The sequence below is a fragment of the Solanum lycopersicum genome, chromosome 7 (assembly GCF_036512215.1).
Source record: "Solanum lycopersicum chromosome 7, SLM_r2.1".
In the NCBI taxonomy this organism is placed as follows: domain Eukaryota; kingdom Viridiplantae; phylum Streptophyta; class Magnoliopsida; order Solanales; family Solanaceae; genus Solanum; species Solanum lycopersicum.
In genome coordinates, this window is record NC_090806.1 from 7,585,288 (window position 1) to 7,657,376 (window position 72,089).

General features: G+C 33.8%; 2 protein-coding genes across 2 annotated transcripts; one reads left to right on the forward strand and one right to left on the reverse strand.

The window, feature by feature from the left end:
- Positions 1 to 14,398: 14,398 nt before the first annotated feature.
- Positions 14,399 to 15,099, reverse strand: LOC138337205 (uncharacterized). Its single transcript, XM_069286841.1, has 2 exons — positions 14,568 to 15,099; positions 14,399 to 14,466 (listed from the first exon to the last, which is right to left on the reverse strand). The coding sequence occupies exons 1-2, from the start codon at positions 15,097 to 15,099 to the stop codon at positions 14,399 to 14,401; spliced, it is 600 nt and encodes a 199-aa protein (XP_069142942.1).
- An 8,514-nt stretch (positions 15,100 to 23,613) lies between these two features.
- On the forward strand, positions 23,614 to 35,330 carry LOC138337206 (uncharacterized). The gene is made up of 3 exons (XM_069286845.1): positions 23,614 to 23,994; positions 24,094 to 24,144; positions 35,223 to 35,330. Exons 1-3 carry the CDS (start codon positions 23,614 to 23,616, stop codon positions 35,328 to 35,330), a joined length of 540 nt encoding a protein of 179 aa, XP_069142946.1.
- The last annotated feature ends 36,759 nt before the right edge of the window (positions 35,331 to 72,089 follow it).

Below are 72,089 nucleotides of genomic sequence, written 5' to 3' on the forward strand. Positions count from 1 at the left end.
ATTTTTGGTGTCACGATAAGATAATCTTATGAATAAAATCAAATGGTAGGTTATAGAGTGGTAACATTGCACCCTTGTCTACTTTGGTATGAAATTCTAAGGTGGGATCATTACAAAAGGCGAGATATCTCTAGGGAAGATGGTAACTCATATAATATGGGATAATCCCTCTTTAAATAGTGACACCAACCTATAGGAACCCTCAATATTTGTGCCATATATTCAAGAATGGGAATAAATGAGACACCATGAACTGTAAAAGTATTAGAGGTAGACAAGCCAGATGCATTGATTTGAAATAACCGATTTTTTTCTCTTCCCATATGTCGACACATATTTCCATGAAGGGATAAGTTAGTACAAACATGTGCCTTTAGAAGAACCAGAAGGGTACACATCTTAGGACCACCAAATCTTGTAATAACCCTACCGCGGAGAATAGTGTGTTGCATAAAGTGTATGAACCAAGAAGTCCTAAAGTCTAGGGTACCCTCAATATCATCACCTAAATCAACACCAAATTCATCCCTCTTCATTTCCGCTATGATTCATCTCCAAGAGATTTAGAAGTAGAAAAACACTCTCATGACTACTAGAGTTAGTAGACTCATTGATTAAACTAGTGAGGGTAGTACCTTTGGAAAGAGTAAGTCGAGAAGCCCATTTTACAGTACGACTAGAGGAAGAAAAACCTTTACCCTTCTTATCCCATATTAACTCATCAGTTCATCAGGTATTTCTATAGGGTCAATGTCAGGGATAAATTAGGTTCTTGAGGACCTGGATTTATTAGTTTAAACGGTGAGGATACCTTCATTAAGGTATCTTTTGACTGAGTGGTAATACAAACAATGATAACCACAAACAACGTAGTAGGAAGAGTCTCTGAGGTTCATCTGTTGGCACGAGCACAAGCTTGCTAGTAGCCTTCCGTAATCTTGACCTTAGTCGTTTAGGTACCAAATAGGCAATGGGCATGGTATCATTAGAACTTATATTGAATTCCTCAAATTATGCTAATACAAAGCAGAATTCTCCTTTACTAGATGCACCAAAGATAAACCTAGCAGGTGAACCAGGTTCAGCCGTAGGATCCTAGTGTGTTCCTCCTAAATTCCCCCAATTTCCAAAAGAACCCTAGACCCCTCTAAGATAAAGTTGTAAAGTGTGGAAAAAAATTGAGATGATATATTCTAGTGGAATTCAAACACAATTTCGAGCAGAATAGATGTGCATACCTGTTCCTCGAAAATTACAATTATTAAAACTTAGTGAGAGTAAAGTGAGTGTGAGGATATTGGAGTATTGATGGGTTTGGGGGGGGGGGGGGTGAGGAATCTGTGATTGGTGGAGTTTCAATGGTGAGAGGAGTTTGATAGTTTAGTAGAGGAGGGATTCAGATTGTTGTTAGGGATGTGTGTATTTAGTGTAGTGGAATCTAGATTGGTTGGTTATACGAGAAGTCCAATAATGTAAAGAGTTTCACTTGTAATAAAGTTGTAGTACGCTTCCATAATGATGTGATGGTTTTCAGATTTTTGAAAATGACGGTCCGATATTTGAATATGGTGGTTACAATTTTTATAGTGACACGTGGAAGGGACATGTTATTGCTTATAATTTTTGAATTTATGCATCGTGAATCAAGAAATATATACATAGTTGTATTTTAGGACCAGACGAACCCCATATTTCGATTCTATGTGTTCTTTCACATGAAATAAATTACTTTGTTATAGTTTCTCAAATTTTTTAAAATTGATGTAGGGATTATACAATTCAATCCTATCTTTTGTGCCTTATACATAGTATTATTTACTAGTCATGGAGGGTGGCTTAGGCAATTTTAATTATCCCTAGTTCAAATATGTTCCTTCCAAAGTGTTCTCTTGCTAACGCCTTGGTGAAGATATCTATGATTTGTTTTTCAGTAGTGAAATATTCATGAAGACCAACTATTTTCTACATTGTCCCTTAAAATGTGATATCAAATGTCAATGTGTTTTGTTCTTTTATGTTGAACTGGGTTTTCGCTATATTTATTGCACTAGTATTGTCACAAAAAAAATGGAGTACACCCAGTGTTCAACCCGAAGTCTTTGAGTTGTTGATCCATAGAAGTTTAGCACAACATAACGCAACAACATATTCAAATTCGACAATAGATAGAGCTAAAAACGAATTTCTTCGTTTCCCAAGAGGTATGACGTGACCTTAGTTCAAAGTATCCTACTAGTTCAAAATTGCTTCATTTTTAAAGTATAGTCCCAAGTTTATGGTTCATTTTAGGTAGCGTAGACGCTTTTAACAACTTGTTAATAAGGTTCGTTAGGATTAGCTTGAAATCAACCACATGACTCTACACAATGTGTTTCTAGATAGCTATAAGATACATAAGTGACCCAATCATCCCTTTATTGAACTTTTAATCACCGATTGAACCTATTCCTTCAAGATCTAACTTGGTAGCTGTGGCATTTAGGGTATTGATTGTTTTTGAATCCTCCATTTCGCACCTTATGAGTAGCTCTTTGACATACTTATGTTGGTGAATTAGGGTACTTGAGGATGTTTGCTTGATTTAAAGTCTTAGGAAATAGTTTAGCTCTCCTGTCATGCTCATTATACACTCACTGCTCATTAGAAATGCAAGTTCATATGTGAGTGATTTATTTTTGACTCCCAAGATGATGTCGTCCACGTATACTTGTATTATTAGCAAGTCTTTTCCTATTTTCTTGAGAAAAATCGTGTTGTCAGTTTTTCCGCTTGTGTGCCCATGACTTAAGATAAATTTTTAAAATCTGTTTACCATGCCTTAGGTGCATGGTTTGAACCATAGAGAGCTTTTTCAAGCTTATATACAAGTTTAGGATAGTCATTATTTTCAAATATAGGTGGTTATTTAACAAACACTTCCTCTTTTAGTAAACAATTTAAGAATGCACTTTACACTGGAGCAATTTTTTTTATCATAATTTATTCCCTCTTCTTGATTGTAACCTTAGACCACCAATTTTTCTTTGTTTCTTGTTATAGTGCCATATTCATCCAACTTGTTTCTGAGCAACCACTTGGTTCCAATAATATTTCTGTTTGGGGGTGTTGGCATTAGGTGCTAGACTTTACTTCTTTTAAATTGATTCAATTCCTCCTCCAATGATATAAATCATTCAACATCTTGCAAGGCCTCAGTAATTTCCTTTGGTTCCATCATAGAAATGAATTCATTGAAAGCACAATGATTTTTAATCTTGATCTGGTGGGTATGCCGGATTTGATATTAGTGAGTATGTTATCTATTAGATGTGATCCTTGGTACTGGTAGTCCTTTACAACCAACTCTTGTTGTTTTGAGTCATGATTATCAAATGACTATCTTGATTTTGCTCAGATCTTTCTTCTGAGTTTTCTTAATTTTTCCCATGATACAGAGCAATGTTTACTTCATGTGCAGGTGAAGAACCTTGTTTGTTAACTTGTTCTTGTTCATTCTGGCATACAATCTTAATGGTTCATCTTGAATAGACTTGATTTGCTATAACATTTGTTTCATCTAATACTACATGTACTCTCTCTTCTACACACATTAATAATTTATTTTGTACCTTATATCATTTTCTATATGAAGAATATCCTAGAAGAATTCCCTCATCATTTATAGCATCAAACTTTCCTAACATATTCTTTCCATTATTATGACTGAGCAATCTACACATGAAGTTTCTTAGGTGAGATATGTTAAGTTTTATGCGTTTTAGTAATTCATAGGGAGCTTTTATCTAGCATTGATCTAGACATACACCTATTTATAGTAAATCATGCAACATTCATGGGTTGCACCCAAAATTGATTAGTTATGTTGCTAGCAATCATCATAGTTCTATCCATTTCTTGAAGGGTTCTATTTTTCCTTTTTATGCTCCATTTTGTAGAGGAGTCCTACGAGCAAAGAAATTGCTGTCAACCCCACGAGATCTATAATATTGAACAAAGTTAGAATTCTCAAATTTAGTTCCATGATTAGATCTGATAGCTACCAGTTGTTTGTCAAGTTTCTTTTAAAGTTCTCTTATTAATGTACAAAAGGCTTCAAATGCATAAAAAATGTACCTTGTAAACTCATCTACAATACATACACATATTTTTCTACCTATATTTCTAACCCTTATAGGTCCACATAGATCCACGTGTACCAATTGTAAGGATATGATTGATCTTATAACCTGTATATTTTTTTAAACAATGATTTTAACTATTTCCCTTTAGTACATGCTTCACAAAACCTTTCTTTTTTAAACTTAGCTTTAGAAAGTCATATTACTAAATCTTTGAAATAAGTTTGTTCAATTAATTGTACGTGACTAGCATGACCTAGACATTGATGCCATAGTAAAGGATCTCTATCCATTACACTTAGACATACAAGATTTTCAGCCAATACCTTTGTAGTATCTACAATGTATACATGCTTATATCTTTTCCAGTTAAGAAAATTTCCTTTGTTTCGAGATTTATTACTTAAACTCCTATGGAAGAGAAAATTACCTTGTTTCCTTTATCACATAGTTTTGATATGCTGAGAAAGTTGTGATTCAAGACTCCAACGTGTTAGGCATTTTCGATTGAGTGATCACTAGTCTTACCTATTTTTCCAATGCCTTTAGGTTGACCATTTTTTCCACCTCCAAATACTACTATTCCATGTTTTGTTTCTTCAAGTGAGAGGAATTTTGATATATCTACAGTCATGAGCCTTGAGGAAGTGTTGTCTGCATACCAGTATTGCTAGCTTCCCCTCACCTCTTCCTGAAAAATTGAAGGGTTAGATGATTAACTTGGGTCCTTTATTTTGATAAAAAATGGTGAATAAGTTCCTTTTTTAACCACTTAGATAGTTTTGTTTTCAATACATCCAGTTCCTTTGATGTGTGTGAGTTTTAATATTTTTGGTATTATTGATTCTGGTTGTAGGATATGTGTTTCTAGAGTGACCCATGTTAACATAAAGTGTGTATAATGCAGGATGCCCATTCATAGATTGGTTATCAAAACCTATTCTAGCGTTTATCTTACGGGTGTTAGTTCATAGATGGGTTATAATTATGGATAATTTAGTCCATTTATTTGCTTGTTCAAGCTACTATTTGATTCTAGCTAATTCAAGATTCAATCTCCTAGAGTTTTCCTTTTATGAGAATAATTCGCCTTTAAGTCTTTTGACATCTTTTTCACGTAGGGGTTGATCTCTCTCTATATCTTTTTCCTTACCAATGACACTTAATTTTAAGATTTCTATTTTGAGGGAAAGGTTGCAAGAATCAAGTTGATAGTGTTTTCAAGAAGATCTTTGTTCTTTTCTTTAGCTCAATATTGAGTTTTACAAGATCAATGTACTCAAACATTACACTAATCATAAGCTACCAACTGATTCTTGTCATTATTCTGTTCTTGTATAATATTTATGTGAGTGACCATTAAAGAGGACAATTTCTTCTTTGGGTTATCTTTGAGATCAGAAATGTGTACCTTCTTTTCTTAGTGTCGGCATCATTTTCAGGTTGTGAATCTTCTATCGCCATAAGTGCAATGTCATCATACTCCTCAGATTTATTTGTGCCTGTTTCCCAACTAGCATATATAGCTTGATTATTTTCCCTTTTCATTATTTTTACTTTTGTTTTCCAGTTCTCTTTTCTCCTTTTCTACCCTTTATTTTCTCCACTTAACTTTTCACGTAAGACAATTCTAAAGTTGATGGTTGGTTTCACCACATTTATAACATCCTTCATTTTGGCCCTTTTCTATGCTATTATCCCTGGTAGGTGAAGGTTTCTTTCTATAGTTCATGTCGTTCTTGAAGAGTTTCTTGAAATTTCTGCTTATAAGGGCTATATCATCATCGTTTAGATCAAATTAATCATTCTCATTAGGTTCCTTGAGAGGAAGACTCTTATCTTTATTTCCTTCACTTCTTTTGGCACTTTTGACATTCATCTCATATGTTTTTATATTTAGTACAAGCTCATCAAAGATCATATTTGTTAAGTCTTTGGCCTCAGTAGCTTCGATTTCCCAGGATCTAGATATAGTTCGAAGAACCTTATATTTATGTTCCTCTATATTGTATTATTCCTAAGCAAATTAATTTGTTGACCACTCTGGTGAATCTAGTGATCACATCCTTAAGTGACTCTCCATTTTATATCTCGATGGACTCATATTCGGTGCATAATATAGCGATTTTGAACTTTGAGCTTGGGTAGTACCTTCATGTGCGTTTAGAAGTGTATCACATTTATGTTTAGCAGTGGTACATCAGAGATGTGGTTGAACTCGTATTGTTTGAGTCCACATACGATAATGCATTAAGTTTTGTCAATCTTTCCTAGAACCTTGTAGTCAGCTTCTCCATATTGAGCCTTAAGTTTAGGAATGTCCTTTCCTTCGTTGTTCTTGATTGAAGACATTAAAGGTCCACTAGTAATTCTCATCCATTGTTCACAGTCTTCAACTTGAATGACTTCATCCATTCTCGCCTTCCACTATTAGTAATATTTATTGCCCATTAATTAAGGGTGGCATGTTTATGTGTTTTCCTTGACCATGTCCAAGAGGAGGTGAAGAATTCATATTGATCTTTCCTTGACTTATTAGACTCTTGATAACGATATTTAGCTCTGAGACTAATTTTTGGAATTATGACCTCCATAATTCTTCTAGGGATTTCACATTGAAACTTTTATTAACACAATAAAACTTCAAACTACAAATAATTACAAACCAATGTAGCCTAAAGAATTATAAACTCCAATTTCTAGACTTAGAACACAATCACCTACGTTCATGTTCTCCCAAATCTTCAAGTTGCCCCCAACTCAAAGATCCTGAAACACCAAATTTCATAGCAAATAAAGTACGACTACTTTAACAAAAGACTCAAACTATACATAATAGAATTTTTTAATTATGTTCTTTGCAACACTCTAACAACACTTCAATTTGAACTCTCTCACAATAAGAATATATTTTACTCGTATCTCTCAATGTAAATGCACAACCTTCTTTGGAGAAAACCTTGCTCTATTTATAGAACAAGAGTGACTTCCTACTTCAGCTCTACTTTAAAAAACTTGTACTGATTCCTTTTCCTCGTGAGACTTGGAATACTTGAAGTGGTTCCTTTTCCTCATGGGACTTGGAGTACTTTATTATTTCCACGGTCTCAACATTATTCTTTCTGTTTATTTCCAGTTGGGATTTGGTCTTCTGCGATCATGTATGTGGAACTCGTTCCTCGCACCTGTCACTTGTCAAAACATCTCTTTGTCTAACAACGTGAATCAAGATCTTGATGTACGAATTTCGATGTTCATTTGAATATTAAGATAGTCTACGGATCTGAACACCAAATGATTAAGTTAGTTTGTCTTCAACATCTAAATGTGCATATGAAATTATACTCTATAAATAATAATTATAAAATCTCATTTTATCATCTCTTGATTCTTCATCATTGAGAAATATTTGTTGTATTAATCTTTTATCAGTGCTCTATTTACTCTATTTGCTAAAGTTAACAGGACTTCGACATTGATTCATTGGATTAATCTGCTATTTTTTCTTATTCTTATTTTTTAGATGGCTCTTGGAGGTAATAGTCGTCCACCAACTACACAAACTCCTACAAAAACTTCTCCACAGTGGAAAGATCCTCTATATGTTGGGAAGTATGATGAACTCCAGAGACTTATTATTATTCCTGATGGAATGGGGTAAGTATTCATGTAATATTTTTAATAGTTTTGTTAATAAGTGGAGCTAGCCTTGTTTAAAATAACAGGTCCACTATAAAATACTTTAGCTGCATTACTATGTTTTGATGTTTGATCATATTTATAAGTAAGATCAGTTAAAGTATTATTCTATTAGGTTATACAACCAATAATTCTATTCATTTGTTTTCATTTTGTAGTAGCTTCTGTATCATCACAATTTTAAATATAATGGCAGGTTTTATCCTTCTATTCAGCCCGTGAAGGCTATGGTTGAATCAATGTGTTCGTGTTATCGTGAGCCATGGAGGTACTGGAAAGATGTTCCATTGAACATTAGAGAGAGAATGTTTGATGGCTTCAAGGTAAAAATATATAAATTATCTACTTGAAGTGTTTAATAACTCCCTGGTCTCAAACAAGTTAATCGATTTAGATGCATGACACATAGATATTTGCAATTTATATATTGTTTAAAGAGAAAAATTCTTATATTGGACATTTATTCAATCTAAAAATTCAATTATATGCAGATGAAGTGTACATTGTCTCTCGAGCACGAACCGAAGATACGAGAAACTTTTTTTAGAAAATGTTCTCGTAGGTTGAATTTGCTTTGGTATGCCCGAAAACAAGATACCAGGCCATCGTGGATTCATGAAGATATATGGAAAACATTGAATGAGTATTGGGCCTCTTCAAAGTTAAAAAAAAACACAGTGAAAAAGGAACCCCAAACATCAGTTCTACCTCGTTCTCCTCATCCTTCTTATAAGGAGGAGTAAGGTAAATTTAAATTAGCTTAAATTGAGTTTTAAAATTAGAATCTTTCATCATTCTATGATTTATCGTTTAATGGGCCAAATGTTTAAGGGTTTCTGGAATTTTGAATATTCCTTATTTTCCTTAAAACTAATTACTTACTATAAATAAAATAGAACATGTAAAAAGTGGAGCAGATACATATGATTCATATACTTTACCCCTTGTTAAGGTATATTCGGCTAAATATTAACATGATAATAAATATTTACAATAATATATATATATATATATATATATATATATATATATATATATATATATATATATATATATATATATATATATAATTTCATTCTTTGTATTGTAATGTTAGTGATTTTATTATAAATGCATATGACCTAGTGTTTTGGGTTATCCCACTAAAATATTGTCTGATCTCCTTAGTTGTTTTCTACTAAATGACTCTAATGACTTTTTTCTTATCACAAAAACTACCCTAAAATTAAAATCTCTGTAATTATGTAATCTTCAAAATCATAAATTTTTCAACACATTTTCAGCTCTAGAGTCCAAGTTAAGTATTGGGTTGTTTAGCTAAAATGTTTAATATGAGATTCTTTCTATCATTAAGCTGCATTTCATCACATCTTCAAGCTCTGTGTTGATTCCATTGCTCAACGTTCATGCACTATCTCATTCTACTGTTTGTCTTTCATGTCAAACTACATTTGTCCCTTTTGAGGGGATTATACATCAAACTCCATGTAGTACCTCACATGGTTATATGTCGACTTTAATATCTCCTACAACTAGTCTCTTAGTTATTGCATGATCGTGTATTTAAGTATTTCAATTCAATACATCTAAGTTATCTGTTATTTTACATGGTTATTGCATCAACATGTCTTATAGATTCATCATGCTCAGTTATTACACTTATCATGTGTTATCTTGCATACTTAGTATATTCAAAGTACTAATATATAATTTCTGCCAATATTGTTTAATAATATAGGTTCCAACACTCGGTATCCAGCTTGCAGTTAATTATTAGTACTATCTCGATTGAGCAACATCTGAGTTGGTGAGTCCTCATCTTTTTAAGGTCAACAGTTATATCTCCTTTCAGTCATTTACTTTTAATTTCAAATAGTTGGAGTTAGCTAGGGGTTTGTCCTAGTAACTCATCTTAGTAGAGGTTTTAGGACAAGTTAGTTCAAATTCAACTATTTGTACTTAGATATTCGTCTATTGATATTTCTAGACTCCTTTAGTTTCGCATTCAATTTTATCTATCTGTATTTCTTTCTTATATTAGTTTCATGCAAGTCCATGAGCTTTCCTTGGGGTCATATGTGTCTCCAAGCACCGTGTTACGACTAGGGTCAATCTCGAGCCGTGACATGATTCTAAAAAATTAGTTGTTGTCCTTAGTACATCCAAAAATACTAATGACATCAGTCGCTTGATTCGACATCGAAAACTTTTGGCAGATTTATTAAAATTATATAATATGATATTTAACATTTTTTTAAAAAAAATTGATATTTAATGTCTTTGATTCATCATTCTCATCTTCCAATCTAAAGGGGATAAGGATTACCATTATACACAATTTATTTCTATATTCCGTCTGTAGTCACTTAAAAGCTTACTAAATATAAGCTTATAAAGTTGTTCGGATTATATTAAATTAATGAATATATTAGTCCAAATAAATATTATGGACTAATATAATTGATTTAATTATTTAAATTCAATAAATATGAATTTAATTAAAGTTTGCTCCATAAAGCCCATATGACATGTCCCTTAAATCTAATTGGGTGAAGGGAGTATTGTTCCAATCGCAGCTCCTCTATTCTAAAACTATAAATAGGGGTCTCATAATTGCGAAAAGAGGACCAAGAATTTAAACAAGAATCTAGAAAAAGCTCGTGGATCAAAAGTCATAAATTTCTCTATAAATTTAAGAATTCAAAAACTCAAGGATTCAAGAATTCAAGTGTTCAAGTTCAAGATTTGAAGAAGTAAAGATCAAATTCAAGAACGATTGAGATCAAGACCACCAGATTAAAGATCAAGCTCCAAGCCGTTGAATTCAACTAGAAGGTCAAGATCAAGATAAAATTCAAGTCAAGATCAAGATCAAGTTTAAGTACAAGAACGATCAAGATCAAGACCACCGGATTCAAAATCAGGCTCCAAGCCTTTGAATTCAACTAGAAAGTCAAGATCAAGATAAAGCTCAAGTCAATATCAAGTTCAAGTCCAAGTTCAAGTTCAAGAACGCTCAGGATAAAGACCACCGGATTCAAGATCAAGCTCCAAGTCCTTCAATTAAACTCAGAAGTCAAGATCAAGATAAAGTTCAAGTAAAGATCAAGATGAATTCCAAGTCTAAGTTCAAGTCCAAGATCAAGATCAAGATAGAGATCAAGATCAAGTCCAAGTCCAAGTCCAAGTTCAAGTCCAAGATAAAGATCAAAATAATCCCAAGTTCAAGATCAAGATTTACATCCCTTGAATTTATATTTGAAAAGGCGAATTCAGAGGAATCATGAAGATTGTAACACTCACACTTGAAATAATAAATGGATTGTTGCTATAATTTTCCGTTCTTGATTATTTTCTCGAAGCGAATTTCATTGTCTACACCATCATAAGAGAATTATTGACCAATTTTATTACCCATATACTCCTCCAACAATAAATGGTCATTCTGAGCACAAACATCACCACCTCGATAATTTCATTTGATGCTTACTTTCCAAGAACTAGTCCTTGCATCATTTTGGCCTAAATCTCTAGTTTATGCTACTTATTATTAAAAGATACCATGTCAAAAATTGAAATTCTCCTTACCATTTAATTGTTTATTCCAAAAAAAAGTCTGATTTATGCCTTACTTATTTTGCTCTAATAGTTTCCATGCACTATATTATATTTCGCGTATTTTTCTCCAACTATATGAATGTAGTAAGCAAAGTTTTAAAAATATCTCATCCTAGCAGAAAGTTGCACAAATTCAGTATTTGATTGTAACTATATATGATGACCGAGGCTACCGCTTCACGTAACATGGGACTTAGGATCATGAGTTACCCCATGCTAATCCCATGTCTAGCATATATCAATCATACAGAGAATAATTGAATAGGATATGTACTCTGTGGAAGCTAAAACAATTAATAACTGAAAGTGGGGATACCCAACCGGTATGAAGGTATAAAACATATGAAGAGTTTATTAACAACTGAAAGATTTAACTTCACAACAATTCAAGTTGATTTCCCTACTATGTCTGAAAAGCTTATAACAGAGATGAGTTGTTGGGACATGTACCCCATCTAACTCTAACAAAACTGAAAAATAAACAAAAAGACTAAACTTAAAAGTATGTCTTGTCCTCGAAGTATGATGACTCACCATTTAAGTTGCTGAAATGTAGACCGAGAATCCATCTAAGCGCAATCTACATCTTGAGTACTTGAACTATCACGTCCTGAGCTTACACGCTAGACGTGGTCGGCATCCAATGACCATTGTTGCCCTTGAGAGAATCCTTGGCCCAGCTTATATAACTTATCGTAAGACTTAAACATAAGATATAACTCAAGAAATAACTTTAAAAATAATAATTAGCCAAAGTGGAAAACCACATCTTAGTCGATTACAATTGAAAGGAAAAGACTAAAAAAACTCATACAATCTGTCTATAAAGCCTCTAAAATAACGAGGAATGTTGGGACAAGACCCCCAATCATCTTTACAACTGAAACTAAAATAATTAAATGATTCTAAAGATGTCCTTCGAAATGAAGGGAGGCTCACCAACTGATTCTGAGGTGCTCACTGGATCAATGATACACCGAGTGTTGATCCTAGTAACTTGCATATGCATCATGCTACAGTATAGGCCAATTGGAATCATTACATTGAATATATGAGTATGCGAGTTGGAATGCTAAACAACAACTTAAGCTTGAAATGGAGAAAGAAGGAACACTTACCCCGGCTCTGCTAACCTCATGAATAATTAACTCATTTTAATATAACGCAATTTAAAAGCATGTGCAATTTAAAGAAAGCTATTTGAAATATGTTGTAAACTCTGAAGGTACAAAGATACAATTAACTCTGGTATGTATGTAAAATACAAGTAAATGATGTATATAAGAATCCAATAATTTTTGTGGGAGTTTCTCTAACTGACAACCATCACTTAAGAGCTACAATGATGATACAACGATCTACCTCACGCTCTCTAACTGACAACCATCACTTAAGAGCTACAATGATGATACAACGATCTACCTCACGCTGCCAGCGCATCATATACCCGGAAAAACGTATAAGACTTAAACTGCCTAATGGATCTACTATTCTACTGCAAAAAAGGTTCATCTAAAAAGGTATGACCCCTTTTATACCCATGGTGGCTACATGGTTTATGAGGGTTGTGAGTTGTCTGAACTCTCCCCAAAAATATACTGGCTCTTATGTTTTTAATAAAACATACTCATTTTGTGGTTTGATATTAGTTCTTAAAAAATACTTTGTTCAATGACTATCTTGAAAATCTTAGTTTCCCTAAATGCTTTTTTTTAGAAAGATATAGTTCTTTTCTGAAAACTCTCCCTAAGGCTCCTTTGAAATCAAAGTTTCCTTACTTGTTTAAATGTGGAAAACATTTAAAGTATCTTTCTTGGAATACTTGGTCCCATATATCCTTAAAATAAAGAACTTCAACTTAACTCTTTACTTAGCTTGAAACCTTTAAGAACTTTACTTACTTCCTTGACTTTTTTATCTTAACTTTCCTTGAATTGAATTATGGATTCAAGGTTATGGTTTGAGTTCTTTAATGATTTATAGGTATTTAGAAATCATTAGAAGTAATTAGAATCATTGGAAGCTGTTAGTGTACCTTGTAAGGACTTAAAAGGACTAAACTACAAAAATTGGAAGAAAAACATCGGGTTGAGAGTGTTTGCGGTACGCCGCGCCAGACCTGTTGGTCAGAGGCCCTATCCTGGCGCACTGTAGGCGCGCGGCCCCAAGCCCCCGGTGCAGATGGGGCGTAATACGCCTGGTGCTGCCTAGGTATGGCTGACAAACTTCTCTATTCGTCTTTTGATCCTAATTTACCTAAACCTCCATAGTTATATTCTAAACCCTTAGGATCATCAATACTATCAACAACCAACAGATCTAACTAAAAAACATTTGAAAACTACTAATCATCATCAATGGTTAATCAATCAACTCAACCATAAGGGTTTCAACAAGATCTATCAAGAGATCATTTCTAATCAAGTAAACAACTCCAAAACTAAAGAACTGAAGAAATATTGGTGTGCAGATGAATTAGTTCAACACGAAAGATCTCACATACCTTAATAGGGATTACACCAGACGAATTCCACTAGAATCCCTTGGCGTTCTTGACTTATTCTTGATCTTTCTCCCTTCTTCTTCTCTTCTATTTTCTCCCAAGCCCTAAGCGTGAAATAACTTTTCTAATCTGAACTAAAACTTATTTTTACCCAATTAAACCCTTAAAATGAATTAGGAAATAAATGATTTCAAAGACTAGTTTGTCCTTCCTTAAATCCGTATTGGACTTACCTTAATGCAACATCTTAAATTCCGAAAGGCGTACTCCCTCATACAATATCAAAATTTCACAAACTTGGCGCTGTTGGAAATATCTTAAAGAATTTCCAACCATAACAAGAACTACCTCTAACTCATCCTTAGCTAGAAGTTATGGACATTTAAAAATGACCAAAAATCACTTTTTAAACTTAGGAAATTTTCCAGATTCCTAAGTGAAATTTTTTAGTTTTTTAGCGTTACAAGTTACCAGATGTTACAGTATCTCCCCGTTGCGAACATTCATCCTTGAATAAGATTTCTTTCACTAATATAAAAATGGTAACCTTAAGTTTAACACTCAACAATCAAAACAAGTACAACAGACTTACTCATAGTTTATAAAGTAATAAGAAGAGAATTTAGTACCTAGATCTGTATACTCTCCGGATTCAAAGAGATGTGGATATATCTTCTTCCTATCCTCTTCATATTCCCAAGTTGCTTCCTCAACAAATTGGTTCCTCCAAAAGACTATGACTAACATAACTTCCTTTGTTCTCAACTTGCGAACTTCACGCTCTAAAATCTTAACCAGAATCTCTTCATAGTATAAGCTATCCTTAATCGCAATACTTTCAATTAGTACAATCAATGAAGGATCACCTATGCCCTTTTTCAACATAGAAATGTGAAACATTGGATGAACTACTAACTCTTGGGGTAGCTCTAACTTATAAGATACACTGCGAATTCTCTTGGAGATTCTGTAAGGACCAATATACCGGGGACTAAGTTTCCCCTTCTTACCAAACCTCATAACACCCTTCAGGGGTGAAATTTTTAAATATACCCAATTATCCACCTCAAACTCCAACTGTCTACTCCTAAAATTTGTGTAGGATTTTTGACAAATATCTGTCATTTTCAATCTCTCTTGGATCATCTTCACCTTCTCCATGGCTTGGTGAACTAGATTTATACTTATTAAACTCTCTTCACCAACTTCGAACCACCCAATGGGAGATCTTCATCTTCTCCCATAAAGAGTTTCATATGGAGCCATTTGGATACTCGAATGATAACTATTGTTGTAAGCGAACTCAATGAGAGATAGGTGATCATCTCAATTACCACCGAAATCGATCAAGCACTGCTTAAACACATCTTCTAAAGTCTGGATCGTACGCTTTGCTTGCCCATCCGTCTGAAAATGAAAAGCAGGGCTTAAGTTCACCTTTGAACCCAAACCTTTCTGGAAAGACTTCCAAGAATGTGTAGTGAATTGTGTACCTTTATCTAAAATGATTGAAACTGGGACTCCATGAAGTATCATCACCTCTTAAATGTATAAATTTGCATAATTCTTTGCCGAGTGAGTGGTCTTTACCGGAAAAAAGTGAGCTTATTTTCTCATTCTATCGACAATCACCCAAATCGAATCATGATGTTTGTGAGACCTTGGCAGCCCTATGATGAAGTCCATGTTAATCATCTCCACTTCCGTTCCGGAAGTTCTATATTTTGATCCAAACCTTCAGGCTTTTGGTGATCTACTTTAACTTGTTAACAATTCGGGCACTTGGCGACAAATCCGGCAATGACCTTCTTCATACCTTCCCACCAATATACTTCTCTCAAATCAAGATACATATTTGTGGAACCCGGATGATTGGAATATCTTGATCTATGAGCTTGCTCCACAATCCTCTCTTGGATTCCATTTACCATAGGTACACATAACCTACTTTGATATCTCAATACACTATCTCCCCCTTGTTCAAAAGCTAATACTCTTTGCTTATGAACATTTGCTTTTAATTTAAGAAAAATGGGATCTTGGTCTTGCTTCTCTTTTAATTTTTACACTAATGATGATTCATCCCCATTGGTCACTACTCCTCCTCCTTACGTGGAATCCATAATTCGGACCCCTAAACGTGCAAGTCTATGCATATCTTTTGCTAGTTCTTTCTTCTCTTCTTCTAGATGGGAGGTACTACCATAGACAACCTGCTCAAGGCATCAACAACCACATTAGACTTACCTGGGTAGTAATGAATACTTATGTCATAATCCTTGAGCAATTCTAACCATTTGCTTTGTCTGAGATTTATCTCTTTCTAGGTGAACACATATTGTAAGCTCTTGTGATCAATGAATATATCAACATGAACATCATACAATTAGTGACACCATATCTTCAAGGTGAAAACTACAACAACTAACTCAAAGTCATGAGTTGGATAATTCTTCTCATGAACCTTCAACTGTCTGGAGGCATAAGCTAGAACTTCGCCATTCTTTATTACAACAAAACCCAAAGCTAATATTGATGCATCATAATACACCACAAAACCTTGAGTACTTTCCTGTAAGGTCAACACTAGGGCAGTAGTCAACCTCTTTTTCAATTCCTGAAAACTTTTCTCACAAGATTCAGACCATTGAGATTTAAGTGTCTTCTGAGTCAACTTTGTCAAAAAAGATAAAATAGATGAAAACCCCTAAACAAACCTTCGATAGTAGATATCCAAACCCAAGAAACTTCGTATATAAGTTGAAGACATGGCTCTAGGCCAAATCTGAACTGCTTTCATCTTTTGTGTTTCAACTCTAATCCCATCACCAAAAAAAATGTAGCCCAAGAATGCCACAGACTTAAGCCAAAACTCACACTTGGAGAATATGACATATAACTCCTTATCTTTCAAATCTGAAGAACTATCCTGAGGTGACTAGCATGATCTTCTTCATTCTTTGAATAAATTAGTATGTCATCAATGAAGACGATAACAAACAAATCTAAATAAGGTTTGAATACATTGTTCATAAGATCTATGAATGATACAGGCGCATTGGTCAAGCCAAATGACATGACCAAAAATTCATAATGCCCATATCTGGTTCTAAAAGCTATTTTTTGGAATTTCACATTCCCTAACTTTTAACTGATGGTAGCCTGATCTGACATCAATTTTCAAGAAGCAAGAAGAACCCTGAAGCTGGTCGAAAAGATCATCTATCCTTGGAAGAGGATACTTATTCTTGATGGTAACCTTAATCAATTGACTGCAGTTTATAAACATCCTAAGGGAACCGTACTTCTTCCATACAAACAAGACCAGAGCGCCCCAAGGTGACACACTTGGTTGAATAAAACCTTTATGTAACAGATCTTTCAGTTGTTCTTTCAACTCCTTTAACTCTGATGGTGCTATTTTGTATAGCGGAAGAGAGATAGGATGAGTATCTGGAAGAAGATCTATACTGAAATCTATCTCTCTCTTAGGAGGGACTCTAGGAAGATCATCTGGAAATACTTCTGGAAACTCTTTCACTACTGGACTGCCTGAATAGGAGGTATATCAACAATACAGTCATTAACTCGAACTACGTGTGTAACACCCCGTATAAAAAAATAGACCAGACTTCAATTTTTCAGAAATTAGAGGTGCAATCTACGGTCACCATCGACGGACCATAATCTGATTTATAGCCCGCACTGTGGGTCCGTGGTTCACCATTGTAGCCCCTCCCAAACATAGCAGAAATTAGTCGGCTAAGTCTTCACCCACGGACATACCTATGGTCCATGGATCAAGACCCCATTACCCAACCTCTAACAGGAACCACGACTGACCAGTACAATCTGCAGATGGACGTACAGACCGTAGGTGAAGGTTAATTGTTAGTTAAGGGGGAATTTCTGATTGGGTCAACTTAAAAATGGTCATAAATGTTAGCAAAAAATGAATTAGGTGTGTTATTAACTATGATATGATAGATAATTGAATCTCTTTCCAACGCCGCGAAGTTTGCTAAAATCCAACCTCAAAGTAAAAAGTTATAACCATTTTAGTGAAGGAATGTCAAGCAGACTCAAATGACGGACCCAAACGATAGACCGTCGGTTGAACGACGATCTGTCAGTCCAATTTGTCCATTGAACAATAGAGTCTCAGTCCAATCCATCGATTGGTCCGATAACAACTATTTTAAGGGTCTTTTTGTCTTTTACTAGTTTATTTAACCCCTAAGATGCATCATTTAGACCCTAAATCATGAGATTTTAGATAGTTAAGCCTAGAAACATAACTAAAACTTACCTAAGTCAAATCATTAATCAAAGCTTAGAAAATTAGAAGCAAGAGGGGAGGAAAAAAAATCAAGAACCCAGTTCAAGAATGCACCAAGGTTCCATTAGTTCTAGCCCCGTAATATAAAGATTCTTCGTGGAATTCAACACCTGTCCTGTGGTATTTAACTAGTGAGTTCCTTTCACCCATTAGGTTCCTACTTTTCAGTCAATTTCTTGATTCCCATATCATGACTAGGCTTAGGGTTTCTTAAATAATAGAATTATTGGGTTCTTAGCTATTTGAATGATATGAATCAGACTATAACGCTAATATTATCACATAAATTTTAGGACCCTAGAAATGTATTTATTTAGTTTTTGAATTAACATGGTAGATCAGATATTTTAGTTATTCAGTTATACATGCCTCAGTTATTAATGCATTATTATCAAATTGATTGTTGCATTCTAAGTTTTCATGTTAAGTTTGAGCTATCCAGTATTTACAGAAACTCATCCTGATCAGTTAAACACTTAATTCATTTGGAGTAGCATAATACTTACTTAGACTAGGGTTCAGCGTATCCAAATAGTCCAAGAACTACTAGCCAAGCAGGTTGTAAGTCCCATTTGTGGGCATCCGTATAGTGATCACGCAAGCATGACTTTAAAACTCTGGCAAAGTATATTGTGTCCTCTCGATGTGGCGTATATATCGTACTCCATATTTACCTCATGTGGTTTTATTATTGGTTATTATAAGCTCCTACAGTTCAAATATATTACATTGCTTTGACTATTTAGCAGTATATCTAGTATTCAGTTTGAGCGTGTTATAAATTGGTCATTACATTTAATTATCTCAACATTCAGTATATCATGTTCAAATTATATCATTGTTTTATTGCTTGCTCAAATATGTATTATTTCAGCGTTACTCTATCCTACATTCTCAGTACCTTTCAAGTATTGACGCATACGTGCGCTATTTCTTCTTGTGAAAGAGGTACATGTTCTCAACATCCAGATCACGCTAAGATCGATTTTAGTGGTGAGTCCTCATTCTTCGAGGACAACAATCATGAGTTTCTTTCCGGTATTTTTAGTAAATGGGAATTCCCTATCTTTTCATTTTAGTTATGATTTAGCTTCCGCACCAGTTTATTTTCCCTAGTATGCTCATGATCATGCTAACATGGTTAGCTTGGAATCACTTATGGTCCTAAGTCCTTTCGCGTCTCGGGGGTTGCTCGTGGAATGACAAACTTTGTATTAGAGTACTAGGTTTAAGCATCCTAGGATATCTGAAAAGCCGCACTAAGTAGATTTATTTATATGGGTGTGAAGTGCACCACATTTAATGAGAGAGAGGCTAAGAAGTATTCTAGAAAAACATCATTTTATTATTACTCTAATTGTGTGTAAGGTATGATCTAATTCCATTCTAACTCGACGTTCTATGTTTCAGCTCATGCCTCCTCGTAGAGCTAACTCTAGGAATGTCAATGCCAGAAATGAAAACTCACCTCCTCCACTCCCAGATCAGGAAGTCTTCAATGTTGAATTGAGTAATTCCATTCAAATGTTAGCTCGACGTATCACCAACAAGAACAATTAGCGAGTTTAAGCTCATGTGAATGCAAATGGTTGATCAACAACAGCTAGGGTCTATAACTTTATTAAGATGATTTCGTCTGAGTTCTTAGGATCGCAGACTATTAAGGATCCCAAGAATTTCTTGGATCAGATCAAGAAGATCATTGATGTGATGCAGGTCACTAAGAATGATCGAGTTGAGTTGACATCATACCAGCCAAAATATGTTGCACATATCTGGTACACTTAGTGGAAGGAACATAGGGGTACAAATGCAACTCCTATTACTTGGGATTGCTTTAGACCTTTTTGGACAGATTTTTCCCAACAGATTTGAGAAAAAAATGCCCAGGAATTCATGAACTTAAGGAAGGGTAACATCATAGTCCAAGAGTATGAGCTCAAGTTCAACAAACTCTCTAGGTATGCGCCTCACATGGTTGCTGACTCTAGGGCTCAGATGAATAATTTCTTGTATAAAATGTCAGATTTGGTGAAAACAGGGTGCAAAAATATTATGTTACTGGGAAACATGAATATCTCTAGGCTTATGACTCATGATCAATAGGTTAAGGGTGATAAACTTAGGGAACAAGCTAAGGAGAATAACAAGGCTAGGACTGGGAACTATGAATACCCTCAGTAGAAGTCGAGTGGTGGAAATTGATCACAATTTTAGCATAATTCTTCAACCCAAACCCTGTGTCAGCTAGTGATCTATCCTCCAAGATCAAGTATGATCAGAAGGTTAAGGCACCAGGATCTAAGTCTCAATGAAGTGTTTTAGGCACCAAGATGTATCCCAATTTCTCTAAGTATGGTAAGAAACATCCAGGCGAGTGCCTCACAGGAAAGGAAGGACGTTTGGGATGCGGTTAGTCTGGTCAGAGGTTGAGGATTGTCCTTCTAGATAGGGTTAAAGAGATAGTAATGGTAGAGCTCACTCTACAACTTTAGCAGCAATAGAAAGTTGCCCGGCTCAACAGGGTATCTCATCTGGTACAGGTGGCGTTCAATGCAAGAACAAGTTGTATGCTTTTCAAGCTCGCTAGGCTCAGGTTGATGTTTATGCATTGTTAGATCTACGGGCTTCTCTCTCCTTTATAACTCTGTACATATCAGTCCAATACAATGTTAGTCCTGAAACTCTCTCAAAACCTTTCTCAATCTCTACTCCATTTGATGACCCAATTATAGCTAAACGGGATACAGAAATTGCCCTGTCACAGTCTCTTAAAAAGTCACCTCAACAGATCTTGTAGAGTTAGAAATGGTATACTTTGATGTCATTTTAGGCATGGATCGGTTACATTCCTGTTATGCCTTAGACAATTGTAGAAGTAGGATTGTTTGTTTTCAGTTTCCAAATTAACCAATCTTAGAGTGGAAGGGTAGTAGCTTAGCGCCTATAGGTCTATTCATTTATTACCTTAAGGACAAAAAGATAATCTCTAAGGTAATCTATATTATCTAGTTCGGGTCAAGGATTCTAACTCTAAAGCCCCAACTCTTGATTCAGTTCCAGTAGTAAGTGAGTTTCCAAAAATATTTCTAGAAGATCTTTCCGAATTCCCTCTTAAAAGGGAAATCAATTTTTGAATTGATATTCTTCTAGATACTCAACATATTTCTATTCCTCCTAATAGAATCGCTCCACCTGAGCTTAAGGAATTGAAATATCAGTTGAAAGACCTTTTATATAAGGGTTCATCACACCTAGTATTTCACCATGGGATGCACCAATGTTGTTTATAAATCAGAATGATGGTTCTCTCAGAATGTGCATTGACTATAGACAATTGAATAAGGTCATTAGCAAGAATAAGTATTCCATCCCCACGATTGATGACTTGTTTGGCCAACTTCAGGGTGCTAGTCTTTTTTCAAATATATACCTCAGATCGGGTTATCATCAGATCAGAGTCAGAGATAGTAACATTCCAAAAACTGCCTTCAAAACTCGGTATGGTCATTATGAATTTGTAGTTATGTCATTTGGACTAACAAATGCTCCTGCAGCTTTCATGGATTTGATGAATAGAGTGTCAAATAGTACTTGTACTTGTTCGTTATTGTCTTTATTGATGATATCCTCATCTACTCTATAATGAGGAAGAGCATGTGAGTCATTTGAGGGTTGTTCTGTAGACTCTCAAATATCGCCAATCATTCTCTAAGTTTAGCAAATTTGATTTCTGGTTGTAATCCAATTCTTTCCTTGGTCACATTGTATCTAGCGAGGGGATATGAGTGGATTCGCAGAAGATAGAAGCAGTAAAACAATGACCCAGACCTATCTCTGCTATAGATATCAGAAGTTTCTTAGTTCTAGCGGGTTATTATAGAAGGTTCGTGAAAGGATTTTCATCCATCACCTCACCGTTGACTAGGTTAACTAAAAATATGGTCAAGTTTCAATAGTCAGATGATTGAGAGAAAAACTTTGCAAATTAAAAATTAGATTGACTACAACTCGTGTCTTGAATCTACCAAAGGGTTTAGATGGTTATGTGATCCATTGTGATAGATCTAGAGTTGGCCTAGTTTATGTGTTGATACAACAAGGTAAAGTTATAGCTTATGCTTCTTGACAACTTAAGGTACATGAAAAGAACCATCCCACTCATGACCTCGAGTTTGCAGCAGTGGTGTTTGCATTCAAGGTCTGGAGACACTACTTGTATGGTGTTCATGTAGATGTTCTCTTTGACCATAAGAGCCTTTAATATGTGTTCACCCAGAAAGAGTTAAATCTTCTCCAAAGGATATGACTTGAGCTCCTTAAGGATTATGATATGAATGTGCATTACCATCTTGGTAAGGAAAATGTAGTGGCATATTCTCTTAGCAGATTATCTATGGGTAGTGTAGCCCATGTTGAGGAACAAAGGAAGGAACTAGTGAAGGATGTTCACAGACTTGCTCACTTAGGAGTTTGCCTTATGAGCATATCAGAGAGTGGTGTAACAGTTCAGAATGGGGAAGAATCTTCTTTAGTAGTGGAGGTTAAGGAAAAGCAAAAGAGTGATCCAATCTTGCTTGAACTTAAGGGTACAATCCACAATCAGAGAGTCAAGGTTTTCTCCCAAAGGATAGATGGTGTACTTCGCTACCAAGGTAGATTGCGTGTTCCTAATGTTGCTGAGTTGAGACAGCATATTCTTGCAGAAGCTCATAATTCTAGATATTTTATACATCCAGGTGCCAATAAGATGTACCGTGCTCTTCGAGAAATCTGTTGGTGGAATGACGTGAAGAAGGATATAGAAGATTTTATGAGTAAGTGCCCCAATTTCCAGCAAGTCAAGGTAGAACATCAGAAACCAGGGGGTATGATTCAAGAGATCGATATTATTACTTAGAAGTGAGAAGTGATCAATATGTATTTCATCGTAGGGTTACGTCGTACTCACAAACAACATGACTGCATACGGGTGATAGTTGATAGGATGACTAAGTCTTCTTGCTTTTGTTGGTCAAGACTACAAATTCGGCAGAGGACTATGCCAAGCTTTACATTATTCAAATTATAAGGTTTTATGGGTTCCTTTGTCTATCATATCTGATATAGGTCCTTAGTTTACCTCTTATTTTTGGAAGTCATTGAAGAACGGTCTTGGTACTCAAGCTAACCTTAGCACAACATTTCATCTGCAGACGGATGGACAGGCAGAGCATACCATTCAGACCTTAGAGGATATGTTGAGAGCTTGTGTGATAAATTTCAAGGATATTTGGGATGATCACCTTCTTCTTATTTAGCTCACCTACAAAAATAGCTATCATTCCAACATTCAGATGGCCCCTTATGAGTCACTATATGGGCGTAGATATAGATCTATTGTCGGTTGGTTTGAAGTAGGTGAAGAAGCTTTGATAGGACCAGATTCAGTCCTTTATGCTATGGAAAAAGTGCAACTCATTAGACATAGACTTAAGGCAGCCCAGAGTTGTCAGAAATCTTATGTAGATGTAAGGAAAAGGGAACTAGAGTTCCAAGTTGATGATTGTTTTTTCGTGAATGTGTCACTTATGAAGGGGGTGATGAGATTTATCAAGAAAGGGAAGTTCATTCCTAGATATGTAGGCCCTTACAAGATCTTGAAAAGGGTTGGCAAAGTGGCATTTAAGTTAGAGTTGCCAGCAGAATTAGCATCAATGCATCCAGCTTTCACACAAGTGTATGGGTGATCCAGCATTCATAGTGCCATTATAGAGTGTGGTTGTGAAAGTAACCTTTCTTATAAGGATGTACCAGTTAAGATTCTTGATTGTCAGGTTAGAAATTTGAGAAACAAAGATGTCGCTTCAGTCAAGGTTTATGGAGGAGTCAGTCCGTAGAGGAAGCTACTTGGGAAGCAGAAGCAGCCATGACACCCAAGTATCCTCACCTCTTTCTTTCCGATTCAACTCCAACTTGAGGTAATAATTCCTCTTCAGTTTTTCAGTCATTCCTACGTGAATTCATCCTTAGAATCATATTCCCTCGATTTGTACTTGCATTTTCAGCATAATTGCATGTTCTTGGAACTGCATTCAGTCAGAAATTCAGTTCTTAGTATTTAGTTTTAGGGATTGCAATCCTCTTCCTCCATTTCATCAAGTCTAGTCTTCATTCAAGGATGAATGTTACCAAGGAGAAGATAATGTAACACCCCATATCCAAAAATAAACCAGACTTCAGTTTTCAGAAATTGTAGGTGTAATCTACGGTCACAATCTACGGACCGTAGTCTGATCTATGACCCATAATGTGGGTCCGTGGTTCACCACTGTATCCCCTCCCAAAGGCAAATCAGAAAAAGAATTGGCTAAGTCTCGATCCAAGGATAGACCTATGGTCCGTAAGTCAGAACACGGTTAGTTATCTGTGTCCGTGGATCAAGACCCCATTACCCAGCCTCTGACAGGAACCATGATTGACCAGTATGATCGTAGATGGACCTATGGACCGTACGTGAAGTTAAGTTGTTAGTAAGGGAGAAATCGCTAATTGGGTCAACTTTACATGTTCATAACTCTTAGAACAAAATTAATTAGGTGCATATGACCTATGATATGATAGATAATTGAATCCTCTTCCAACGCCGCTGAGTTTGCTAAAATCTAACTTCAGAATGAAAAGTGATGCCCATTTTAGTGAAGGCCTTTCAATAAGTCTCAAATGATGGACCATCGATTGAACGATGGACCGTCAGTCCAATCCTTTGATTACTCTAACAACAATTATTTTATGGGTATTTTGGTCTTTTACTATTTCATTTAACCCCTAAGATGCATTATTTAAACCCTACATCATGGGATTTTACTCAATTTAAGCCTAGAAACATAAGTAAAACCTACCAAAGTCAAATGATTAACTAAAACTTAAAATTAGAAGTAGGAGAGGAGAAAAAAAAAGGTTAATAACCCTAGTTCAAGAACCCATCAAGGTTCCATCAGTTCCAGCCCCGTAATCTAAATATTTCTCCATGGAATTCATCACTAGGTACGTGGAATTTCACTAGTGGGTTCTTTTCACCCATTAGGTACCTAAGTTTTTCAGTCAGTTTCTTGATTCCCATATCATGACTAGACTTAGGGTTTCTTAAATGTTAGAATTATTGGGTTCTTAGCTAGTGGAATGATTTGAATCAGATTATAACATTAATATTCAGTTAATCGCATAAATTTCAGAACCCTAACAATTTATTTCTTTAGTTCTTAAATTACACATGTTAGGTAAGATATTTCAGTTATTCAGTTATACATGCCTCAGTTATTAATGCATTATTATCATATTAATTTGTTGCATTCTAAGTCTGCATTTTTAGTTTGAGGTGTCTAGTATTTACAGAAACTTAGTTATGATCAGTTAACGACTTAATTCATTTGGAGTAGCATAATACTGCGTTGTATTAGGGTTCAACGTACCCACATAGTCCCAGAACTACTATCCAAGTAGGTTGTAAGTCCCCTTTATGGGCATCAGCTTAGTGATCACGCTAGTATGCATTTATATTTCTGACAAAGTATATTGGGTCCTCTCGATGGGGCGTGTACATCAGACTCCACATTTAGCTCATGTGGTTTTATTATCGATTATTAGTAGCTCCCGCACTTCAAACAGATTCCATTGCATTGACCATTTATCAGTATATCCAGTATTCAACTTCAGCGTGCTATAAATTAGTCATTGTATTCAGTTATCTCAGTATTCAGTATATCATGTTCAAATTATAACATTGCTTTATTTTTTGTTTAGTTATGTATTAATTTGGTGTTACTCTATCCAACATGCTTAGGAACTTTCAAGTACTGACGCATATGTGCGCTACATCTTCTCGTGATGTAGGTTCAAGTTCTCAGCATCCAGATCACGCTTAGATCAACTCCGATCTCCAGTTCAGAAAAATTAGTGGTGAGTCCTCCTGCTCCGAGGAAAATAGTCATGAGTTCAGTGTTTTTAGCCCTTTAGTTTTAGTGTTGCTAGACTGAGCTGGGGCCTGTCTTAGCATTTCCAGCTAGTTAGAGGCTATTTTCAGACATAGTTAGTTTCATCTTAGTGTTGAGTTAATATCTTCTCTATATTAAACTCATCAATTTTCATATATCTCAGTTATAGTATATGGGTGTTCCCCATTTTTCATTTAAATTATAGTTTAGCTTCCGCACTAAATTATTTTCTCTAGTATGCTCATGATCATGCCAGCAGGGTTATCTTAGGATAACTTGTGATCATAGGTCCTGTGTTCATGTCTCGGGAATAGCTCGGGGCATGGAAACTTGGTATCAAAGCACTAGGTTTAAGCATACTACGATGTCTAAAAGCCGCACTAAGTAGATACATTTTCATGGGTCTAAAGCATGTTCTTCATAGAACTTCAACAAAACTTAAATTTGAACTCTCTCATAGTAAAACTATGTTTTACCTGTATATCTCAATGTAAGTGCACAAACTTTTTTGGAGAAAACCTTGCTTTGTTTATAGAACAAAGAGTTCATTCCTACTTCAACTCTACTTCAGCAAAGTTATACTGATTCCTTTACCTCGTGGGACTTTGAATACTTCCAGCGGTTCCTTTTTCTCATAGGACTTGACTGGAGTAATGTATCATTACCACCGCCTCATCATTATTATTTCTGTCTATGCCCAGTTCAGATTTGGTCTTTCTATGGTCATATTTGTGGACCTTTTTTGCACGGGTCACTTTTGAAAACCTTTATCTGTCTAAAGAATCCCCTCTAATGACAATGACAAACCAATGAATCTGTGTGTGCATTTTAACCTACTGTAAGGTGTTACGCAAACATAGAACTCGAAATCACATGTTATAAGACTAGGAAATAATCATACCTAATGCCATCCCCCTTCTACTATCATAAGAATATATCAATAAAGCATAGAAGTAATTAATACTCAGGGTTGAAAAGAAATAACCAACACTATCAAGGGTAAAACAATTGGAACTAAAATCCAAGTACATTAACTAGAAACCTCATAAATAAAAAAAAACATAGGGCCAATGCAACAAAAAGAAAATAATATAAGCAAAATAAGACACACTAAGAGCACATGGTATAGAAAATCTAGGGAGGAGTGGATGCGGAAGAAAAGGTAAGGTACGATTATTTTTCAGAATGTCCTAGTGGCCTCTAAGATTAATAGAGTTTGTAGATTTTTCAACTAATAAAACTTCCTGATCTAAAGCAAGGTCAACCTTACAAACACACATTCCCTTCCTCCAAAATCAGAATGTTCAAGACCATAAGAGATATGCAACTAACTTATTGCTGTCAAATGAGAGGCCCTTAGTGCAAAAAGCTTTGCTTTCTTAGCATCCAACGATGCCCAAAGCCTTTAATGTGGTGCATTAATCTCCCCTGGGAGGATCAGGCACTGCAACCTAGTTCACCTTACCCAAAACATCCTTAGTAGTCTAATACTTCCATGCCTTAACTAAAGCGCCAAAGTGATAAAAAATCATTCCCAACAAGAACTCGTACCCCAAAACTAAGGGTGTACAAAATCGAATCAAACCACAAACTAAGTCAAAATAAAAAAAACCCTACGAGTTTTGTCCTAAACACAAATGTCATACATACGGCACAAGATAAGACCAGGAAAATTGATGGAACCTTAGAAAAAAGCATCTCCATAAGTGTTAGCTCTATGAAATTGGCTTCAGTCTGTTTTTGGTGTTACAATAAGATAATCTTATGAACAATATCAACAGTAGGTTATTGTAGTATTGATGGGTTTTGGGGGGGTGAGCAATCAGTGGTTGTTGGAGTTTCCATGGTAATAGGAGTGTGTTATTTAGTTAGTAGATGAGGGATTGAGATCATAGTTAGAGGCTTTGTGTATTTAGTGGTAGTGGAGCCAGATTTGGTTGGTTATACTAGAAGTCCAAGAATGCAATGACTATCACTTGGAATAAAGTTGTAGTAGGCTTCCATAATGATGTGATAGTTTTTAGTTTTTTGAAAATTATGGTGCAGTATTTGAGTATGATGGTTATAGTTTTTAGTTTTTTGAAAATTATGGGATCAACATTTTTCTACATCGCCCATTAAAAAGTGATGTCTAATGTCAATGTATTTTCTCCTTTTATGTTGAATTGGTTTTGGCTATGTTTATTGAACTAGTATTGTTAGAAAAAATTGGAGCACATCCAGTTTTCAACCCAAAGTCTCTGAGTTGTTGATCCATAGAAGTTGAGGACAACATAATGCAACAACATATTATGTTTCGAAATTATATAGAACTAAGAAGTTTTGTTTCTTTGTTGCCCAAGAGATAATACATGACCTTAAGAAGTTATCCATACATGAAGTACTCTCAATGTCCAGTAAGTTTCCTTCATGGTTTGCATAAACATATTCTACTAGTCTAAAATTGCTTCCTTTTGGGTACTAGAGTCTCAAGTTTGTGGTTCCCTTTAGGTAGCGTAGAATCATTTTAACAACTTGTAAATGAGGTTCCGTAGGATAAGCTTGAAATAGAGCACATGGACCCACACTAAACACAATGTCTGGACTTCTATCTATAAGATACATAAGTGACAGAATCATTCCTCTATAGAGATTTCAATCTACGATTGAACCTATTCCCTCAAGATCTAATTTGGTAGCTGTGACAATTGGGGTATTGATTGTTTTTGCATTTTCCATTTTGACATACTTATGTTGGTGAATTAGGGTTCCTGAGGATAGTTGTTTCATTTAAAGTCGTAGGAAATAGTTTAACTCTCCTATAATGCTCTTTTCAAACTCATTCTCGATAGAAACGCAAATTAATATGTGAGTGTTTTATTTTTTTCTCCCTAGATGATGTCGTCCACGTACACATTTATGATAAGCAATTCCTTTCCTTTACTCTTGAGAAAAATTGTGTTGCCTCTTGTGTGCTCATGACTTAAGATAAACTTTTATAATCTGTCTTACCATGCCTTAGGTGATGGTATTAACCCATAAAGAGCTTTGTCAAGCTTAGACATGTTCAGGATGCTCATTATTTAAAAATATATGTGGTTATTTAACAAACACTTCCTTTTTTAGAAATCCATTTAAGAATGCACTTTTCACATCCATTTGATAGAATGTGAATTCCACGTGGACAAAAAATACTATAAGTAGTCTTATTGCCTCTTATCTTGCAACTAGAGCAAAACTTTTATGGTTCCCTCTTCTTGATTGTAACCTTGGACCACCAATTTTTCTTTGTTTCTTGTTATGGTACCGTGTTCTACCAACTTCTTTGTGAACAACCACTTAGTTCCAATAATGGTTCTTTTTAGGGGGGTCTTGGCACTAGGTGCTAGACTTCATTTTTTTCAAATTGATTAAATTCCTCCTCCAAAGATATAAACCAGCCAGCATCATGAAAGTCCTCACTAATTTTCTTTGGTTCCATCACAGAAAGGAATGCATTGAAGGCACATTGATTTTTAGTCTGATTTGGTGGTTATTTCGGATATGACATTAGTGGGTACATTATCTTTTAGATGTGACCCTTGGTACTTGTAGTCTTTGATTTTTCTTAGATTTTTCTTTTAAGTTTTCTTCATTTTCTCCATAAGACACAATAGTTTTTACATCATGTGCAGGTGAAGAACCCGGTTCGTTTACTTTTCTTGTTCATTTTCGGCATATAATATTAATGGCTCATATTGAAGACTTTCGTTTGCTATAACATTTGCTTGAACAAATACTGCATGTACTCTCTCTTTTACACACATTAATATTTTATTTCGTACCTTATAACTTTTTCGATATGAAGAATATCCTAGAAGAATTCCATCATCATCTCTAGCATCAAACGTTCCTAATATATTCTTTCCACTATTATGAATGAACAATTTACACCTGAAATTTCTTAGGTGAGATATGTTAGGTTTTATGCATTTTAGTAATTCATAGGGAGTTTTAATTAGCATGGATCTAGACATACACCTATTTATAATATATCATGCAGTACTCATGGCTTGAGCCCAAAATTAATTAGTTATGTTGCTAGCAATCATCGTAGTTCTATCCATTTCTTGAAGGGTTCTATTTTTCCTTTTTACTACTCCATTTTTTTGAGAAGTCCTAGTAGAAGAGAAATTGAAACCAAACCCATGAAATTCATAATATTGAACAAACTTAAAATTCTCAAATTTAGTTCCATGATCATTTCTGATAACCATCAGTTATTTGTCAAGTTTCTTTTGAAGTTTTCTTATTAATGTACAAAATGCTTCAAATGCATAAGAAACTGTACCTTCTAAACTTCTCTACTAGTACAAACACATTCTTCTAACCCTCATAGGTATACATAGATCCATGTGTACTAATTCTAAGGATCTGGTTGATCTTAAAACCTGTTTGTATTTAAAGAATGATTTTAGCTATTTTCTTCGAGTACATGTTTCACAAAATCATTCTTCTTTAAACTAGGTTTAGGAAGTCCTATTACTAAATCTTCAGAAATAAGTTTTTTAAGTTAATTGTATGTGAATAGCATGACCTAGACATTTATGCCATAGTGAAGGATCTCTATCTACTGTCTTAGACATATAAGACTTGCAGCCCCTGCCTTTGTAATATGTACAATCTATACATGATATCTTTATCCAGTTAAGAAAATTTCCTTTGGTTCGAGATTTATTACTTGAACTCCTATGGAAGAGACAATTACCTTGTTTTCTTTATCACAAAGTTGTGATATGCTGAGCAAGTTGTGATTCAAGACTCCAACATGATACAAATTTTCGATTGTGTGTTCACTAGTCCACTGCCAACTAAGATTTCAATTTTGAGGGAAAGGTTACAAGAATCAAGTTGATGAGTTTTTTCAAGAACATATTTCTTTTAGCTCACTATTGAGTTTTACAAGATCAATGTTCTCATAATTCAAACTAGTCATAGAAGCTACCAAATGATTCTTGTCACGGTTCAGTTCTTGTATGGTATTTATGAAAATGAGCGTTAAAGATGATAATTTCTTCTCAGGTGTTATCTTTGAGATAAGAAATGTTTACCTCATCTTCTTCAGTGTTGGAATCAGATTCAGGTTTTGAATCTTCTATTCCCATAAGTTCAATGTCATCATACTTATCATAGTTATCTGTACTTGTTTCCTAACTATCTTATATAGCTTGATTATTTTCTTTTTCATTATTTTTCCTTTTGTTTCCCAGTTCTCTTTTCTAACTTTTCTACCCTTTATTTTGTCTTCTCAACTTTCCACATAGGACAATTCTTGACTTGATGGCCAGTTTCACCACATTTATAACATGCTTTATTTCGGGCCTTTTTGTTCTATTCTCCTTGGTAGGAAAGAAAACAAATGCACTTAATGGGTTTTGTATTAATCTCCATTTTGTCACACCTCTTCCTTTTTTATTTTTTTTACAATTGTTGAGGATATGACAGTTTATTTTTAATTAAAAAAATTATATCTTTTTAGAGTCACCACTTGGAATTGAGTTTTTCAGGTGTTGCAAGTCACCTGATAATTCCTAAATTAAAACAAAAAAAATTATTTATTTTTGGTCTACGAAAACAGATTAGGTAAGGAATTCTATTTGTTGGATATAACAGGATTTCAACATCGATTCATTGGAATATTCTGCTATTTTTTGTTACTCTTTTTTTTTAGATGGCTTTTGGAGGTAACTAACGTCCACCAGATACACAACCTTGTACAAAACTTTCTGCACAGAGGCAAAATCCTCCAAATGTTGGAAAGTATGATGAACTCCAGAGATTGATTATTATTCCCAACGGATTGGGGTAAGTATTCAAGTAATCTTTTTAATAGTTTTGTTAATAAGTGGAGCCTTGTGTAAAATGAGAAGTGCACTATAAACTACTTTAGTTGCATTATTATGTTTTGATGTTTTATCCTTATATTCATTTGTTTTGATTTTGCAATAGCTTCTGTATCATCACAATTTTAAATATAATGCAGGTTTTATCCTTCTATTTAGTTTGTGAAGGCTATGTTTCAATCAATGCGTTCATTTTTATCACGAGCAATGGAGGTACTGGAAAAGATGTTCCATTGTACATTAAAGAGAGAGAATGTTTGATGACTTCAAGGTAAAAATAAATCAATTATCTACTTGGATTATTTAATAACTCCTTGGTCTCAAACAAGTTAATCAATCTAGATGCATGACATATATATTAGTGATGTATATGTTGTTTAAATATAAACACTTATTATATGGACATTTACTCAATCTAAAAATTCAGTTATATGAAGATGAAGCTTACATGGTCTGTCAAGCACGAGAGTAAGATACAAGAAATTTTTTTAGAAAATGTTCTCGTAGGTTGAGTGATTTGTTTTGGTAATGACCGAAAACATTATATGAGACCATCATGGATTCGTGAAGATATATGAAAAACATTGAATGAGTATTGGACCTCTCCTAAGTTCAAAAAGAACACAGTGAAAAAGGAAGCCCAAACATCTGTTTTACCCCGTTCTCCTCAGCCTTCTGATAAGGAGGAGTAAGATAAATTGAAGTTATACATCAAACTCGATGTAGTACCTCACATGTGAAAAAGTGTTAATTTTTTTTAAATATATTGATAAAAATTCAGAAATATCTATTTTAGCAAAATATCTATTTTATACAAAATGATCAAATTACTCTCTTTGAAAGTGCAGAGATAACCAATTTTATCTAATAGTTAGATTAATAAGCCAAATTAACCGACTTTATATTTTATTTTAATATTCATTTCATATATTTACTTCTAAAAAAATGAAAAGACTATATTTACATTTTATTTATTAATTAATTTATTTTTAATTACATTTTTTTTGCAAAAAATGAACAAATTTACATTTTTTACAAAAATGACCAGATTTTCATATTTTGCAAAAAAGACCAAAATTTTTCTAATTTTTTTTTTATTTTTTGCAAAAACGACCAGATTTATATTTTTTTGCAAAATGACCAGATCTACATTTGTTTGCAAAAATGACTAGATTTATCCTTATTAAAATGACCAGAAACTGATAAAAACTTTGTGATTATTATTATTACTATTTTAGCAAAACATGAGTCTATTTACTAATTATGAGGTAAAATATAAACTAAACACCAATTAGTAATATATAAGTATATAATAATAAACACAATCATATGACAATCAATACAGACTAAACTAAATAAAAAAATACAAAGTAAATAACATAACGATAAAAATAATCACACAAGAATCATAATAAACTTAACTAAATAAAAAAGAATTTAATACGAACAAATTTATCAAAAAATAAAAGAACATAAATATTAATTCAAGATTACATGTGAAATGTAAAAGAAATACCTAAAGTCATGACAAAAAAAAAATGAAGACGCAAACTTATTTGAATTCCAAACACCACCAAATATGAAATATCTTTTTTTTAAGAAGAAAAATTGTTCTTATGTTTTTCTCTCTTTCAATTTTGTTCTCTGTTTTTTCTCGATATATTTTTTGTCCTTTGAAATGAAAGAAGAAGGGGGTTTAAATTGGTGTTGAGTATTAAACCCCCAATTCTTCTTGAAAACTTAAGAGTCAATGCATGTATTGGACTCTTTGTTTTCTCAATGTGCCAACCAAGGTGACCAAAGAAATATTTTTTTTTATTTCAAATTAATTAAATGACTCTTTTGCCTTTTTAGATGACCCATTTATTTTATTTATTAATTGAATTATAGTCATATGGGTCATTAGAAAGTTTTAAAAAAGGCCCAAATGTCATTAGATGAACCATTTCTTTTATTCATTGATTAAATAATAACTAATGCGTCATCTGAAAAATTTAACAGGCCCAAAATGTTAACCCATTTCATCAAGACCCAAAAATCAAAAGAAAATCAACCCACTAAAACAAAATATAAACATCTAAACTATTCTAAAGATCAAACACAACAAATAAGATGGAAAAATAAAAACAAAACTAAAACAATAATAATAGTAATAATGATGATGATGATGATGATGATAATAATAATAATAATAATAATAATAATAATAATAATAATTGAAACAACAACACCGACATGAAACTTAAAGAACATTAACAAAATAATACAAAATTCAACATCAAAACAAAATGACTTACATGATCAAATGAAAATGATAAGGACTGATTGGGATAGAGGTTGATAGTGGGGAAAGAATGACATAAATTTTTTGGTAAATGAAGGTCGCCGAAAAGTTTTGACTGATTTTGGACCTAAAATTTATATAAAATGACAACCCTTGAGGAACTCTACAATTTTATGTATATGGTTTGGGATGGAGATAATCGAAACTTCATAAATCCAAGGGAAAAAAATGAAGATTCATATTTTGTTTTTCTTAGATTTACGGAGTTCAACTATAGATATGGCTGAAAGGTTTATGGATTTGTGTAGAGGAGGGTAAAATGAAGAGAAGATAATTTTTTTAGGATTTTTCCGGCCAAAAAGGTGGTGGCTTCCAGCAGCAGTAGCGGTGACCAGCCGACGGCATGGAAGCAAAGGGAAAAAGGAAAAATAAAAATCTAAATAAAAAAGATGTTAATTTTTTTGGATTTTTAGATTGTTGTTAGGGTCCTATAATAGACCTTGGATAAAAATATCATGAATGATTGAGATTCAATCTTGAAAATATCTATTGGTCCAGCTCAAAATCAATTTGGCCATCAGAAATTGATCTAAATCAGCTCAATTCAAACCAAATTGGGTCATCTGGGCCAATAAAAATAATAATACATACAAAGACAAAAAACCAAAAATATAAATTTTTATCTATATAAATATATATATTATAGGAGTAAAATAAACACGTCAAAGGTGTTCACACATTTCAGTGCTCTATTTGCTGGAGTTAACAAGACTTCGACATCGATTCATTGAATCAATCTGCTATTTTTTGTTACTCTTATTTTTTAGATGGCTCTTGGAGGTAATAGTCGTCCACCAACTACACAACCTCATACAAAGGCTTCCATACAGAAGCAAAAGCCTCCAAATGTTGAAAAGTATGATGAACTCCACTGATTGATTATTATTCCCGATGGATTGAGGTAAGTATGCATGTAATCTTTTTAATAGTTTTTTTAATAAGTGGAGCCTTGTGTAAAATGAGAAGTTCACTATAATCTACTTCAGCTGCATTATTATATTTTGATGTTTTATCCTTGTATTCATTTGTTTTGAATTTGCAGTAGCTTATGTATCATCACAATTATAAATATAACGCAGGTTTTATCCTCCTATTTAGCTTGTGAAGGATATGGTTCAATTAATGTGTTCCTTTTATCATGATCCATGGAGGTTTTGGAAAGATGTTCCATTGAACATTAGAGAGAGAATGTTTGATGACTTCAAAGTAAAAACAAATCAATTATCTACTTCAACTATTTAATAATTCCTTGGTCCCAAACAAGTTAATCAATCTAGATTCATGACATATATATTTGTGATGTATATATTGTTTAAATAGAAACACTTATTATATTGGACATTTATTCAATCTAAAAATTCAATTATATGCAGATGAAGTGTACATGTTCTCTCGAACAAGAGAATAAGATACGATATATTTTTCCAGAAAATATTCTCGTAGGTTGAGTGATTTGGTTTGGTATTCCCAAGAAAATGATAAAAGGCCATCATGGATTCGTGAATATATATGGAAAACATTGAATGAGTATTCGACCTCTCCAAAGTTCAAAAAGAACACAGTGAAAAAGGAAGCCCAAACATCTGCTCCACCCCGTTCTCCTCAGCCTTCTGAGAAGGAGGAATATAATAAATTTAAATTATACGTTATACTCCATGTAGTACCTCACATGGTTATATGTCAATTTTAGTATCTCCTACAACTAGTCTTTTAGTTATTTCATGATCGTGTATTTCAGTATTTCCATTCAGTTATTTTACTTGGTTATTGCGTTAGCAAGTATTATAGATTCATCATGCTCCGTTATTACACTTATCATGTGTTATCTCACCTACTCATTGTATTCATAACACGTATATATATACTTTCAGTCCTATACTTTCACTTTCAAACAGTTGGAGTTAGCTAGGGGTTTGTCCTAGCAACTCCAACTCATGTTAGTAGAGGTTTTAAGACAAGTTCAGTTCCAATTCAACTTTGTGCACTTAGATATTCATCTAATGATATTTCTAGACTCCTATAGTTTGACATTCAATTATCTTCTATTTATATTTCTTTCTTATCTTTGTTTCATGATAGTGGACGAGGTTTCCTTGGGATCATATGTGGCTCCAAGCACCATGTCACGACTAAGGGAAATCTTGAGTCGTGACATGATTCTCAAAAACTAGTTGTTGTCATTAGTACATACAAATATACAAAATGACTTTCGTCTCTTGTTTTGACATAGAAAACTTTGGGCAGGTTTGTTAAATTATATAATATGATATTTAATGTCTTCGATTCATCATTCTCATATTTACAATCTAAGGGAGGGGGGGGGGTAAAGATTAAGATAAAACACAATTTATGTCCATATTCTATTATAAGAGAATTATTCACCAATTATATTACACATATACTCCCCCAACAATAAATGGTCATGCTGAGTACAAACATCACCACCTCAACAATCTTATTTGATGCTTACTTTCGAAGAACTAGTCCTTGCATCATTTTGGCCTAAAGCTCTAGTTTATGCTACTTATACTATTAAAGGATACCATGTCAGAATTTAAAGTTCTCCTCACCATTTAAATGTTTATTCCAAAAAAGAGCTTGATTTATGCCTTATCTATTTTGCTCTATTCGTTTCTATGCATTATTATAATTCACCTATTTTTTCTTAGCTATACGATTTTTTAGTAAGAAAAGTTTTAACAATATCTCATCCTATCTGAAAGTTGTGCAGATACATGATTTAATTGTAACTATATCTCACGACCAAGGCTACCCCTTGACGTAAGATGGGACTTAGGATCACGAGTACCCCAAGCTAACCCTATGTCTAGTATATATAAAGCATACTGAGAATAATTTACTAAAACATACGAAGACTTCAATAACAACTGAAAGATTTAACTTCACAATTCAAGTTAATTCTACTAAATTCAAGTTAATTCTACTACTATGTCTGAAAAACATCTAACTGAGTTGAGTTGTTGGGATACTGAGTACTAGAACCTACATCATGAAAGGATGTAGCGCAGAGTTTGTGATAATACTTGGAATGTACTGAGCATGCAGGATATATATATTAAGCTGTACAAATATGTATAAGTTGAACAAAGCATAAATGAGCAATGATATAAACTAAGTAAGAATGTAAATTCTGAAATATAAGTGAAAAGCTTAACTAAATGTAATGACCAAGTACTAATCATTAAAATAAATGCGGAACTGAATATTGAAGTATATACTGAAAATCTGATCAAATGCACTAAGAGTCTGACTAGGGGAGCTACTATTAGACGACTAAACCATGTATACAACGTATTCTCTCTTTGGTTTTAGATAATTGCTCAAACTATCATCTTAAAAGAGGTATCTGCTCTGAAATATCTCTGAACTCATTGTTCATTTAGGAAACAATGTATCTCTTTCGTCAAAGTAAATATACTTTCTTTGGGTTGAGATAATTATTGAAAAATCCCCTTTAAGAGGTAATTGTTCTATACTCAATCTTTCTGAAAACTCTTTTACTTTTCTCAAAATAATGCTCTCTTCCTTCATTTAAAATTGAAAACGTTTGTGAAATACTTAATTCCTTCATACTCTTGCTCAATTCTTGGTTAAAACTCTTTCTCAAAAACTTTAGTTTAAAACAAAAATGTTAGCTTTAAAATATTCTCAAAATCTTAACAACAATATAGAGAAACTCAATACTCAGAACTCAACAATACTAGTCGTATCAACATCACTCAACTAATGTAGTTCATGATGAAATATAGACAAGCATAAAGTTCTTAATGAAATCAACGAAATTGGAAGAACACTTAAAACCCTAGCTTTCATCCTCTAGGTACCTTGCTTTAATAACATGAAGTGTTAATGAACGTAAAATAATTGATTAAGACTTTCTAAGTCCTTAACTAAGTGAAAATTTTGTGGTTTTTTGGGATATATACTATTAACCATGTGTTAACAAATAATATTTATTAGAGAATAAATATTTACTCAATTTCAATAGATCATATATTCGTTTATGGTGTCTATTTACTTATATAATAGATGATTTAGTGTGTAGAGTTTTAACTTATACACAGAGGATTAAATCATCGGTTTATATAAGTATATTATTTTTTGTTCACAATCTATGATGGAAATTGGACATGTCATCGGGTACGGTTGTAGCACAAGATTATATGTAATTTATCTTGATTATGGGAACGGTATAGTTCCAACTTCTTGTGCTAGTACATTTTGTATGTATTGAACGGGACCGAGTAGAGATAGTTGTTTTAGATTGACTAACAATAACATATTCTCTAAAATATTAAAGAACTTATATTCTTAATTCTGATATAACTATTATGATCTGTATATATTAATTTTTGTTTTGATTTATAAAAAAGTGAGATTATGAGATGGATTAATATGCCTGGTAAGTTGGATGATAATAATATATATTGGTGAAATAATAAGTTATTTGATGGAATTCATGTCTCATTATAGAGATTGATTGATATGCCTTTTTGAGAAACTTATAAGTTTTCATCGTGTCAAATCTTGCAAGTGGATTTATGAATCCGACACATGAAATAAGTTAAGTAGTGCTCTAAAGGAAATTATTCTCTAAGTTAAATTCGTCAGTAATTTAATTTATTGATTAGTATCTAAAATCTTAACATGCAGAATTACATAAGTGATTAGTGGGGAATTACGAAATAATGGAGTGCAATTACGAATTTCTAGTGGAATGACTTGTAATTTATTATGGTTAGAGTAATTCAAATTAATTGGAATTATTTTCATAATAGGAAGCCTTGGTAATTAATTTTGTGGTCCGTATAGTGCCCATATTTAACTAGAACTCAGAATCCTATTTCCATGCAAAAAAGGAAGAATAATATGGGTTTTTCTTGTCTTCTAAAATAACTAAGTTTTCTAGTCCTTTTTGGATTAGGAAGAAATCTCTATATATAGGGATTCTTCTAACCTAGAAATAGATGATTAGTTTTCTATTCATACTTGTCCACCCAAGTATTGAGAGAGTTCGGATGTGACTTGGGATCACTGTAGAAGACCATTGATATCTTGTAGATTTGTTTGAAAGTCTGTTTATCTTGGAATTTGCTTTAAGGTATCCGCTCACGCTTCAAGAAGTAATTCTTGAATTAAATTTCATTATGTTTATGCATTCCAGCATATTATAAGTTCTAGCATAAATGGTATTGCTTATCTATTATTAATGTAAGTAATAAAGATCCTGTGATATATTTCTGTTGTGCATATATGTTTTCTAGCAATTGGCATCAAGAGACTTACTTACATCTTTATAGATAACCTAAAGTATATGTATGCGCAATATTATGTTACTCGTGGTTAGTAATTATATTTTCACGTAAACAACAAACTGATGAAACTTGAACAGGTTTGTTTTTGTTGGGTGCATACGGTAATAATGACTTCTGTGATCAATAAGATTTGATAGTAATTTTCCCAAGTCATGCGCAATATACCTTCTTTATAATTGATAAAATTTAAGAATTTTATTGGCTGTACATACCATTAAGCTTTTGGAATGGTCGCGGCTATGTGAGAATTCTATAAAAAAAAAAATTGGACAATGTGTGGTGGCTGTTTTGTTTATTTTAAAATTAATGGAATCTTATTCTATTTGTATATAAAAAAAACTTAATTTTGTATAAACAAAACAACTTGTGTGTCCTAGTTTCTTGTTCATGTGAATGGGTAGCGGGCTAGCGGCAACGTTATGTGAATTGTTCATTGAGGTAATGCAGAAAATTAAAGAATAGCTTTGCACTCATATTATGTTCTAACCCCTTTTCTTTTATTTATTAATTAAAGTGATGGGCTTGACATGATGAATATTGTGGTGCTATATTGTGTAAACTATGTGACTTAGCTTCCACCTCAATTTTTTCTCAATCTGAATCGTAACTACAAAAGTAAAAATGTGGTTAGGTTGATTTTGAATAGAAAAGGTTTTCATTACATGGTTGTAGTCTCTTTTTTACATGAAAATATATAAATTTATACATATTAACAATTCTATAATTAATAATTGGTAACCATAAAAGTGGTTTGTTTATTTGGAATTATTAGAAATTTTTAATATTTTTATATATGTGATTATAATACATATTAAGAACTATGATTAATATATAGGATTCATTAGTGTGATCTATTTATTTGAGTTATTAGAATATTATCAATGTGTGGTATATAAATTATTCTAAGTGAATAATAGAGGTAAATATTTATGTACTTGAATGGAGATTTACCTTAAGATGCTAGTAATGTCCAATTAATTCATGAGAAGAGATATGAAAGAATTTCACAGGTCTTAAAGGGAGAAATATAATATGTTGAATTCTCAAGTGTATTAATTGCGAGAACAATTTGATATAACAAGGTGTTGTGTGCCTTAGTCAAAGAAAAGGCACACAATATGCCTTGTGCTCATGAGATTAAAAAAAAAAGAAAAAAAAGAATGAAAATATGAATCAAGTTATTTTAATCTTAAACTATGCTTAAAACGATTATTTTTTCAAATTTGGTCATAGTTTAGGTGGTCATGAAAATCATCTAGATAGGTATAGGTAGACTATCGGAATAAAATTTGATTTGAAAATGATAAGGTCATTCTTTATATCAGTTGTGTTTATGTTAAATTTGGAATTTGATTATACATAATTGTTTAAGAAAAATAGATATATGATAAGAATGTGGGTCATGTTGTTTTAATTCCTAAAGATGTTTAAATCACTTGAATTTCAAATTGGTCATGACTTTGGAATTAAATTTTTATAGACTCCAATTGAACTTAAATTTGATAAGTTCATTAATAACGGCTTAGTAAGAAATACTCATTACTATGTGGTTATATTTTTTTGAGGTCGTTAAAATGATTTTAATGTTGTTCTTTGGAAAGAAAATGTGATTTAGTATGAATAACATCCTTTATAATTGTTTTATTTATGTTATATGTGGCTGGTTGTAACGACCTGTTTAGTCGGTTCGAGCAGTAGAACTATTTTTGATAAAAACTGACTGGGTCGACGAATCACGCGACGGACCGTCATGGTCACGACGGACCGTGATGGACTCCATCGTCCCATACTTATGTAATTTCTCCTGCTGCTCTCCTCATTACCCTCGACGACAGGTAGGACGAACCGTCATAGGCACGACGGTCCATCGAGGGTCTTCGTTCCAAAACACTTCAACTCTGAAATCTGGGTATTGGGATCGACTCTCTGAACTTCAGCACGGACCGTCGTAGATACAAAGGACCGTCACAAGTTGCGTAACCTCACTACTGAATTTAACTCTCTGAACTTTGTGACGGACCTGCAGGACGGACCATCATAGATACGACGAACCGTCACACGCTGCGTAACTCCACCCTGGGTCGGATTTCCGCTAAAATTTAAATGGATGTTTTGGACTATTCATGATTATAATTATGAAATTAGTGGGGTAAGTTCAATAATTTATTTACTTGGGGGTTAAAAAAGATAATAGGGAAATTAATAGTGGGTTACTTTTATCATAATGGATTATATGATAATTAGGGTAAAAGAAAAAGAATCTGCAGAAGAAAAATAAAAAGAATAGAAAGGGAGAACGAGCGAGACAGAGAGAAAGAAGAAGAAAGCAAGTGACTTAGACTTCAGATTGAAATGGTTCAAAGGCATTGGGGAGGTAGCTTGCTTGATCACGATTCTTCGGAGGAGGTAGGTTATGGTTTAATTTCTATATGATAGATAAACTCTAAATAGTTATCGATATGTATTGGGTGGTATTGTAAAGTCTTCTATGTACTTGATTGTGTGATTGTATGTTTGATTGTGCAGTTGTAGTTGGTTACAATGATGAGATTGGTGAACCTTCAATCTTAAATCCTCTCTATTAAGATGACGCCTTGACATAGAAAAGACTTGATGAAATAAAATAATGAGATAAATGGATCGGAGTGTCACGTTCCGACATGGTATTCTTGGATTGGAGTGTCACGTTCCGACACGGTAGTATTAGGGGATCGAAGTGTCACGTTCCGACACGGTATATGGGATTGGAGTGTCACGTTCTGACACGATAATAATAAAGAGAAGGAATCTTAAATTATGTTAATATACTCAAATTCAAAGAACCTATTTCCCAAATGAGTATGGTGTGGAGGCTTGAGTCCTCATAGGTGTGCTTGGTGTTGTTGCCAATAGTTCTTGTACTTGTTGTTTGTCACCTGTTACGTATTGTGGTTGATTTCATATTATTATTCAGTATATATTGCTTTCTATTTTGAGTTGGCCGATGATACCTACTCAGTACATGTTCCTTGTACTGACCCCCTACTTGTATTTTCTTCTTGCTGTTTTGTGGAGTGCAGCAAGTGCACCATCGACTTCGACTCGCCCTCAACTCTAGCCACTCTCCAGCGCATCAGATTTCAGGGTGAGCTATTATTCCTAGCTCGGACTGGATTCTCTCCCTCGCGTCTTGATGTCTTTGAAGTTCGAACATGTACCATTTTTTTTACTTATTTTAGCTTCTTAAATACTCTTAGATTTAGAATTTTGAGGATAGATGTTCTTGATGTGATGACTTCCATATTTTGGGATTAATAAATATTAAAATTTAGAAGTTTATTTACTTGATTACGTTAATAAGTTTTGTATCTTCCGCGGTATTCTTACTACTCATAATTGATTTACTGGTAAATGTTGGGGTTTAGATTTGTTGGTTCGCTCACCTAGGAGGATAAGTGTGGGTGCCACTCGCGGCACATTTTGGATCGTGACAAACTTGGTATCAGAGCCTTAGGATCGTTGGTCTCATCACACAAGAACGAGTCTAGTAGAGTCTTGAGGAACGGTAGGGGGACGCCCTTACTTTTCTTTGAGAGGCTATAGGACTTTAGGAAAACCCCATTCTTACTTTCTTTCGTGCTATTACTTGGATCCAATTGGTATCCAGGTGATACAAATTGGTATCTGACATCCTCACTCTATTTCGCAGATGGTTAGAACTAGAGAAACAATTGTGCCAACACCAACACCGGCAAGACAGAGTGCGTCTCAGCCAAATATTGGGGCTGTAGCTCGAGGAGGAGCAGTGGCAAGAGGCCGTGGTAGAGGTCGCAGGAGAACGCCCTCTAGGGGTAGAGGACAAACACCTGGTCCAGCTAGTAATAGGGCGGTGACTCTTCCACCGACTGATGAGGTAGTGAGAGAGGGTGAAGAAGGGGAAAACGAGTAGGTTCAAGATGAGGATTTACCACCCCAGCCTACCCCAGAGATGATTAACCAGGTTCTTACTTATCTTAGCGGGTTATCTGATCAGGGCCAGACACCTCCAGTGTTTTCTGCACCAGCACCTCAGGTTCCGGGAGTACAACATGCAACTGCTATGGCTCCTCGCATGGATGCCTCATTTGAAGTAGGCACGTTTCCTCGATTGACTACAGGGTCTATAATGACGAGTGATCAGCATGAACTATTCACTAAATTCTTAAATTTGAAACCTCCAGTCTTCAAGGGTGCTGAATCTAAGGATGCCTATGATTTTCTGGTTGATTGTCATGAGCTGCTACATAAGATGGACATAGTAGAACGATTCGGTGTTGAGTTTGTGACCTACCAGTTTCAGGGGAATGCCAAAATATGGTGGCAGTCGTATAAAGTGTAAACCAGCACAGGCACCACCTATGACTTGGGCATCATTCTCTGGCTTATTTATGGAGAAGTATATACCCCGGACTTTGAGGGACAAGAGGAGAGATGAGTTCCTGAGCCTAGAGCAAGGCAGGATGTCTGTTACTGCTTATGAGGCTAAAATTCGTGCACTATCCAGATATGTCACCCAGCTTTGCTTCAGTCCACAAGAGCAGATTTGCGATTTTGTGAAAAGATTGAGGTCAGATTTGCAGATCCCAGCCTTACAGGTAGCTGCTGCAGCAAAATCCTTTCAGGAAGTGGTTGATTTTGTGATAGAGGTGGAGAGGGTGAAGCCAGACGACTTCACCATGGCGTCGACATCTAAGAAGTTCCGTAAGGGAGGTGAGTTTAGTGGTTCTTACTCCAGAGGGCAGAGTTCAGGAGGTTACCCAGCCCGTCCTATTCAGTCTTCATTACAGGTTGTAACTGGGGTCCATCGCAAACCAGTCAGCATTTTTCTGAGTTTGGAGGTTATCCCCAGACTTTGTCATTTTCACAGAGACCTATGCTTGACTCCAGAAATTGTTATGGGTGTGGAGAGACTGGACATATTAGGAAATATAGCCCAAAACAGAGTTACAGACCCCCAATAGCTAGAGGAAGAGGTGGTCATAGTAGGGGCCGCCATTTTGGAGGACGTGGTGGCCAAGGTAATGGTAGTCATCAAATCAGTTGGGGTGGCGGGCAAGTTGGAACTACTGCAGTGCAACATGGTAGGGGCAACGGGCAGACAGGTGATAGGGCCCATTGTTATGCTTTTCCCGGGAGGTCTGAAGCAGAGACATCTGATGCTCTTATCACAGGTAATCTTTTGGTCTATGATTGCATGGCTTCTGTATTATATGATCCTGGATCCACCTTTTCATATGTTTCCTCCTCATTTGCTACTGGACTTGATTTATATTGTGATTTTCTTGACATGCCTATTCGTGTCTCTACTCCTGTGAGTGAGTCTGTGATAGTTGAGAGGATGTATGGGTCTTGTCTTGTGACTTTTGTGGGGAGAAATACTCATGTAGATTTTATTATTCTAGAGATGGTTGATTTCGATGTAATTCTGGGTATGACTTGGCTTTCTCCAAACATTGCAATCTTAGATTGTAATGCTAAAACTGTGACATTGGCCAAGCCTGGGACAGATCCGCTAGTGTGGGAGGGTGACTATATTTCCACTCCAGTTCATATCATATCTTTTCTTCGTGCTAAGAGAATGGTTAGTAAGGGTTGTTTAGCTTTCTTAGCACATCTCAGGGTTGATACTTCCCAAGTACCTTTGATTGAGTCTATCTCGATAGTCCGTGAGTTTCTGGATGTGTTTCCTGCAGACCTTCCTGGTATGCCACCAGATAGGGATATTGATTTTTGTATTGATCTGGAGTCGGGTGCTCGCCCCATTTCCATACCCCCTTATAGAATGGCTCCAGCTGAGTTAAGGGAGTTAAAGGCCCAACTTCAGGAGTTGTTAGGTAAAGGTTTTATTAGACCAAGTGCATCCCCTTGGGGTGCTCCTGTTTTATTTGTGAAGAAGAAGGATGGAAGTTTTCGGATGTGCATAGACTACAGGCAACTGAATAAGGTAACTATTAAGAAAAAGTATCTTATTCCTCGCATTGATGATTTGTTCGATCAGTTACAAGGTGCTTGTACCTTCTCAAAAATTGATTTGAGATCTGGTTATCATCAATTGAAAATACGGGCAGCAGATGTGCCCAAGACTGCTTTTCGAACCAGGTATGGGCATTATGAATTCTTAGTAATGTCTTTTGGGCTTACGAATGCCCCTGCTGCTTTCATGAGCCTGATGAACGAGATTTTTAAGCCATATCTGGATCTCTTTGTTATTGTATTTATTGATGATATACTGATATACTCAAAGAGCAGGAAAAAACATGAGGAGCATTTGAAAATTGTATTGAATTGTTGAGGGAGAAAAGGCTTTATGCCAAATTCTCCAAGTGTGAGTTTTGGCTAGATTCAGTGTCCTTCTTGGGACACGTGGTTTCTAAGGATGGAGTGATTATGGATCCATCTAAGATTGAAGCAGTGAAGAGTTGAGTAAGACCTACTAATGTTACAGAGGTAAGGAGCTTTGTTGGTTTAGCTAGCTACTACCGTCGATTTGTCAAGGGATTTTCTTTTGTTGCTTCCCAATTGACAAATTTGACTAAGAAGAATGTTCCATTTGTATGGTCGGACGAATGTGAAGAAAGCTTTTAGAGCCTCAAGACCTTGTTGACTACTGCACCAATTCTTACCTTGCCAGTGGAAGGTAAGAATTTCATTGTTTACTGTGATGCATCTTATTCTGGTTTGGGTGCAGTGCTAATGCAAGAGAGGAATGTAATTGCTTATGCTTCGAGGCAATTAAAAGTGCATGAACGTAACTATCCGACCCATGATTTTGAGTTGGCTGCAGTTGTGTTTGCATTAAAGCAATGGAGACATTATCTATATGGGGTCAAGTGTGAAGTCTATACAGATCATCGTAGTTTACAGTATGTCTTTACTCAGAAAGATTTGAATTTGAGGCAGAGGAGGTGGATGGAACTACTGAAGGACTATGATATTACTATTTTGTATCACCCAGGAAAAGCTAATGTTGTGGCAGATGCTTTAAGTAGAAAAGTAGGGAGCATGGGAAGTATAGCCCACTTACAGGTTTTTAGACGCCCATTGGCTAGAGAGGTTCAGACTCTGGCTAATGACTTTTGAGGCTGGAAGTACTAGAGAAGGGAGGATTTTTGGCCTGTGTGGAGGTAAGATCTTCTTTTCTTGACAGGATTAAGGGAAAACAGTTTACTGATGAGAAGCTAAGCCGAATTCGAGATATGGTATTACGAGGAGGGGCTAAAGAGGCAATAATTGATGAGCAAGGCATTTTGAGAATTAAGGGAAGGGTATGTGTGCCCCGTGTTGATAATTTGATTCACACTATTCTTACAGAGGCTCATAGTTCAAGGTATTCTATACATCCTGGTGCAACCAAGATGTATCGTGACCTAAAGCAACATTTTTGGTGGAGTAGAATGAAGCGTGACATTGTTGATTATGTTGTCCAATGCCCGAATTGTCAGCAGGTAAAGTATGAACACCAGAGGCCCGGAGGAACACTTCAGAAAATGCCCATTCCTGAATGGAAATGGGAAAGAATTGCAATGGATTTTGTGGTTGGTCTTCCAAAGACATTGGGTAAGTTTGATTCTATTTGGGTAATCGTTGACAGATTAACTAAGTCTGCTCACTTTATTCCGGTCAAGGTGACTTACAATGCAGAGAAGTTAGCCAAACTCTATATCTCAGAAATTGTTCAATTGCATGGAGTTCCTTTTTCCATCATATCAGATAGAGGTATGCAATTTACTTCTAAGTTTTGGAGAACATTGCATGCTGAATTAGGTACAAGGTTGGATCTTAGTACTGCATTTCACCCTCAGATCGATGGTCAGTCTGAGCAAACGATTCAGGTGTTGGAGGATGTGCTTCGTGCATGTGTGATAGAATTTGGTGGTCATTGGGATAACTTCTTACCCTTATCAGAGTTTTCATACAATAATAGCTATCACTCAAGTATTGATATGGCCCCATTTGAGGCACTGTATGGGAGGAAATGTAGGTCTCCCATTGGTTGGTTTGATACATTTGAGGTAAGACCATGGGGTACCGATCTCTTGAGGGAATCGTTAGATAAAGTAAAATTCATTCAGGAGAAGCTTCTAGCAGCTCAGAACAGGCAGAAAGAATATGCAGATCGAAAGGTTATGGACTTGGATTTTATGGAGGGTGAACAAGTCTTGCTGAAGGTTTCACCCATGAAAGGGGTGATGCGGTTTGGGAAGCGAGGTAAGCTTAGTCCAAGGTATATTGGTCCATTTGAAGTTCTTAAGTGTGTGGGGGAGGTGGCTTATGAATTGGCATTGCCTCGAGGTCTCTCAGGAGTGCACCCGGTATTTCATGTGTCTATGCTGAAAAAATACCAGGGGGATGGAAACTACATTATTCGTTGGGATTCAGTTCTTCTTGATGAGAATTTGTCTTATGAGGAGGAGCCTGTTGCTATTTTAGATAGAGAGGTCCGCAAGTTGAGATCAAAGGAGGTTGCATCTATCAAGGTTCAGTGGAAGAATCGGCCAGTTGAAGAGTCCACTTGGGAGAATTAGGTTGATATGCAAGAAAGATATCCACATCTCTTTACAGATTCAGGTACTCTTTCTCGCCCTTGTTTTTCTTCCTGTGATCGTTCGAGGACGAACGATGGGTAAATTGGTATCTATTGTACGACCTGTTTAGTCGGTTCGAGCAGTAGAACTATTTTTTATAAAAACTGACTGGGTCAACGGATCACGCGATGGACCGTCATGGTAACGACGGAGCGTGATGGACTCCGTCGTCCCATACTTGTGTAATTTCTTCTGCTGCTCTCCTCATTACCCTCGACGACAGGTAGGAGGAACCGTCATAGGCACGACGGTCTGTCGAGGGTCTTCGTTCCAAAACACTTCAAGTCTGAAATCTGGGTACTGGGATCGACTCTCTGAACTTCACGACGAAACTGCAGCACGGACCGTCGTAGATATGATGGACCGTCACAAGTTGTGTAACCTCACTACTGAATTTAACTCTCTGAACTTTGTGACGGACCTGCAGGACGGACCGTCATAGATACGACGGACCGTCACACGCTGCGTAACTCCACCCTGGGTCGGATTTCCGCTAAAATTTAAATGGGTGTTTTGGACTATTCATGATTATAATTATGAAATTAGTGGGGTAAGTTCAATAATTTATTTACTTGGGAGTTAAAGAAGATAATAGGGAAATAAATTTTGGGTTACTTTTATCATAATGGATTATATGATAATTAGGGTAAAAGAAAAAGAATCTGCAAAAGAAAAATAAAAAGAATAGAAAGGGAGAACGAGCGCGAGAGAGAGAGAACGAAGAAGAAAGCAAGTGACTTAGACTTCAGATTGAAAAGGTTCAAAGGCATTGGGGTGGTAGCTTGCTTGATCATGATTCTTCGGTGGAGGTAGGTTATGGTTTAATTTCTATATGATAGATAAACTCTAAATAGTGATCGATATGTATTGGGTGGTATTGTAAAGTCTTCTATGTACTTGATTGTGTGATTGTAAGTTTGATTGTGCAGTTGTAGTTGGTTAGAATGATGAGATTGTTGAACCTTCAATCTTAAATCCTCTCTATTAAGATGAGGCCTTGACATAGAGAAGACTTGATGAAATAAAATAATGAGATAAATGGATCGGAGTGTCACGTTCCGACACGGTATTCTTGTATCGGAGTGTCACGTACCGACACATTAGTATTAGGGGATCGGACACTTATTTTAGCTTCTTAAATACTCTTAGATTTAGAAATTTGAGGATAGATGTTCTTGATGTGATGACTTCCAGATTTTGGGATTAATAAATATTAAACTTTAGAAGTTTATTTAATTGATTACGTTAATATGTTTTGGATCTTCCGCAGTATTCTTACTACTCATAATTGATTTACTAGTAAATGTTGGGATTTAGATTTGTTGGCTCGCACACCTAGGAGGATAAGTGTGGGTGTCACTCGCGGCTCGTTTTGGGTCGTGACACTGGTACATGATTAGACGTTATGAGTTAACATAAATTGATATATGATAAGGATGTAGAACTGTTTATTTTCCTCAAATCGTTTGAATCTAAATTTGATCATAGATTTGGAGACAAATATTATTTTTCAATTTAGATTTGTCTGAAATTCGGTATGTTCATAAAAAATGATCAAATTTGAAATATTTATTGTTATGAAGTGACTTTTAAATTTGAGGTCATTAAGATAGTTCTTTGTATTTTAAAAATTTATTTTGATGAAAAATTACTTGACTGAGATATGGTGGTGATAGAGATTATTCTCTATGGTATTCATGACTAAATTTTAGTGAAGTATTAAGTTCATGTGTTGGCTTAGACCTTCCTCCATATTGGATGAAATTAATACAATTCATTAAAGTTTAATCTCTAGTTTTGATTATCTTTATTGACTCTCCTAAACTGAGTAATATTTGATGGATCTAGGGATAATGATATTCACTTGACTTAAATTACATATACTCTCCATCTGAGTTAGCTTTTGTTTAAAATTTGTTGAAGTGAAGATCTGACACCATATATGTATGTTGCATGAGTAGTCATTTTTTCATCAAAATTGGTTGTTCAAGATGAATTGATATCTATGAGGCATGTTTTGAATTTTAATATTCAATGTATACATAAACATGTTGTTTGTTTTGGAATTATAGAATTTCATTTTTTTATTCTTAATTCGTATATCAATTTTACAAAATGATGATATATGATAAGAATTACTGAGCGGAAAAATCTTAAATTCTATTATGGCCAAACAACGTTTTCAACCAAATTGATCATACTTTTGAATTTCAAAAAAAGAAAACTCCGATTGATCTTATATTTGGTAGATTCATCAGAACGACCTAGTAAGAAATTAATTTTTTTTGGATCATTATATGATTTTTTGGTCATAATTGGTTAAAGAGTAGTGAAGTATTAGTTTTATGTGTTGGCTTAGACCTTCCTCCGTAATGGATGACATTGATATAAGTCACTATGTATTTAATTGTCTAGTTTTGATAATCTATATTAACTCTCCTAAACTGAGTAATATAAGATTTGATCAATGTAACTAAGGGATTTTCACTTGACTTAAACTAACAGTAGACTCTTCAACTGAGTTAGGTCAGTATAAGTTTATGGAGTGATTAATCGGTCATTGTACATGTGTATTGCATGAGTAGTTCTCCAATCCCAACGATTGGCTATTCAAGATGCATGGATATATATGTATAAATGAGCCCTGAATTTTACTATTTTGGATTATTCGAAAATATTATGATCTATTTAAAGTATTGTGTCTCATATTCTCAATAGACTTTACGCAGCCACTTAGTACTACTTAAGATTTTCTTTTGGTAGAGATAAGATATTAATTCAAAGAATGCATTGTACATGTACTTTATGTTAGAAGAAATTATTTTCAGTTTCTAAATAGATAAGTGATGAGTATTTAATATATTTATTTATAACTCTCTTATCATTGAGTTTGATAAATATTTTATTCATGTGGTACATTGATGCATGATTCCTTTATTAGTATTATCTCTTATGAATTGAATTCTATTAAGTTTTCTCATAAGGGAAAATATATTTTAAATTGAATTAAACATATCTGTACATTAGAGCTAAGTCATTTATTCTGAATAGAATTCTTAGGTTTGTTAATGGATGGATATATCGGTTCATTTAAAGTCAAGTCACTACCAACATGTATGTTTTATTTAGAAGGAAAAATGACTAAGAGACCTTTCCTCTTAAAAGGAAAATGAGGTAGTGATAAGTTATAATTAATCTATTTTGATTTGTGTAAGCACATGGTCAAGAGGTGAATTTGAGTTTTCTGAGTTTTCAAGAAGGTTACTCCTGATATGAATATATTTTTTATGTTTTATAAGTCTAAATGTCTTGGTAAACTCAAATTCACTTATCTAATAATTATCTTTCAATTAGCTACACTAGACACTCTATAATAGATTGGTGTAGAAGAGAAAAGAATTAGACGCTTGTGAAAATGATAAGATTAATTATTTACTTATTATTAGTTATTTTGTTTCTTTAGGGATAGATTCTAATAACTACATATCACATTCTAAATTCAATTTCTTTCATATTAGTACATTGAGCAACTAAAGAACTAGTTGGATTTGACGTAAGTCTAATCTGTGACATGTTCAGATATAGGATTGTCTAGCACATGTGCTGAGTGGGAGAATAAGAAAGTTAGAATTAAGAATGGAATGTGTGTGTTAATTGGATATCCTAAAGAATGAAATAAGATTTATTATAGTGTCCTAAAGAAAATAAGTCAATTATTAACACAACGGTCTGATTTCTAGAAAAGGATAATTTAGTAAACCATGTTCCTAGAAGTAAATAGTTTTACAGGAATTGATCAAAGAAATAACAAATAAATCAACTGGAAATTCAGACGCTCAAGAACATCTAATGGGTATGTGAGAATTGACTTTCAATTGCATTTAAGTAGTGGGAGAAACGTTACTAGAAAAAATTGCATGAGAAAATAGCTTGGTAATTTTTTTCAATAAGAAATAAAGGAACGCTTGTGGAAATTGTAAATGCATAGTTAATAGTCTAAGTGGGAGATTGTTAGGGTATATACTATTATTCATCTGTTTATACATAGTATTCTAAGAATTTTAAAGATAATATGTCTAAGTGGAGATTGTCAGGGTGTATACTATTAACCATGTTTTTAGATATAATATTATAACAATAGCGATGGTTAAAAGTATAAGTGGGAGATTTTTGGGATATATACTATTAACCATGTGTTAACAAATAATATTTATTAGAGAATAAATATTTGCTCAATTTCAATAGATCATATATTCGTTTATGGTGTCTAATTACTTATATAGTAGATGATTTAGTGTGTAGAATCTTAGCTTATACATAGAGAATTAAATAATCGGTTGTTACAACTATAAATTTTTTTGTTCACAATTTATGATGGAAATTGGACATGTCATCGGGTACGATTGTAGCACAAGATTATATATAATTTATCTTGATTATGGGAACGGTATAGTTCCAACTTCTTGTGCTAGTATATTTTGTATATATTGAACGGGACCGAATAGAGATAGTTCTTTTAGACTGACTGACAAAAACATATTCTCTAAACTATTAAATGTACTCATATTCTTAATCCTGATATAACTATTATGATCTGTATACATTAATTATCATTTTGATTTATTCAAAGGTGAGATTCTGAGATGAGTCAATATGCCTGGTATGTTGGATGATAATAATATATATTGGTAAAATAATAAGTTAGTTGATGGAATCCATGTCTCATTATAGAGATTGATTGATATGCCTTTTGAGAAACTTATAAGTTTTCATCGTGTCAAATCTTGCAAGTGGATTTATGAATCCAACACATGAAATAAGTTATGTAGTGCTCTAAATGAAATTAATATCTAACTTACATTCGTCAGTAATTTAATTTATTGATTAATATCAGAAATCTTAACATGGAGAATTACATAAGTTTTTAATATGAAATTACGAAATAGAAGAGTGCAATTACGAATTTCTAGTGGAATGATTTGTAATTTATTATGATAAGACTAATTCAAATTAATTGGAATTATTTTCATAATAGGAAGCCTCGGTAATTAATTTTGTGGTCCCTATAGTGCCCATATTTAACTATAACTCAGAATTCTATTTCTATGCAAAAAAAGAAGAAGAATATGGGTTTTTCTATTCTTCTAGAAAAACTAGGTTTTTCTATTCTTCTAGAAAAACTAGGTTTTCTAGTACTTTTTGGATTAGGAAGAAATCTCTATATATAGGGATTCTTCTAACCTAGAAAATAGATGATTAGCTTTCTATTCATACTTGCCCACCCAAGTATTGAGAGAGTTCAGATGTGACTTGAGATCACTATAGAAGACCATAGCTATCTTGTAGATTCATTTGGAAGTCTGTCCAGCTTGGGATTTGCTTGAAGGTGATGCTCACGCTTCAAGAGGTAATTATTGAATTAAATTTCATTATGCTTATGTATTTTAGCATAAACGGTATTGGTTATCTATTATTCATGTAAGTAATAAAGATTCTGTGATATGCTTCCGTTGAACATATATGTTTTCTAGCAGTGAAACTTAGAACAAGGGTTAAAAATACATAGGAGAATACAAAAATGACCCCAACTTAAAAACTGTTGGAGTCCTTTAAAAGGAAGGTTTCCCAGACTGTTTAGGGATCCATGGTGCGTGAAACAATTCACTGGCCGTATGGCCATCCATGAAACTTCGACTGCCTGACAAGAATAACTTTTGTACTCCGAACTGAAAATGGAGAAAACTTGGTGACGTTGGAAAGATGACTCATAGAACTTTAGTTTGTTAGGTCGTGAGCTACCTAATTTCTTATGTTCTGAGAGATATGGTCATTTGAAGTTGACCCAAGTAAAATCTCATATTGTCACTCTATCAGTAAGAAAGTTTTCAACTCAACTTTGAGTTAGGAGATTTTAATGACCTTAATTCGTATCAAAAATCATTCTCAAATTCAAAGAGTTGACAATAATGCTAAAGTTGACTTGTCACTTGTAAGGAACCCTAAACAATCTATACAAGTCACAAAAGTCCGTCTTGGATCCTATCAAGGTGATTCAAATCCTGGCAGTCGTGGACGGTTGGGCTACCTCCCCTAAACGGATAGTTTTGGGTTCCGTGAAGGATCCATGGTCCATTTTGAGTTTGTCGACTTGCATGTTAACCCTCTTTAGCCTTTCTGGAAGTTCAAGGTGTTACACAAATGATTTAAATTTTAAGAGTAGAGTTGCAAGGTTTTATTAGAATGATTTGGATCTTAGGTTTGAAACTTTTGGGATGTTCATTATACAATATTTTTGAAGTATCACTATAAAAAATACTTTATAGGCCGAAAGTACTAATTTTGATAATTTTTCATTTTATTTTTTTATATAATAACAGAGGGAAATGATTGTGTTAAATGGAGCAGAATATTCAGGAGAAATGTGTTGATGATAAAATGTGTACTTATTTGAGGAGATACAAACTATGTTGTTGCACAAAGCCATGTCTTTTTAATAATTGTCTACCATAATTTATTATTTTTTTCTAAGTTGTGTTTAATTGTAATGGTTAACAAAAATATATATTGTTAATTAGCCTCTAACCTTATGTATCTTTTGATGATATATTATGGAATAGAATTTTGGAGCTTCTGGAACTATATTCTACCTCTTTAGATGTGATCCAAATCAACAAAAATAAGCGGTTCACTTACTTATTTTCTTTTATTCGATACGCATGTGAAAAATATTATCCTAATGTATTTTTACATGATGTAGAAAAATACTAATGGAAGTGACGTTGGGTTCGCTTAGGGGTGTGGATGGGGGATACAAGGATGAGGCAAGGATTAGGTGCGTTGGAGGGTGAGGAGGACATAATCAATATGGAATACCACTTGTTTAACCTCCATATAGTAGAGGAGTTTTTCTCTTCTCTTTTCTATTTCATCTTTAAGGAACCTTCTTGCTAAATCATTCTTATCAACTTTTTTTAGGTTTCCCACTCGGTGTCTAGAGCCTACATTGGAGAACTGCAGGACCCTTTCGGGAGGTGACACTCCTATCGATATTTTCTGCATACCCAATGCTTAAAGTCAAAAACTTTATTTAAGGATAGAGCATTCTCACCATTGCATTATAATCCATGTTTGTGATATTCTTACCTATCGAATATGAAAAATTTGAAAAAATATTTTTTGAGAAATGTTTTCTTCCATGTAAAAAAATTCTCTCTTTTTTTGAGTTTCTTACCTAAACTATCACATATTAGTTAGAGAAACACACTTCAGAGGTGTGTATAATACACTAATATCTTTTTTATTTAAAAATAAACCTTGTCACATGACATTCTCCGTGGATAAAAAATTTCACCTTGATAAAACATAAATAAACCATTAATATTTGTTGTCAAAGATTAAAGTTTCACTATTCTAAGAAAGAAATTGATTCTTTTAAAATTTAAAATTTGATATTATTTCTTTAATTGATGAATTTATTTATGTAAATGATTTTGACTAAATTAATTAGGTTTGACTGAACCATAGACAACTTTTCTAACTCCTTAAGTCATATCTTCATGTATTTATTTTCATATCGTCTTCATTTAATTTATAATATAAATGCAATTGTTATTATATGTAAAATAAGAAAATTATTATTATTCTTCACATAAAAAGGCAAAATGAATTAATTGTGTGTTAAAAAGTCTATTTTGAGTTGATTGTTTAATTGACCTTTGACGGAAAATTACGAGAAAATCTAAATCCTATATTTACTTTATAAACTACATTTATTATTTTTTTTTTTTTTATATATAAGAGACCTTGATGCTTCTCATTTTCACAAATTGTCTATAGAAGATTGAGAAAAATTTTAGATGGGAATATTTGCTTGAAGTTTTCTTTCTCTTTGTGTTGTTTTCCATTGGCAATTCAGGTAACAATTCTTTAATTTCCTATTAGACTTCTAGACATTTTATTTAGTGTTTTATAAATCAATTCTTTATATGTATATAATCTCTCCTAGTTTCTTTTGTTTATCTTTTTAGTTTTTATCTCATAATTTCTTTTAAAAGAGCTTATTGAATTTCGGGGCATTAACTTATATTGAGTGAGATATTCTTACAAATAGTTTTTGACAAGCCTCAAGATTTTGTTAATTTCATACAATTACATGTAGATAGGTATTTTCTTTAAGATTTTCAACCTTCTTTGATGTATTTACAAGATATATTCAATTTTGAATCAATTTACATGTTTGATTTATTTTTTTTAAGTAATAAATGTGTTATATTTGAATTATTCTTAGAAGTATATCACCCTAAATATAAAGAGATTAAAAACTTATGTATAGTCATAAGTAAAGTTATCAAAACGACAAATATGAAGTAACTATAAAATATGTATAATTATTCATAAATAGTAATGATTTAAATTAGATTTTATTAATATGTATACATGGATTGAATTTATAACAGGAAAAAAGATAAAACTCGAAACAAAAATGTGTACTCGATTTCTCAATAATCACGACTTTCTAGAAGCAGAACTCAAAATTCAAAGAAAGAAGAGTACAAAAAGTACAAAATTCTTCAGCAAAATTAAAAAGAACGTGAGTTTTCAAACTTTCACATTCTATTTTTTTTTGTTGTTTCTTCTTTTTTGTTGTGTTGTTTCGTGATGATTTTTTATCTAAAATTAATTCATGTTTTGATAAAGCACAGATTTTCTTGATTTTTTTCTGAAATTTTTAGGAGTTATCTAGAGTTATATTAGCTATTTTTTTTTCTAAACTAGTTATTTCTTCATTTAATTCAGGTTGAGAAGAGAAATACGTTGAATTTCATCTCATTTTTCTCTTAAAATGAAAGACAGGGATTATATCGTGGTGAGTTTGATACTTTCAAAATTTATTTTGTTTTTTCATTATTGTTGCCTTTCTATCCTCTTTTTCTTCTACATTTTGATCTAGCAAGTGTTACTGCTTTAGAAAAATAATTGCTTACTTCTCCTATCATGAATCTGAAATCATTTTTCATTTGTTGCTTTTATCTCATTTTTTTGATAGTAGGACAAAACTATCGTGATATATGTACGAATTAATTCTATGTACAAAAAGTTGGTAGCCCCAAATTTAAAGGTGAATAAAAAAATATTCTTGAAAATTTGAAGGATCATTTTACCATTCATAAAACAAAATTACCTTCCATTAGTTGATCAATTTTAGCTTAACAAGAATATATATATATATATATATATATATATATATATATATATATATATATATATATATATATATATATATTCTTCATATAATGTACTCAAATTGACTATTTAAATCCCCTCTATGCTTAGTAAAACTATTAAGAGTATTTCAATCAATTCCTTTTGCTGCCCCATTTTTAATACACGCCAACAATTCTTAGCTTAATGAATTATATATCAAACAACTTCTCGTCCGTTCTCTCAAAACATGGAGAATCCTGGGACTTGAAATTTGAGCAGTGATATTTGTTTGAAACGATCCCGTTGTTTTGAAAAAATTGTGCTTCTTCGATTCTTAGAGGCTGGAGAATTTATAATTAAAATATATTTGTTAATCAAATTATCAAAACATTTGTTCAAAGGAGATTAAAATTCAACGAATAAGTTTTCAATTGATGAGTAAACAAAATCAAAATTCTTAATGGGTAGTGTAACCTTTTCTTAAAGTTTTGAATCATCTCTATAATTCTTAAAGAGGTTCTAGTGATACTAACAACTTCATCCTTATATCTTATCCAAGGAAAATTCGTCCTAAAAGAATCCTCATCTTTTCATGAAAATGAATTTGGTTGTTCACATTCTAACATCACTATACTTGTTGGCGGTATGATAAAATTCAACACCAACTTCACAAAATTCATTCTATTTATCAGTTCTTATCCAAAGTCTTCTTAAAATTGAAGAAAACAAGATATCTCGTTCCATGAACAAGAAAAGATAGAATGAAGAAAATGATTCATTAATTTTTATTTGGATTTTAGTACAACCAGGGGAGGATGTTGAATACTCAAGATTTTTTCGTAAAAGATGCATAACCTAAAATGACATAACATAAATATCTTTGAATAAAGTTTGTTTTGACTATCGCGGTTAGTTTCTTGAACTAATGGAGGGATGAATACTGTAACTTTTTGAATAGTAAAAAGATGATTTTTGTTCATTAATATATCACATGGATATAACCTACCTAAGTTTAGCCTATAGGTCAAGATGGTTTAAGCGCAAAACTCCTCACAAACACACATTTCTTGACTTCATATAGTAGTTCTGCTCCTAATTAATTGAATTGTTTGTTTCTATTTCAATACTTTGCTTGTCCACTTTAAATCCATTAGCACTATAGAGGAAATTTTTTATTTTTTGGTACGCATGAATCTTAAATTTGAATAGATACCTCGATTGATCCCGTCTTTTGATTGATTACACAGATATTTGGAGTGAAAATTGAAAAGGGAAGGAAATCCCCCATGAAGATGGTGCAAAATAAAAAGACCAATATAGAAAATGAAGGGGAAATAGGAGAAAATCTAATGCCGAACAAAAAATCCGTTGAAGACACTAACAAAAAAAATAAAATGATCCATATGACTTTGTTGAGAAGACGGTGCTTGATAAAGAACAACCAGAAGACATCAAAGGTAATTATTTTGAAACTATTCTTATAGGGTTATGTTAATTTCTATTTTTATCTTTTTGGATGGTGTATCTCAGTAAAAGTGATGGGGGGGGGCTGTAGATGTAGAAGAGGCGTATCTTAAATTAAATATCAGCAAGTATTGTTTTCCATTATTGTACATGATTTATTTTTCCTTTTTTTATAAAAATAATTTTGTTTATACATTAGAATGATGTTTTTAGTTATTTTTCAAAACATTGCTTCTTAAAGAGTCTTTTAATTTTTCTGTAAATGCCTAACGTAACATAAATCTATTTCCCATATGTTAAACTTCATATAGAGGAAGCTTCCAAACCTAGAGCAACTATAGATAACATGGATAACAGTCTTGGGATTGGTGCATCCGCTAGACACAAACACGTTCATGAATCAACTTCGAAAGTAAGTGTATTTTCCGTCAGCTTTTGCTCTATATATACTTATGTAACCTGCATAGACTTAAGATTACGTGTCTGCAGCCTCCTAAGGAAGATGTCTGAACCTCCATTCAACAAAATGATATTGTTCAAACCCCATCGCAAGCAAAACGTCAAAAGGTATTTAAGTACACCGTAAGTTTAAACTTTTTGTTCCTACTTTTTATTGTCAAGAAGACTAATTATGTATAGCGACTCATTTATTTTCATTAAGATTAAGACGTATTAACATGAATGTACACATATATATTCAGATGTGTGTTGCAATCATGACCTCCATAATTCTTCTAAGGATCTTTTATGGGAAATCTGATCTTTAGAATGTTTAGCAATTCAAAGTAAGTATATTTGTAAAAAGTTGATTTAAAAAAATACTCAAACTAAACAAAATATAATTCTTCAAATTTTTTTCTCCGCAAAACTTCAACTAAGCATTAATTTGAACTCTCTCAGACTAAGACTATATTTTACTTGTATCATTATGTAAGTGCACACAAACTTCTTTGATGAAAACCTTGCACTATTTATAGAACAAAGAGTCGATTCCTACTTCAATTCTACTTAAGCAAATTTGTAGTGATTCCTTTTACTCGTGGGACTTTGAATACTTGTAGTGGTTCCTTTTCCTCATGGGACTGGAGAACTGTATTATTTCCATTGCCTCAACATTATTATTTGTCTCTATGCCCAGTTCAGATTTGGTCTTTCTATGGTCATATTTATGGACCATTCTTTGCAGCTGTCACTTTTCAAAACCTATATCTGTCGTAAAATTCCCCCTTTTGACGATGACAAACCAATGAATCTATGTGTGCTTTCAACTTGCTGAAAGATATTACGAAAACATAGAACTCGAAGTAACATATTATAAGAGTAGGAAATAATCATACATAGCACCATTCCCCTTCTGATATCATAAGAATATATCAATAAAGCATAGAAGTATAATACTAAGGGTTGCAAAGAAATCAACAACACTATCAAGGCTAAAAAAAGTGGAACTAAAATCAAGTACTTTAACAGGTAACCTTATAAATAAAATAAAAGAATACAAGCAACAGAAAATACACTAGGAACACATGGTATGGAAAAAAGCTAGGAAGGAGTGGATGCGGAAGGAGAGGTAAGGTAAGATCCTTTTTCAGAAAGTCATAGTGGCCTTTGACATTATTAGAGTTTGTGGATTTTTCAGCTAATAGAAATTTTTGATCTAAAGCAAAGTCAACCTTCAAACACACATTCTCTTCCTCCAAACCAGAATGTTCAAGACCATAAGAATATGAAATTGATTTATTGTTGTCAAATGAGACTTCTTTAGTGAAAAAAATCTTTGCTTCCTTAACATTGAACGATGCCCAAAGCCTCTAAAGTGGTGAATTAATCTCCCCTGGGAGGGTCAGGCACTGCAACCTAGTTAACCTTACCAGAAGATCCTCAGTAGTCTGATATTGCCATGCTTTAACTGAGTTCCAAAGTGATCAAAAATCATTTCCAACAAGAACTCATAGCCCAAAACATGACGAGTTTTTTCCTAAACACAAATGGAATGCTTATGGCACAAGATAAAACCAGAAAAATTGATGGAACCCTAGAAACAAGCATCTCCAAAAGTGTAAGATCTCTGAAACAAGCATCTCAAAAAATGTAAGATCTATGAAATTCAAAGGTGGGATCATTCGCTAAAAGGCGAGATATCTCTAAGTAAGATGGTAACTCATCTAATATATGAGATAATCCCTATTTACATAGTGAGACCAACCTATATTAGGAACCCCAAAAATTTGTGCCATACATTAAAAAATAAGAGTAAATGAGACACCATGAACTGTACTAGTATTAGAGGTAGATAACTAGAAGTATTGATATGAATTAGCCAGGTTTCTTATCTTACCATATGGCGACACATATTGCCAGGAAGGAACAAGTTAGTCCAAACATGTATATTTAGAAGAATAGTAAGGGTACACATCAAAGAACCACCAAACCTAGTAATAACCCTACTGTGGAGAATAATGTCTTGCTTAAAGTGTATGAACCAAGAATTCCTAACATATAGGGTGTCCTCAATATCATCACCTAATTTTAGACAAAATTTATCCCTTCTTATTTCCCCTTAAAATTCATCCGAAGATATTTAGAAATAGAGAAACACTTCATGACTGCCTGAATCAGTAAACTAATCGTTTAAACAGTACAAATGGTACATTTGGAAAAAGTAGGTTAAGAATCCCATTTTATAGTACGACTAAAGGAAGCCATGCCTTTACCATGCTTAGCCCGTGCTAACTCATCAGGTTCATCAGGTATTTTTGTAGGGTCGGTGGGAGTGATAAATGAGGTTTTTGAGGACATGGATTTGTTGGTTTAAAAGTATAGGAGACCTTAATCAAGATCTATTTTCACTAAATGGGTTATACGAACAAGGATAACCATAATCAACGTAGTAGGAAGAGTCCATCGAGGTTTATCTATTGGCACGAGCACAAGCTTGCTATTAGCCTTCTGTAATCTTGAACTTAGTCGTTTAGGGACATTATGTGAAATGTGCATGGTATCCTTAGAACATATATTTAATTTCTATTTTATTCTAATACGAAATTCCCTTAAACTAGATGCATCAAAGATGAGCCAAGTGGTGAACATGGTTCAGCGATAAGGTCCTAGTGTGTTCCTCCTAAATTACCTGAATTTCAAAAAAGAACCCTAGATCCCCTTAATATGAAGTTGTAAAGTGTGGGAAACATCACGATGATATATTCTAGTGGAATCCACAAACACAATTTCGACCAAAATAGATGTGCAAACTTGTTCCTCGAAAATAACAATTGTCAAAACTTACTGAGAGAAAGGTTAAGGTAGGATATTGTAGTATTGATAGGTTTGGGGGTGGTGGTGAGGAATATGTGGTTGGTGGAGTTTTCAGGGTAAGAGGAGTGTGATGGTTTTGTTTGTTAGAGGAGGAATATAGATTGTAGTTAGGAGTGTGTGTATTTAGTGGTAGTGGAGCCATATTGGTTGGTTATACGAGAAGTCCAAGAATGCGAAGAGTTTCAGTTTAGTTTGTTGAATATTATGATGTAGTATTTCAGTATGGTGGTCATGGATTTTATTGTAACACATGGAAGGAACAGGTTATTTTTTCTAGTTTTTGAATTTATGCATTTTGAATCAAGAGTTGAATACATACTTGTATTTTAGGACAGTCGGACCCCATCTTTTGATCTTCATGTGTTCTTTCTTTTGAAAAAAACTACTTTCTTATTGTTTCTCAAATGTTTTAAAACTAATGTGGGGATAATAAAATGTAATATGATGTTTTGTGCCTTATGCATTGTATTCTTTAGTAGTCATGGACGGTGGCTTAGGAAATTTTAATCATCCCTAGTTCAAATTTGTTCTTTTAAAAGTGTTCTCTTGCTAATGCCTTCGTAAAGACATCTATGATTTGTTTTTAAATAGTGAAAAAACTATGGAGACCAACCCTTTTCTACATTGTCCCTTAAAAAGTGATGTCAAATGTTAAAGTATTTTTATCCTTTTATGTTGAACTGGGTTTTTGCTATGTTTATTGCACTAGTATTATCACGAAAAATTGGAGCACATCTATTGTTCAACCCAAAGTATTTGAGTTGTTGATCCATAGAAGTTAAGCCAAAATAACGTAACAACTTATTACGCTTCGAAAATAGATAGAACAAAATATTTTTGTCTTTGTTTCCCAAAAGATAAGACATGAGCCTATGAAGTTATCCATACATGTAGTACTTATGTCCACTAAGTTTCCTTCTTAGTTTGCATAAATACATATCCTACTAGTTCAAAATTGCTTCCATTTGGGTACTAGAGTCCCAAGTTTGTGGTTCGTTTTAGGTAGCGTAGAATCATTTTAACAACTTGTAAATGAGATTCCTTAGGATAATCTTGAAATCGGGGACATGAACCAACACTAAAGAAAATTCTCTCATAATTATCAATCGACTCTCTTTGATTTTGATCAGATCTTTCTTCTGAGTTTTCTTCACTTTCTCCGTGAGACAAAGTAGTGTTAACATCATCTGTAGGTGAAGAAATTGATTTGTGTACTTTTCTTTTTCATTTTCGGCATATAATCTTAATGGTTCATCTTGACGACTTTGGTTTGCTATAACATTTGTTTCAACAAATAATAAATGTACTCTCTCTTTTACAAACATTAATCTTTTATTTCGTACCTTATAAGCTTTTCTATATAAAGAATATCCTAGAAGAATTCCCTCATCATTTCTAGAATCAAACATTCCTAATACATTCTTTCCATTATAATGAATGAACAATTTACACCTGAATGTTCTTATGTGAGATATGTAAGGCTTTATACATTTTAGTAATTCATAGGGAGTTTTATTGAGCATGGATCTAGACATGCATCTATTTATAGTATATCATGCAGTATTCATGGCTTGATCCCAAAATTGATTAGATATGTTGCTAGAAATAATCATACTTTAATCCATTTCTTGAAGGGTTCTATTTTTCCTTTTTTCTACTCCATTTTGTTGAGGAGTCCTAGGAGCAGAGAAATTGTGGTCAACCCCACGAGCTTCATAATATTGAACAAAGTTAGATTTCTCAAATTTAGTTCCATGATCATTTTTGATAACCACCAGTTGTTTGTCAAGTTTCTTTTGAAGTTTTGTTATTAATACATAATAAAATGTACCTTGTAAACTCCTCTATTATTAAACACACATTTTCCTACTATACTTCTAACCCTCATAGGTACACATATATCCATGTGTACCAATTCTAAGCATCTGGTTGATCTTATAACCTGTTTATATTTAAAGAATGATTTTATCTATTTTGTTCGAGTACATTCTTCACAAAATCTATTTTCTTCGAGTACATTCATAGATTGGTTATCAAAACCTAATCTAACTTTTGTGTTATGGATGTTAGTTCCTAGATGGGTTACAATCATGGAAAACTTAGTCCATTTATTTGCTTGTTTAAACGAATATTTAATGCTAGATTATTCAAGATTCATTCACTTAGATTTTTACTTGTCTGAGAATAATTCGTCTTTAAGCCTTTTGACATCTTATTAACGTAGGGGTTGGTCACACTCCTTATCTTTTTCCTTTGCTTATCATGGATATATCATTATTAATAGATCAGATTAGTCATTTTCATCAGTTGCCTTGAGAGCAAGACTCTTATCCTTGTTTCCTTCTTTTGTTTTGTCACTTTCGACATTCATCTCATATGTTTTTAGATTTTCTACAAGCTCATCGAAAGTCATATTTTTAAGCCTTTGGCCTCTCTTAGAGAAGTAACTTTGATTTTCTATGATCTAGGTAGATTTGAAGAACCTTATCTACATGTTCCTTTGTAGTGTATTTCTAAGGACATTAATTCGTTGACCACTCTGGTGAATCTAGTGATCACATCCTTAAGTCACTCTCCATTTTTCATATCAAAGGACTCAATTCAGTTTATAGTCTAGCAATTTGGAAATTTTGAACTTGGGTTGTACCTTCATGTGCGTTTAGAAGTGTATCACGTATTTGTTTAGCAGTAGTACATTGGAGGTGTGGTTTAACTCGTAAGGTCCGAGTCCACATATGAAAACGCATTAAGCCTTGTCAGTCTTTCCTAGCATCTTGTACTCAGCTTTTCCGTATAGAGCCTTAGGTTTAGGAATGTCCTTTCCTTCATTGTCCTCGATTGTAGGCATCAAAGGTCCATCAGTAACTCTCACGTGTAGTTCATAGTCCTCAACTTGAATTAAGTCCTCCATTCTTGTCTTCCACTAAGAGTAATATTTATTTCCAATTAAATAAGGGTGGCCTATTTATGTGTTCTCCTTGACCGTGTCCAAGAGGAAGTGCAGAATTCATAGTGTTCTAACCTTGACTTATTAGAATCTTTATTGAGATATCCAGCTCTGAGAATAATTGTTGGAATTATGACCTATATAATTCTTCTAGGGATCATGTTCCTTAGAATATTCATTATTCCAAAATAAGTCCGTTTGTAATTGCCCAACAGATTCACTTTCAAACTTTTATCAACTCAATAAAACTTTAAACTATAAATAATTACATATTAATGTAGCCTAAGAAATTATAAACTCCAATTTCTTAAAAATCTTTAAGTTACCCCCAACTCAAAAAACCAAAAACACTAGATTTCATAGGAAATGAATTACAACAAATTTAACAAAAGACTCAAACTAAAAATACTAGGATTCTTCAATTATGTTCTTCGCAGCACTTCAACAACACTTCAATTTGAACTCTCTCACATTAAGACTATGTTTTACTCGTATCACCTATGTAAGTGCACAACCTTCTTTGGAGAAAACCATGCTCTGTTTATAGAACAATAGTCCCTTCCTACTTCAACTCTACTTCAATAAACTCCTAGTGATTCCATTTACACTTGGAATGCTTTTAGTTGTTCCAATTCCTCATTGAACTTGGAGTACTGTATTATTTCCACCATATCAACATTATTCTTTTTCTCTATGTCCAATTTGGATTTTGTCTTTTCCGATCATGTTTGTGGAACTCATTGCTTGCACCTTTCACTATTCAAAACCTATCTCTACCTAACAATGTGAATTAAGATCTAGATGTAGGGATTTGAATGTTCATTTGAATTTTTAGATAGTCTGTGGATCTTAACACTAAATGATTAAGTTTGTTTGTTTTCAATATCTCATTGTGCATATGAAATTACAGTGTATCAATAAAAATTATAAAATCTCATTTCAGCAAAATATTTTTTTTTGATAGAAAATAATGTTAGAAAAACCCTATATTTAATTTTATCATCTAAAATACAAATAAACCTATATATTAATATAAAAAAATACCATAACAAGATAACATGAATTTTTAAAAAAATTAAGCTCATGTCGATCAAAATCTCCAAATAACTCGAAGGCTAAAGTTAGCTTTGTCAAAAATTGTTTGTTATATTCAAATATGTTTGATCTTTGTAAACATGGATAAGTTGAAAAATAAAACCACTAATTAGGGAAAAATACTTATTTTTCATAAGATTAATTACATATGTAGAGGCAGTCTTTTGCTCAAACTATTTATTTTAGTCATCAATGAGACTGCAAAGAGAGAATTACATTGAATTCATACATATCAGAAAAGGAGAGAAAAAATGGTACGTGGTTGAGAAGAAAAGTAAGTGGTGTGAAGAATAACGATCCTTCGAACGGTGTTAAGATTCTATTATAGATCTTATTCTTTCAGATTTGTTAAGACCCATTCAAAACTTCAAAAGGAAAGAAAACAAATGCACTTAATGGGTTATTTGAATGATTAAGATTCAGATTCTTTATCATTGAGAAATATTTTTTGTATTTATCTCCATTTCAGAGCTCTATTTGCTGGAGTTAATAGGACTTTCATTGGATAAATCTGCTTTTTTTTCTTACGCTTATTTTTTAGATGGCTATTGGAGGTAACAGTCGTCCACAAGAAACACGGCCTCGTACAAAAGCTTCTGCACAGAGGCAAAATCCTCCAAATGTTGGAAAGTATGATGAACTCCAGAGATTATTATTCCCGATGGATTGGGGTAAGTATTAATGTAATCTTTTTGTTTTGTTAATAAGTAGAGCCTTGTGCAAAATGAGAAGTGCACTACTATAAACTACTTTAGCCGCATTATTATATTTTTATTTTTTATTCTTGTATTCACTTGTTTTGATTTTACAGTAGCTTCGATAACATCACAATTTTAAATATAATTCAGGTTTTATCCTTCTATTTAGCTTGTGAAGGATATGGTCCAATCAATGTGTTCGTGTTATGACGAGCCATGGAGGTACTGGAAAGATGTTCCATTGAACATTAGAGAGAGAATGTTTGCTTACTTCAAGGTAAAAGTAAATCGATTATCTACTTGAAGTATTTAATAATTCCTTGGTCTCAAACAAGTAAATCAATCTAGATGCATGACATATATATTAGTGATGTATATATTGTTTAAATAAAAACACTTATTATGTTGGACATTTATTACATCTAAAAATTAAATTATATGCAGATGAAGTGTACATGGTCTCTCGAGCATGAGAATAAGATAAGAGAAATTTTTTTCAGAAAATGTTCTCGTAGGTTGAGTGATTTGCTTTGGTATGCCCGAAAACATGATCAGAGGCCATCATGGATTAGTGAAGATATATGGAAAACATTGAATGAGCATTGGACCTCTGAAAAGTTCAAAAAGAACACAGTCAAAAAGGAAGCTCAAACATCTGTTCTACCCAGTTCTCCTCAACCTTCTGATAAGGAAGAGTAAGGTAAATTTAGATTATACATAAAAATCCATGTAGTACCTCACATGGTTATATGTCGATTTGAGTATCTCCTACAAATAGTCTTTTGGTTATTGCATGATCGTGTATTTCAGTATTTCAATTCTCTACATCTAAATTTTATGTTATTTTACTTGGTTATTGCGTCAACATGTTTTATAGATCCATCATGTTTAGTTATTACACTTATCATGTGTTATCTTACCAACTTATTATATTCAAAGTACTAATATATACTTTCTGCCAATATTGTTTAATAATATAGGTTCCAACACTCAATATCCAGCTTGCAGTTAATTATTAGTACTATCTCCGGTGAGCAACATCCGAGTTGTTGAGTCCTCATCTTTTGGAGGACAACACTTATATCTCCTTTCAGTCCTTTACTTTCAATTTCAAATAGTTGGGGTTATCTAGGGGTTTGTCCTAGTATCTCATCTTAGTAGAGCTTTTAAGACAAGATAGTTCAAATTCAATTATATGTACTCAGTTATTCTTATACAGATATTTCTATACTCCTTTAGTTTGGCATTCAATTATCTTATATATATTATCTTAGTTTCATGCTAGTCCACGATGTTTCCTTGGGTTCATGTGTGGCTCCAAGCACCATGTCACGACTAGCGGCAATCTTGAGTCATGACATGATTCTTAAAAATTAGTTGTTGTCCTTAGTACATCCAAAATTACTAATAACGTTAGTCTCTTTATTAGACATGGAAATTTTTTTGAAGATTTCTTAAATTATATAATATGATATTTAATATCTTCGATTCAGCATTCTCATATTTCCAATCTGAAGGGGGTAAAGATTATGATAAAACACAATTTATATCCATATTCCATCATAAGAGAAATAATCACCAATTGTATTACCATTATAATCCCCCAAAATAAATGGCCATGCTGAGCACAAACATCACCACCTCAATAATTTCATTTGATGCTTACTTTCCAGGAACTAGCCCTTGCATCATTTTGGACTAAAGCTCTAGTTTACGCAACTTAAATCATTAAAGGATCCAATGTCAAAATTTGAAGTTCTCCGCACCATTTCAATGTTTATTCGAAAAAGAGATTTATTTATGCCTTATCTATTTTGCTCTAATCGTTTCCATGCATTATAATATATTTTACTTATTGTTTTCCAGCTATATGATTTTTTTAGTAAGCAAAGTTTTAAAATATCTCATCCTAACTGAAAGTTGCACAAATAAAGTATTTGATTGAAACTATATCTCACAAGCGAGGCTACCCCTTGACGTAACGTAGGACTTAGGATCATGAGTGAATGTCACGACCCAATTTTTTTCAAGTCGTGATGGCACCTATGTTCCCAACCAATAGGTAAGCCAACCCAACATACTAACCCAACTAAACCAATCAAATGAGTAAAAAGACCAACGCTTAGCAAGAATCTCCAACATGTGTTCCTTATAAGTACGAAATGCGGAAGATAAAATATATCACCCCAAGAATTGGTGTCTTAAGTACAAGAGCTTCTAAAATTCGAAGCAAGTCTGAAACTAAATGACAAATCTAACATAAGGGATATCCTGTTTGAATACTAATAACAGAATAAATAAAAGATAGAAGGAGGTGTGGGCCACGGAACAGCCAAGTAGCTCACCACAACTCCAAGAACTTCAAGCCGGACTCAATTTGCTCCACGAGATGTGCTCCTACTCGGAATCGAATCTGCACCACAAAGAGTGCAACAAGCGTAGTATGAGTACGAAACCACGTGTACCCAGTATGTCTCATTGACCGACAACGAAGAAGTAGTGACGGGAGTTATATAAGAAAATAAATTCTTAGATTGTACAAGTATATATATATATATATATTACACTTACTACTTAAGTTTCATCAATAAAGGAAATCAACATTTAATATTTTCCAAACACCAAACGAAACCTATAGTCATCAAGAATGAATGATGGGATGAAATGCAATGCAATATGATGTCATGTAATGATATGTCTCAGAATACCCAGTACTCACTCAACCGTATATACATGATACTCCTCGGAAATACATCAAGAGTTCATGACCCATGGGGGACTCGCGAGGTCCATATACCGACACGGACGATCTCCACGTGTCTGTGCGGACGATCTCAACGCACTATCATAATATCAAACAATTTTCGCACGGACGATCTCCACGTGCCCAAATTACAATCTTAACATCTCACCATCCCCAGCACGGACGATCTCCACGTGTCCAACTTATACTCAGTCTCATGTCTATGCATGTGCACAATATTATTTCAATAAAGGGGATGATGATGCATCTCAATCAATCAATATGAACATAATACATAACCACCTCAATTATCACAACTATACGGGTGAATTAAATAAAACACAATCACACAAGGAATCCAAATCAATAATATATCAGCTAATGCCCATATGCTTTGGCATTCTCAAATTCTAATCCACATTCTATAATAGAAATTTTCCTTTTTATAACACCGGTACTCGTACCAATGCCCGTCACACCATTGATACGAGACCACCACTTTTTCCCCCTTACTCCATTGTCTATTTTCATTTTTAATCTTTAATTAGGAAAACGTCCTTCAACAAGTCTAAAAAGTCTTAACATACCTTAGATGCCGAACTTGTGCCACGAATCTTTTAAGATCTTTCCTTTCCTTTTCGCAAGGTTTCAGAACGTTCCCAATCTACCAATTTTGCAATATTCGTAAGTAAGCAATTTTTTGTAGACATTCAAATTATTATATGTCTATCATAGACGCTAAAACTCACTCATATTTTCAACCAAACTCCAAATCTTGATACATATTGGTATGCCAAATTTTTCAAAATTGCTAAATTTCAAGCCAAGAACTTAACTTTAATCCCTCCAACAAGGTTGAATCATATAATATACACCTAATAATTAATTACCCATCTCAATCTATTAAAAACTAGTATCTTAATTTGTAAATGAATACCGTAAGAACAAATGCCCACCCATTGGAATGTGACCATTCTTTCTAACTATTCTGCAACCTGCCATTCTTTTTCTTTTTCTTTTTCTTCTTTTAATTTACCACCATTGCCAATCATTGGCATATGATTGCCCAATGATTGGCATCCACTATAGTCCCTCATCATCCAACTATTTTTTTTTCTCTCTTCGCTAATGCCCCCCTCAATATGACCCCCAAACGTTTCCCAGATTTTCATAATTTACGACAAATACTGCCAATTTTCACAAGGATCAACGGTCCAAATCTCTAACAAAAAGTTCCATAATTCCCACTCATCTATGTCGGTACTGTACCTATGAAATCATTAATCCAACATTCCCCACCTAATAATATAATATCAATACTCATATACGAAGCAATTTCATGTGTACCCACATGAATGAAAAATTCATTAAGATTTTCTTACCTCTAGGAGTCGACTTTTGCTATGACACCGCCACCAAACTTTGCACGCTGATTTCTTGTTTCTTCTTCTTCTTATTTTCTAAACAAGAGTATTTTAACCGTGAAACCCCACTAACCTATTATCTACATTACTTATTTTAAATTCTTCACTAAAGTTTTTTTTTCCAACTAAATACTCTTAGTCTTCGAATAGTTTTAAAATACCCCTTTTAAATTTTCAAAAGGAGTCAAACTAGTCCTAGTTCTAAAAACGACCTAGCGGGTCGTTACATCACCTACCACTTAAACAAACGTTCGTCCTCGAACGGGAAAATAAAAGAGCTAACCTGAATGATCAAAAAGATGAGGATATTTACTCCTCATGTCTGACTCTGTCTCCCATGTAGCCTCCTCCACTGGACGATGCTTCCACTGAACCTTTACTGAAGCAATCTCCTTGGACCCTAGCTTCCGAATTTGCCTATCCAAAATGGTGATCGGCTCTTCCTCAAAAGTCAAATTCTGCTCAAGTAACACTGAATCCCATTGAATCACATGATCACCACCCTGATGATAATTCTTAAGCATTGAAATATGAAATACAGGATGGACACCTGACAACCCAGGTGGCAAAGCCAACTGATATGCCACCTCACCAATACGCTCCACAACCTCGGAAGGACCAATGTACCTTGGACTCAACTTGCCCTTCTTTCCAAATCTCATCACACCCTTCATGGGTGAAACCTTAAGTAAAACCCTTTCTCCAACCATAAACTCCAAATCACGAACCTTCCTATCTGCGTAACTCTTTTTCCTGCTCTGAGCCATGAGAAGTCTATCTTGGATCAACTTGACCTTGTCCAAGG

What these genes read in the sequence shown, in the direction of transcription:
- LOC138337206 (XM_069286845.1), top strand. Translation starts at nt 23,614, where the DNA reads ATGGCCCCTTATGAGTCACTATATGGGCGTAGATATAGATCTATTGTC. An exon ending in TGCATCCAGCTTTCACACAA is followed by an intron (nt 23,995 to 24,093) that starts GTGTATGGGTGA and finishes CTTGATTGTCAG; the next exon opens with GTTAGAAATTTGAGAAACAA. An exon ending in CAGTCAAGGTTTATGGAGGA is followed by an intron (nt 24,145 to 35,222) that starts GTCAGTCCGTAG and finishes CTTATTTTTTAG; the next exon opens with ATGGCTCTTGGAGGTAATAG.
- LOC138337205 (XM_069286841.1), bottom strand. Translation starts at nt 15,099, where the DNA reads ATGGAGAAGGTGAAGATGATCCAAGAGAGATTGAAAATGACAGATATT. An exon ending in CGGAGAGTATACAGATCTAG is followed by an intron (nt 14,467 to 14,567) that starts GTACTAAATTCT and finishes TTTTTATATTAG; the next exon opens with TGAAAGAAATCTTATTCAAG.